General features: G+C 40.1%; 6 protein-coding genes across 8 annotated transcripts in view; 2 read left to right on the top strand and 4 right to left on the bottom strand.

Annotated features, from left to right (window-relative positions):
* Window positions 1-958: 958 nt before the first annotated feature.
* LOC144703665 (protein IQ-DOMAIN 6-like) lies at window positions 959-2,906 on the bottom strand. The gene is made up of 5 exons (XM_078575893.1): window positions 2,658-2,906; window positions 2,319-2,582; window positions 1,935-2,162; window positions 1,754-1,867; window positions 959-1,664 (listed from the first exon to the last, which is right to left on the bottom strand). Exons 1-5 carry the CDS (start codon window positions 2,721-2,723, stop codon window positions 1,056-1,058), a joined length of 1,281 nt encoding a protein of 426 aa, XP_078432019.1. The 5' UTR covers window positions 2,724-2,906; the 3' UTR covers window positions 959-1,055.
* A 13,971-nt stretch (window positions 2,907-16,877) lies between these two features.
* LOC144703663 (IQ domain-containing protein IQM1-like) lies at window positions 16,878-19,204 on the bottom strand. The gene is made up of 8 exons (XM_078575892.1): window positions 18,648-19,204; window positions 18,441-18,555; window positions 18,287-18,352; window positions 18,111-18,199; window positions 17,959-18,046; window positions 17,661-17,891; window positions 17,454-17,555; window positions 16,878-17,371 (listed from the first exon to the last, which is right to left on the bottom strand). The coding sequence occupies exons 1-8, from the start codon at window positions 18,977-18,979 to the stop codon at window positions 17,057-17,059; spliced, it is 1,338 nt and encodes a 445-aa protein (XP_078432018.1). The 5' UTR covers window positions 18,980-19,204; the 3' UTR covers window positions 16,878-17,056.
* Window positions 19,205-20,786: 1,582 nt separating this feature from the next.
* LOC144703661 (Mitochondrial substrate carrier family protein) lies at window positions 20,787-25,720 on the top strand. 2 transcript variants are annotated; one of them, XM_078575889.1, is made up of 7 exons: window positions 20,787-21,263; window positions 23,524-23,609; window positions 23,683-23,893; window positions 23,966-24,077; window positions 24,139-24,323; window positions 24,381-24,500; window positions 24,580-25,720. In XM_078575889.1, exons 1-7 carry the CDS (start codon window positions 21,096-21,098, stop codon window positions 24,682-24,684), a joined length of 987 nt encoding a protein of 328 aa, XP_078432015.1. In that variant the 5' UTR covers window positions 20,787-21,095; the 3' UTR covers window positions 24,685-25,720. The 2 variants fall into 2 exon arrangements, with proteins under 2 accessions (XP_078432015.1, XP_078432014.1); XM_078575888.1 differs by having other exon boundaries at window positions 24,136-24,323.
* Window positions 24,492-25,123, bottom strand: LOC144703662 (EPIDERMAL PATTERNING FACTOR-like protein 4). Its single transcript, XM_078575891.1, has 2 exons — window positions 24,989-25,123; window positions 24,492-24,904 (listed from the first exon to the last, which is right to left on the bottom strand). Exons 1-2 carry the CDS (start codon window positions 25,118-25,120, stop codon window positions 24,722-24,724), a joined length of 315 nt encoding a protein of 104 aa, XP_078432017.1. The 5' UTR covers window positions 25,121-25,123; the 3' UTR covers window positions 24,492-24,721.
* Window positions 25,721-45,463: 19,743 nt separating the features above from the next.
* LOC144703697 (Ribosomal protein L34) lies at window positions 45,464-47,036 on the top strand. 2 transcript variants are annotated; one of them, XM_078575928.1, is made up of 3 exons: window positions 45,468-45,766; window positions 46,556-46,652; window positions 46,748-47,036. In XM_078575928.1, the coding sequence occupies exons 1-3, from the start codon at window positions 45,502-45,504 to the stop codon at window positions 46,818-46,820; spliced, it is 435 nt and encodes a 144-aa protein (XP_078432054.1). In that variant the 5' UTR covers window positions 45,468-45,501; the 3' UTR covers window positions 46,821-47,036. The 2 variants fall into 2 exon arrangements, with proteins under 2 accessions (XP_078432055.1, XP_078432054.1); XM_078575929.1 differs by lacking the exon at window positions 46,556-46,652 and having other exon boundaries at window positions 45,464-45,766.
* An 8,114-nt stretch (window positions 47,037-55,150) lies between these two features.
* The window catches only part of FVE (Transducin family protein / WD-40 repeat family protein), a 6,149-nt gene continuing 6,042 nt past the window's right edge, over window positions 55,151-55,257 (bottom strand). Inside the window, exon 15 of the mRNA XM_078575885.1 lies at window positions 55,151-55,257. This exon is cut by the window's right edge and continues 170 nt beyond it. The gene's annotated coding sequence lies outside the window, so the exon portion shown is untranslated.

The raw sequence follows: 55,257 nt of genomic DNA, 5'->3' as shown, positions 1-55,257 counted from the left end.
TTGACTTGGACCCAACAAAATATCTTTGCCTAAAGAATGGCCTAATTTGCTGTTTAGCAGCGCGCCGACCTTGATCTTTCACCAGCACAGATCCACGTGACAGCTCCGGGGTCAGAGTTCATGAGATCACCCATGACAGATGTAATTGACAATGATAGGGTGTACTTAGGTAAAATTATTAAGTCAAAGGACGGCGATCATGGACGGATGATCTACTGGATACAGAAAATTAAATTTTTAGTATTTGTTTTTTCCGATATCTAGATATCAGATATCGGTTGCTATAGTACCTATATCCGATATTTGTATCTGTCTCAATGTCGTCATCCGCCTCCGTCTCTCGGGGAGGATGACAATATCGAATACGTAGTTGGATATCGGATCTCGATATCCAATATAGAAGGTTGTTAAAAAATATATTTTAATCGTCTAACTACGAGGGCCAGTGGGCCACGGGTCAGCAGAAGCTTTTAAGTTATTAAGCAGCTGGCTTAATATATACATCTCAATATTTTTTTTTCCATATGGGATAACAGGATTCAGAGTTTAATGTATTAAATTGTTTAATATATGCAGCTCAAATTTTCTGTTTTCTTCCATATGGGACAATAGGTTGGCATTTAATGTTAAACTACTAATCATGTTATCCCATTTTGAAGAAAACAAAAAGTTTGAGTTGTATATATTAAATGAGGTAGGACAAATATCAAAAACACATGGCTTTGTTGACATAAATCATCAAGAAATGATGATCAACACTTGTTTTTTCTGTTGATGCCGGATATCAATATCCTGATATTGCAATCCAATATCCGGTATCCAGTATCCGATATCCGTCTTGTCCTTACTCCTTCGGTATCCATCTTCAGACACCTTCCCGTTTTTTTCCAGATATCGGATGACGAATGTCCAATACCGGGTATCGAGCGGACAATCCCTAATCGCGGAAGATCCCAAGTAGAAGATGGATGACAGATGATGACGGATGATGTACAATAAGAGAGACAACAATTCTCCTAAGTTTACAGGGTCTAAGGAGGGGGAAAATTGCTAAATTAATAGACAGGGGCGGGGCTGTCTCCGCCGCCATGGCGGACGAGCTTGGAAGGAGGGATGTTTCTGGTGGCGGCGCCGCCGCAGGCCCTCTGCTTAGCCTTGATCGACTGGGTTAAGGCCATGTAGCTCGGCCGGCGACCGCAGGACTCGTCTGCCCACGCGCTCACCGTGGTTCCTGAGATGGGCGTTGACGCGCAGGGGGAGGACGACGACGGCGAGCTCTCCTCGAACCGGAATTCAGAGCTGGGCGACGAAGTGGACCGGAATCGGGCTGAAGAAGGGACCGGCGTGGGGGGCTTGGCAGAGATCTTGGTCGTCATGTTGTTCTTCTTTACAGTCACCGAACCGGGTTCGAGGGGAACCGAACCGGGTCGGACCGGGTCAAAGTTCTTGAATGATCTCTTGGAAAGACGAAGGTCAGCTGCCATGACAGGGGTATGCTGCTGCTGCTGTAGAGATGGGGGAGGCGGCGGCAATATCAGTCTACTCTCCCATGGCTTCGCCGCCATCCATCGCTCAAGCCAGCTCCAACCCCAGTTCGTCTTATCAAAGCCCAGATTCTTTACAGGAACTGAGGAAGAACTGGGTTTGGCATTCGGGCGCAGATGCTGAAAAAATCAAAGAAAAAACAGAAGAACCCTTCAAAAATCTGAACAAAACTGTGATTTTGGTATCAAAAAAATTCAAAGATACAGACCAGCTGAGCCGTAGAGTAAGCCAACGCCCTCTCCCTCCTCAGAGCTCCCTCCTGCTTCATCTTGATCTTTGCTCGGATCTCCTCCACAGAACCATGGCTCTTGCACCATCCCTCCTGAAACAATACCCATCCAGAAATAAATCTACATTGTAATGCAGGGCATGTGAGAAGAGAAATTAACCTCGGCTTCCTTGAGCATGTCCATCTTGATACGATGCATTTCGATGAGTTTCTGCACGGCTTGGCCTTCAGAAGACATTCGCACTCGGCGAGCTCTAACTCGAGCTTGAACTCGCACGAGCGCTTGCATACATCGTAGCGTAATCGCCGCCTGTTTCCTCACTTGCCGTCCTCTGACAATCGCTTGAAGCCTCACGATCCCTTTCAGAGCTCTCAGAGCTCTTCTCGCCTGAACAATCAACGAAGAAATCACCGTCAAAACTCTGAAAGACTCTACTGAACAATACCCTTCTGAGTTCTTCAAAGATTGCATTTTCCGTTTAATTAAACTTTCAGTAGAGACTCTGAATGTTTAATTAGACGAACAACACAATCGACAGATTACCAGGAAACCGCGGAAGGCGGTCTGAATGCGAATCGCGGCCCACTCTTGCTTGAGCATCATGAAATTCTTCGGCGGTGCTCTTATAACCGCAGCCATGGCAGCACTGAAGGGATCGGACACGGACGATGTGACCGATTCGTCGCAAACAGACTTGCGATTCCCTTTGAATCCCTTCCAGACGAATCCACGGTCGCCGGAAGAACTGCGCCACAGTTTCTTCCACGTCTTCTTTCCCCCGGTGCCGCTATAGTTCGACACAACGTCCTTCAAAGACAATCATCAAAATATCATCCAACTGATGAAAAATCAAGAGAAAGGAGACATTCGCTGAAGGTTTACATATTCTTCCGCGTCTGATTTCTTCATGCCGACGAGAGACTTCATCCACTTCCCGGAGCCGCCCATTTCGCAGACTGGGATTTCAGAACGAAGAAAGCGATTCTGGCTGAAGAAACGACCTTCCCGAGCTGGGAAGATTAGGGTTTCGAGCTACTGGTTTACCTCCTCGCAGGATTAGGGTTTCGAGCTTGAGGGCGATGGGAGAGTGAGAGAGCTCGAGTTCGATCTTGCGAGGCTTAAGAGACGGCCGACTACCGTCTCTGTTCTGAACCTGGCTAATTATTGATCGCCACGTCATCCGGATTCGTCGTTAAACAAATCAGTTGGCAGACGTGTCGCCCACGTGGCATCGTGGGGCCCGGTCGTGGGAGAGGTGGCGAGCACTGCCCCTTAAAATTTTGAATTTCAAAGAGCGCCGAGGAGGGAAAGGTTTGTAATTCTGTCTTTTATCGGGAGCCGTACCAGATATCACAGTTTTACCCCTCCTTCGGATAAATATTTTATTTTTTATTTTTTTTTGAGGCGGAATATTTTGTCTACTTAAAAAAAAAAAGTGGAGACTCACCTAGTGTTCTCCCGATCCTGTGCACATCGGATTAGCATACCGCAACGGATGATGAATCAGATATCGGAAAGGACGCTTTTGATATCTGTCTAAACCGATGTCTGATATCAGCATCCGTCTCCATTCTCAAGATGGATGACGATACCGAATATCGGATATCCAACATGATATCCAGATATACTACACCTTAACTTAGGTAACCCGTAATTGAATATGACATGTATGTGTGTGTCAAATTTAATTCGAAGCAATTTGAACTGAATGAGAGTTTGAGACTGATCAGGGTCCGCGGTGGCAGCGGTTTATGACGACGTGGGAACAGGCAGCCCTGTAAGAAGTGGAGCAGACCACGATATAAGAGTATAGGACCTTCTTCTTCATCCTTCCTCTTCCTCTTTCGTTCCTCATCCATCCACCTTCCGCTTATTTTTATTCTCCCCCTCCTCCATCCTCCTTTGCCTCCTACTTCTCCATCCACCTCCTCTTCCGTCTCCTTCCTCCTCCATGCTTGATAACGTGCATTTGGGTGTGTTAATATGACCATATTTACATGTCTATTTGTGTCAAATTAATTATACCTGCATGTTATCAAGCCTAAAGTGATTAAATTTATTTTTAGAATGTTATTCTAAATCTTATAGATTTTGAAGTATTCTCAATAGTTTTTTTGCATCAAATACTGAAAATTTTTAAGTAGGAATATAATATTTTATAATTTTTTTGGCCTTATATTAAAAGAATTATCATTTTTAAATTTAAACTATATATTTCTAAAAAAATTATGAATTAATATTTTTTTGGGAATTATTTCATAACTCTTTGACTTTTTAAGACTTTTAAAATCAATGGAGAGAAAATCAGAGGACTCCAAATTCAAATATTTTAAGAATGCTCCAAATTCAAATAGTGGTATATGATAATCTAAATGGAGTTTCAAGTTCAAATATCAACCGAAGGTTCCTTTTCCAACCCCTTTCAATCCATAAGGTTGGATCTATAAATATAGACATGTATTTTTGTAAAATTATCAATAAGCTCACTTCCTCCTAGAGAGGTAGATTGACTGAAAGTGAAGTTTTGAAGGTCCATCAAAAGTGTTCTTCGTGTTTTTGGAGCTTGGAGAATAAAATGAGAAGTGGAAAGGTTGATATGCATTAATAAAAGTCACGATCCCAACCATTCATATGGATCTATAATTAGTTGATGAACTCAAATTTAGGATGTTATTTTTTCATTAATATTTGAGTTAATCAATACAAATTTATAAACCTTTACTCATTAAATAATTTGATTAGTTAGTTATGAGAAAATTTATAGATAATGTATATTAGGGTTTAAATATTTTTTAAATGATGATTCAATATACGTATAAAACATGGAATTTTAATGTGATGAACCTAAGGTGTTGAGAAGGTGATAGTTGACATATTATAAGAACGATGTGAATAATAATCTGACGAATAGGTAGGAGGGTGTGGATAGATCAAATGGAAATGAGAGCATGAGATAGATGAAGATGTGAAATCATAATGGATGTAGAAGATGAATAAGAAGATAATATGATAAAATGGGTGAATGGAAGTGGATGGATGATGGTGAAATATATGATGGAAATATATGTGGCCGTTACATGTTCATTAATAGAACATATTCATTATAGTGCACGTGTTATACTTATAATGGACTGAATACATGATCGAACTCGGTGAATTATGATAAGATTGTAATACGGAGATCACTAGTCTTTAAGCACGTGTTCTAAATATTTCTATTCGAAGGATACATGAGAAAGACATCGAAGTATCCAGATAGAATAGTACTATCTAGCCTCACTCATATGATGAGTATGGCCAGTCCCGTAGCCATTAGTGTGGAGAAACTAAGGATAGATAGTGGGTCTTTAGTGGAAAGAGTTCACTAAATTGATCTGTACGAATCCCTGAATGGTATTATACCGAACTGTCAATCAGGTTGATTCACGACACGGTAGTGTAAGTGGTCCTTAGACTTGAGACACCAAAGATGTCTTGTGGCTAGACAGTTGTACTTTGACTATGGCCAACGAGTCCTTAATCATGGGATTCTAAAAGGTCTTAGTTTGGGTACATCAAGAAGTTCACGAAGATGATTGAGTGGTCAAGATGGGATCGTCCACCCTCAATATAAGTGGCGACAGCTCAAGGAAGACGATGTGATGAAGTCCTTGGCCAAGGTAGTGAAATGTCAAAGAAGTGTTCTCCGATGATTTCCAAATGCATCAATACTAACTCGGATGACCAATTAGGGTTTGATAATTGACCATACCCTAAGTCGTCCAAGGAACGTCAAGTGGATGAGGGATTCTACGTACACAGTAACCGATGACGAACAGGTTCCATGAGTGAGTCGATACACACTCCTTTGTATCTTCTAGAACACGAGGTGTAGCTTGACACCCCGCGTGTTGGAGACTCAACCTATCGATTGCGTTAAATTGATCCGACACTAATTAATCTATATATTGATATAGTTAATTAATTTGGAAGGAAAATAAAGGTTATTGGGCCGCTGGAGTCATTAACTAGACTGATATATGGGTCTAGAGGGTCACACGCAAATGGTCTTCTGGACGTTGGAAGATATACTTAAGTTTTGGGGTATTTATGAAAAATACCCAATTAATATAAATAGGGCAAGGCCCTGAAAAAAATTCACCCAAGGGCCTTCCCCTTCTTCTCCCCTCTTCCAACACCGCTCTCCATGCCCAATGCAATTGGAATGGCGTAACGATGATGGTGGAGGTAGAACGGGGCTCGTCAATGAGAAGGAGGAGATTTGACGTGTTGAGGATCGTGTGGATATGTCTAGAGGCTCCACATTTGAGTAGCTCGACTCGTCTCACTCCGGGATCCAAGAAATCACAGATGTGATCCATGCAAAGGTGATTCGTTTCATGATTTAATCGATGTCGTTATGATTCTGTTACGTGTCTTTCGCTGCGTGGAATCTTCTTCTTCATCCAGATCTTGGCCTCTAGAACCCAACAATATAATGATGAAAGAAGAAAGGATGATGGACTAACCAATGGATGCGATGGAAAAATGGATAGGTGGTTCTGAGATGGAGAAGAGAATGATGGAGATTGAGATCAGACATGGACGTCGTAGGGTGAGATGATGGAATATGGTAATGAGAATGAGACGATGAAAATAAGAATGTAGATCCAACTAAAGGGATGTGAAGGGGAGAAGCCAATGTAAGGCGAGAGACAAACTTAATATCCCTATGTTTTGTCGAGATCAAGGCACTTTTCTGATGCAGATCGTTCTCTCTCCCTCTATATTGATTTTTTCCAAGCACTCAAAACACAAAAAATACTCTTGATCAAGGATCAGGGATTCGATCTAATTGTTTGAATGTCTGATCGGATCGAGCATTCAAATGGTTGAATCTGAAGCTCGATCAGACTCGAGTTAGATTCGATTCATACACGGTCTTCGCATAAGGATTGGATCGTATTTTTAGATCCACCCCAATGTTTGAATCAAATAATAAGATCTGATTCTATTCGAACTGGCCGTTCAGGTCAGATTTGAATGTTCAAATTAATAAAAATAAGCAAAATAAATATATAATAAATAAAATGAGAGAGAAATGAGAGATAGAGAGAGAGAGAGCATGCAAGAGAGAGAATGAGCATGAGACCAAGAGAGAAAAAGAGACAGAGAACGGGAGAGATAACTAGAAGAGAAAGAGAGAGAGGGTGCACAAGAGAAGAGAACCAGAGGGGGAGAGAGAACCAGAAGAGGAAGAGAGAGTGCGCGAGAGAACAATGCCAGAGAGGGAGAGAGCACCTGATTGAGAGAGTGAAGGGAGAGAATGAGAGAGAACATGAAATAACGCTCACAAGAGAGAGAACAAACAAGAGAGATACAGAGAGAGAATGTGAGCACGAGAGAGAAAGACCAAGCGAGAGTGAGGGAACGAGAGATAGATGGAGAGAGAGAGAGCCACAGGGAGAGATAGAACATGAGAGTGAGGGAGAGTGAATGAGAGAGAGAGAACAAGAGAGAGAGAACAAGAGAGAGAAAACAAGAGAGAGAAAGAAAGAGATCTAGAGAGCCAAAGGGAGAGAAAGAGAGCACGAGAGAGAGAGAGAGAAAGGGATAGAACAAGAGAGAGAGAGAGAGAGAAAGGGAGAGAATGAGAGAGAGTGTGTGAGGGAGAGAAAGAGAACAATAGAGAGAGAGAGAGAGCAGAAGAGAGAGGGAGAGAAAAAAGGGAGAGAATGAGAGAGAAAGGGAGAGCAGAAGAGAGGGAGGAAAATGGAGGGAATGAGAGTCAGAGATCATGAGGGAGAGAGAAAAAAGGAAGAGAACAAGAGCAAGAGCATGAGGGAGAGAGAGAACATGTGAGAGAAAGGGAGAGAATTAGAAATAGAGGAAGCAAACGAGAGAGAGAACGCGAGAGGAAGAAAACAAGAAAGAGAGGAAGCAAGAGAGAGAAATAATGGGAGAGGGAGAGAACAAATGAGAGACAAAGAGAGGGGGTTAGCATGAAAGGTTAAATTTTTTCTCAAACTGTTCGATTTTGTTCAAACAGTTTGAATAAAATACGATCGATTTCAATTTTTCATATCAAATCGATCAAAACTCTAGATCGAACTCGATCTAAGACCTTGTTCGATCAAAAGATTCTAACTTCTTGGATCAAATATCATTTTGATTGACCAAAACATTCGATCAAAATTTGATAGATTCGATTCGATCCGAACTCCAATCCATACTCTTGATGGACCTTCAAATTTTCACTTTCTTTCGCTCAGTCTCTATAGGAGGAAGTCAGTTCAAAGTTGTTTTTTATAAAGATTGAGAGCTCACGTTATAGTTTTACCTGTATGGATGGATAGAGGACATATAGGAAGCTACCCTTAAAATTTGAGCTAAATCAAAGTTTTGGATCGTCATATATCAAGCCTAAAAGTTAGACAATTCATAGACGGTGATTTAATTTAAAATTTTCTCTCTCCTTGTCATCGTCAAACCATCATGTCGTTCAGTTAGGTTTTTGTCTCATCGTGACATTTAATAATATGATCGGTTCAAATTCATCATCGTCATTTGTGATAAATGGATCCCGATGCACCACATGTTGCATTCTGAAAAAAAGAAAAAATGGAGGGATATTTATAATAATACAAGAGGACATTTAACGTGGCAGTGTGTTAGAGCGCGCCATGTTTTTTGATTGAGCCAAGTCACCCCTGCGCTTAAGAAGATAAGAAAGAAAATGTTAATCAATAAATGTCATTATGGCATCGCTAATCCCGATGACATAACAGTCTGCGATGAATAATTGGCTGACACCAATCATTAACAAAGTTTAATGATTGGCTGTCACCAATCATTAACCTTCAACGTGTGTTGGTCGTAGTTTGATGAATCAAATGGTGACATGTGGCATTACGGAAATAATAAGGAAAAAAATATTTCAAAATTCATTTTAAATAAAATAAAATCCCAAAAATATAACTCAATATATATTCAGTCTTCGAAAAATTATATCTTTATGAATAATGTCTAACAATTTAGAAAAAAATCATAGTTTGACTCAGAAAAGTATTTTGTTTCAGCAATACATAAAAATGTAAAGAATTCAAAACATCATTCCAAAAATGGATTAAGCTTGATAACATGCATATGTGCTCAATTTAATCCAAATAAAAATATGAACGTAATCAGATTAACCTACTAAAAAGGTGTGTTATATTAGTATCTTGCCTGACATTGGTTTTTCTCCTTCATATCCCTTTATTTGGATCAACATCTTTATTTTCACCATATCTCATCTCAATCTCAATATCAATCTCAGTCTCAATCTCAATCTTGTCCCCTTCGTCTCCTATAAAAATATTAAATCATCTAGTCCATCATCCTCTTCTCGATCTCAAAACCACTTATCCACTGTTCTATCACATCCATTAGTTAGATCATTATCATTTCACTTCCACACTTCTATTTCACCATCATCCATGCACATCCACTCACATTCATTCACCCATTTTATAATCATTTCTTCTAATTCTTCTTATACATCCATTGTCACTTTACATCTTCATCAATCTCACTCTCTCATTTCCACTCGATCTATCCACATCCTACCACCTATTCCTCATATTCTCCCTATTGAATAATTATTATCATCCTCTCACCACCTCGTATTCATCACGCCACAATAACCTATTTTATATGTATCGCCTCTCGCCCCTCCTTCCGTCCTACTTCTTCCTTCCCTTTTCTTTGTCTTCTTGTTCTCCTCCTCATCGTCCTTCTTTCCCCTTTCTTCTTCTTGTTGTTCTCCTCATCCTCTTCCATTCTCTTTCTTCTTCTCATCCTCGTTCTCCTCCTTCCATCTTATATTTCTTTCTTTTCCTCTTCCTCGTCCTCTCCTTCACCTTCTCCTTCCTCCTTGTTCTTCATTTTATACATCTCCTCCTTCTCCTTCCTCCTCTGCCTTCTTCTTCTCTTCCTCCTCATTCATTTTCTTCTTTGTCTTTACCTCCTCTATGTACCTCCTCCTCCTCTCTGTACTATTATATATCATTTGTCTTGTTTTCTTTATCATAAGTGTGGGTAACTATGGTCAATTATCATGTATTATTTGTTTTACTCATTTTTTGGGTATTATTGTAATTAATATGGCTACAATATTTTATCATGTGTTAGATTTTACAAAAATGTATTATTGTGCTGTCTTTTAGAGTCATTAATTGATTACATCACTCTCTGTATACATTTTTATAGTAGAAGTAAATGTATAGAAATTGTGCACAACACTATATAATGATGATCACCATTTTACGGTGCTTAGAAATATGACTGCATTTGGAAGTTGTGTTCTTTCCCAAGTCATCTCTGGGGTGCATAACCAAGATCGTCATGATACACACTTCGGAACATGTTGTGGTGCCCAAAGTTATCCATAATCAAACAGATTTTGATCATAGACTACATCGCACCGAATGACAATGAGTACTATGCGTGCATGCTATGTTAGAAGAAGAAGAACCAACACAATGAGACGAAGTTTATCAAGCAGCAACATGACACGTGCACTAATGTCTTTTGGAGACAGTTCAAAACTTGTCATTTTTCATGGAGTGATGAGCTTAAGGGCGTTATCGACAAGCAGCAATCGGAGACAACCTAGGCTATGAATGGCTAAGCACATAGAGGGGTGCCCCAACAATGACCTTTAAAGGTCATACCCCTACAAGACAAAGGACATCATTACACATTTGATTTGTTTAACCGATTCCCCTTGGTGCATCGTTTAGAATGTAGCATTCAATGAGCTCTGGGGCTACACCCAAGTGCGAAGGTCATGGAGCAATGGATGATCCAAATGTATGGCAGCATAAAGGAAGGGTTGAAGAAGCTATGTGATAATAACCACCAAGTGACTCTCAATATCGGCTTATGGACTCGAGAGAATGACACTGGCCTTCTAGGCATCACCATTCATAAGGTGGATGAGAAGTGGGTATAACGCGACCAAGTACTCGCCATCCAAGAGCTCATCAGTAAGCACCATTGCCAGAATATGACATCTATGATTTTACAGATTCTAGTATATTTTGGACTATGTCCCAAGGTCAACATATGAAAATAATTTCCCCTTATAAGTTAGATCAAATAATTTATACATAACATCTGTTTATGCAAGTTTACGTTGTGACCACTAATAACACCTATATTAATAAAAGGATGTTAGCAATGATCGTGAAGAAGATAAAGAGTGTCAACATGATGTTTAGCGCCAGGGAACACATCCCATGTGTCACACACATTTTCAACCATGTTGTCCAACTAGCAATTAAAAGGTTTGTCGTTCCTTCTACCCGTGTACTAGTGCCTGAAAAAGGTGATGTGAGGAGAACGATTGATTAGCTTGCATGGAGAGATATTATTAGAGACTGATGATTCTAATGAAGGATATCATTTATTATGTTTGGTAGATCTAATGGAGAAGGTGAAAACGATAGTGCATTGCATTTGAAGCTCTATCTAGTGATGGGAGAAGTATCCAAAGCGTGTGAAAATGACCTCAATGTTGAGGGCAGTAACAAGGTCACATTGGAATGTCCAACATGCTAGAACATCAGATATAATGTTTTATCTCCTGCTAAGAGAAAAATGTGATGTTATTAACAAAGTCTCGAAGGGCTTTAGCACAAAAGGGAAGTCGATGAAGATATTAAAGGATGAGTGGGAGTTGGTGAAAGAGTTTTATCACATGCTTGGGCAATTTTGTGTCTCTATCAATCATACTAGCAAGATAGAGACTCAGGCCATATGTGATGTTCATCGTCGAAGTTCTCCAACAACATATCAATGATGTAGTGGGGAAAAATAAAGAAGGAACTTTTTTCTCGTGCATGAGGTGTTTGCATGAAGGTGTATGCAATGTAATTGATAGACCTATTATATGTCATGTATTTATACATATTTTAAGGGCATTTTGGGATAAATTCATGTGTATTTCACTCTATTTCATGAAATATTGCATGTCATGCACTAAATAGAACAAATGATGAAAATGATGCATTTTAATATCAATTTTATGCACATTATACAACTTAACTATTTTTTAGTTGCAAAATATATTTAGGACCTATTTAATTTTCTAATGGTCTGTTTAGCATCTTGTCTATGAAATCGCAGGGAGAAAAATCTGTCTTTAATTTGCAGAAAGAGACAGAGCTCTTATTGAAAAAGAAAAAAAAATATGCATGAAAGATAATAAAAAGGGGGGTTTTAATGGGCTGGCTAAGAGCATTCCAAGTGTCGGGCCTCTAGCCAGCGACAAAGGCCAGCTAGCGCGGACGCTCGATCCGGTCAAGCCGCCGGCGAGGCCCATCACGAGGAGCCCAGGAGCGCAGGCCCATAGTGATGTCCTGCTCAAGTCCAAGCCAATTACACAGGGAGGCTGACGGGGATCGCGTGGCCCAGCGCAGACAAATAAGGAGTGATGATGGAGCAGCTGACGTGGCTCCCTGACGAGGCAACAATCGGGGTACACCATAAGAGTGGGTCCACGGCTGCGATTTAATCGCAGCCGTTGGAAATCCCTAAGGAAGATCGGACGACCAGGGGCATTTACGTCCTCTTACACCCTTGGCCGTCGACTCCGCCGGCCAGAGGCCGTTCTCGGCCAGCGAGTGGGGACCAACAGCGATCCTACGGCCTGGGAGGATTCCCAGGGCCATCCTCCTCCATCTGACGGCTCAAGGGACCTCTCCCAGGCCGTTAAGAAGGGGCCGAGAGCCCTCAATTTGTTATCTTTCGACCACCAAGCCATTACTGCGGCGGAGATCCCATCCGGCGGCGACAAGAGCAGAAAGAGGGGCGTGACAACCCTCTAACCTCTCCTGGAGCTCCGGAAGGCGCCGAAGAGACGCTGAGTTATCCTGGATTCGCGCCAGCGTGGAGGGGACGAGTAAAGATACCGCATACCGAAGTTAGGCGGCGGCGATCGGCGCCGCCACCTTTGCTCGTCGAATCAGGGTGACTCAGGTGCCATTACGATTCTCTTCGGTTGAATTTTATGTCCCTTGATACTCTGATGGAATGATTTTGTTCACGATCTGATACTATTCGAGTTTCGTAGAATTTTATCACCGCGATTTCTTTCAAGCATTCCATCGAACGCCTCGCATGTTCGATGAATATTTCATGATTTACCTAAGTTCTATCCCTCTCAACTTTATAAAAATATAAAAAATATATATCGTCTTCTTTTGGTCATTTTGTCGAACTCCTCACGGGGGTTCGACAGGATCAATCTTCTTGACTTCTCTTAATCATTGAGCGAAGCCTTTCGGGCATTCAGAAACACCCTCTAATATCGACATTCTATCATAAAATCTATATAATACATATTAAAAAAACTTACCATTACTTAAATACTATGAATATCTCTCTAAATCTCGAACTCCTATCTGGCATTTAGTCGAACACCTCTCGGGTGTTCGACTAAATCGACATACTAATGATAAAAATCGAATACATAAGCTATATATGAGAGTATAAATCATATAAATATATATATATATATATATATATATATATATATATATATATATATATATATATATAAATACCTCAACTAAATTTAAATAGTATTCTACCTCTTTATATACGTATAAATACTTACTAAGTTTTATTACTCCCTCTTTATCCCTTCCTAACATCTATCTATACTTACATAAATTCTTACTTATCATATAGTTAGATATGTATTCTCTTCCTAACTTCTTATTAATCCATAGATACTTCCCTATATGATCTGTCTCTCTTAATGTGCACACTCATCTATATGACTCTTCTTCATTCTTCTATTCTCTCATTGCTAAGTACTCTTCTTAAGTACTTTATATTTCTTAACTAACTACGTTACCCCTATTCTTAAATATAATACTTAATACCTTAATTCTTTCTTCTTCTTATAGCTATAAAGTATATAGCCATGTATCTAATATTTTCCCTTCTATACCTTATCTTATTATAATAATATCTTCTTTAATTATACTTCTTCTTACTCTTATTCTCACTTCTTTATTATTCTTAGTATCCTGATACATATACCTATAATATCAGATAAGTTCTTATTCTTCTTGCTACCCCATTAATCTATATACTTACTAATTACTTAACTCTTCTTATTATCTTTAGTATTATTCCTATATTTTAATAAGTAACAACTCGACTATTGAATTTACACCTAAAGGCCAGTCCCTGTGGAGACGACCTTACTCCCACATATACACTTGAGTAAGTTTCTAAATATTATACATTTATTTGATTGTAGGCAAATTAATTACAACGACAAATTAAAATTAATACCCCAATTTGCCTGCATCAGTAATGCAATTCAAGTCACCCAATATTCATTGTACATGATTATGCAGGTGATGACCAAGTCAGTACGAACTTCAAATGGACTCAGCTTAGACTCATTGAGATAACAATGACTATATTGGAGGGCAAAATACATGGCCCAAAGATTACAAAATAAGCTTTTATTCTGCAAAAACAAATGGTGAAACTTCACGAGTATGAGAAGATTTTATTTCATTCATTTGATAATTAAATAGTATTGGTTTATAATAAATACTTAATCATATATCTAATCCATTCACTTGATAACTAACAATCAGTGGTTCTCAATGAATACTTAAGTGTGAAATTAATCCACTCTCTCGACCATAAAATAACAAACCATATAATTATATCATTCACTTCATACTTAACCATCATTGGTTTTCAATAGATAAATGCTTATCTATTCCATTTGATATTTAACTATTTTTGGTTTTCAATAAATAATTAAGCATAGATTAATAATTAATCCATTTACTTTATAATTAATAATCAATTGTTTTCATTATATACTTAAGAATGGAATTAGTCCATTCACTTGATAATTAAAAAAGTAGGTTCATAATAAATACTTAGGCATATATCTAATCCAATCACATGATAATTAGCCATTATTGATTTTCAATAAATTATTGAGCATATATCTAATAAATTATTTATAATTAAAAATTAATGGTTTTCAATACATACCTAAGAGTTACATTAATACATTCACTGGATAACTAAAATTCTGTTATTTTTAATAAATAATAAAGCATATAATAATATCGTTCACTTGATAATTAATAGGATAGACTTTATTTATAGGAAACATAAATTAAACAATATAAATTTATATAGTTGAATAGTTTAAAAGTATAGATTATATAAATTTGAATAATTTGTCAATCATTGGGCTGAAAATGTATTGAGCAGAAAGAAGTTTAGAGCGTATGGAAATTGTGCAATTTCTTATCTCGAGTTGAGAATTTTGTCATAATTTATAGTTTATCAATAATTTACTTTATCTTCCATATGAGCCAGTCAAAACCTGATATCTGGATATTGATTTTTGATATTTGGATGCCACAGTTGTTATGGCTTCTATCACCAATTTTCAAATACCGAATTCACTATGACATCTCATATCTGATATCCGGATATTGAAAATCAATATCAGGATATCAGATTTAGATATTTGGTATCCTATAACTGCCATGTCGTTAGACTTGCCGATATCCTTCCCGATTTCTGATATTAGGAGGATTTTCAGTTTCAATCCGATTTCTGCCAATCGGGTATCATTAACTGCCCCAATTTCTAGTAGATATCAAATATTGGTTGTCCGATATCAGATATTGGATAGTTATAGGACGAGCAATTCCTACATTCACATCTCTTGAAGGAGCCTGGTCACCTTAAGCCGCTCCATATCCTGGATTGCCCTGTTAGTAGAAGCTGTTCTGCCCCCAAATATCACCTCATTCTTATGCAACCAAATGGCTGATAATGTTACCAGTACCTGACCTCGCTCTTCCTTTGATACCTGTCTATCTGGATCAAATTCCAGAAAGACTCCTCATTGATCAGGTCCACCGATAAAATTCCTTGGCTGGCCCTAATTCTATGAACAAGGGTGCACACTAAAAATAGGTGTTTACAGTTTTCTTCCCCTGCTAAACATAACACACATTCTGTCGTTTGGCAAAATGTGTGGGTAATCACTCTTCTTTGTAGTTTAAGCCTACAAAAGATCTAAACCTTTAGTGGGACTTTTTGTAGCCCAATGAATTGACAGGTTTGGAGGCATATAGACACCACGCTGGCCCTTTTTTAATCCTTGCGCAGCCCATTGGTCCACTTCTGATTTGGTCTAATGATTTTTGCAAATCTAGAAATTCCATAAACGTCTTGTCTGACAGGACACTGATACTCCGCGGAAGCGCGTACTGAAACCATTCACGCGACTGTTGGGTTCTTATGTTTAATTAATAAGACGGGCAAGAACGAAACTGATCATAAAAAGAATGAGATGTATTTAGAATTAAATGAAAAAATGGGGCTGCAACAAAATCGTTCGATCGGGGTGACTGATTCTAAACGGGGAAGATCGCCGCCATGATGTCGGAGGAGACGTCGCCGCCTCCACCGGCGGAACTGGAGGAGGAGCCGCCGCTGTTGCCGGCCGCCGCCGACGGTGGCTTATAATACATCCTGGCCGTCTGTGGGCAGTGGGAATGGAATCGGGCGGCTATCCTTACGCCCATGTCTAGCATCTCCACGTACTTTCCCATCTCAAGATCTCAGCGTTGACAAGAAACTTACTACTCAGAGAGGAGCGCGAGAGTGTAAGCGAGAGAGATGATAAGAGAGGAGGAAAGCCGAGGCTTTTATGCGACGCGCCCCCGCGTTTTTCTTCCCGTTTAATTCTTGGCAGCTGCAGGGCATGTTCCACCGGTCACCGCTGCCGTGCTGATAACTGGTCAAACACGTCGACTATCACCGAGAGTGGGACGGTCAACTCGGGGAATTTTATATTCAAGTTTTTCAAAAAAAATTGTCTCGGGGGACATGTTTCCCAGATATCGTTATCAGTCCCTCTATCCGATAATCAACCGATAAAGAATTCACCAGCATCGCCTAGTTGACAGTTTCAGAATAAGAATAATAACAAGAATAATTCACCCTCCAAACCGAAAGAATTCTCGCGGTCAAGCTTTCCAGCTTAAACGATGAAGAAGAGAAAAAGACAGAGGATAACAGCACGAATTTCAACTTTCATGTATTTTAATAGGAGAAGACCGAAAATTGAGGTCTTCCTCACTGGGCGGATTACAGCGGGGGATCTACGTTATTGCGTACAGATACGATAGCTCTAAAGAATACTGAACCAGGGTCAAGTCTGGGTTAAGTCCTCGTGGCGCCGGCTCGAGCCGCTAGTGATTCGGTAGCGTGAGGGAGAATCTCGGGCTGGCCAGACCCATCAAGGATAGCCTGGGCGATAGGCGCACCCGCGGGCTGGGCCGCGGGGACGGAACGGGGCACTTGTTCCATCTCGGCGACGGCGTCACCTTGGGCGAGAGGTTAACCTGTTCTAGCGCCTTGATTTGCAGGTCGACGGGGTACTCCCTCAGACAGCCAATGCGAGGCCCCGTTCCAGTAGCCCACTTTCTAAGCTCGACCGGCTTCGTCTCCTCCTCGCCTTCCTTCTTCCTGAACGACGGGCACTCGTCCTCGTCCACCGAACATCTCTGCAGATCATACCCACCCCACTTAGAATAAAAAAACTAAGTCATGGGTTTGGAAAAGAATGGTTTTTCCCGTTTTTGATACCTTCACGTCGGTGAGATCCACGTTGTTGTGTGCGAGGAAGCTGAGGAATTCTTTGAAGTTATCCTCCGTCGGTAGATAGTGCCCGCTGTAAGGCCATATCGCCTGGACCAAACAAAAATCAGAGAAAGACCCATGTTTAGTTCTCGATTGATAAATAAGGTGGAAAAAATTGACGTAAGTTTCTGTCATTATGGTGGTTATCAGCACCTTTAGAACGCCCTCCGTTGCCACCAATCTTCCGGCCGAGGACGTCGCGCCCCCGGCGAGAAAGCTCGAGTGCTGAAACTTGCCTTTCATCTTCTGTCCGACGTAGAGATTTCTCGAGGTGCTGAGAACGAAGATCCACTTTGAACCTTCGACTGTGTCGACGGGTGCCTGGCTCTTCTTATAAACGAGCTTCCCGTCCTGGACAACGACCTCGTATTCTTCTCTCTCTTTCTGAAAAGAGCAAGAGCGATTCAGATTCTATAAGAGCTAAGAAAATTGGGTTTTTTAAGGCGCGTACTTGGCCCAGGTACTTGATACACTGCTGCTGGAGCTTGCTCCTTGGGCACTTTTCAAGGTTTACATCCTTGCCGTCTCCTATGTCCAGCCTGAATGACTACCGTCAGCTTCAGGAAATAAGAATTTCAGAACTGGGGAGAGGGGAGGATTTACCAGTAGAAGAAGGGCTCGCAGCTCTCGCTCTCGAACCAGAGGTCGTAGTAGATGTGGAGATTATGCCCGTAACGGTGACGCGGGTCAATCTGCGGTAATCCATGGAAGGATATTTACCCATGTCAATTTCAACGGTGAAATTTAGACCCTTGATTATAGTTTACGAGGATGCTTACGGCTTCGAGCCAGTGCCGAAGAGCCAGCTTCTGCGCTTTCTCATCCTTGGAGAGACCTTTCCCCACCTGCAAATGTGAAGTTCTTTTTTAAAATTTTTTCTGTTTTGAATCAAATGATTAGAGATTATCGATTATTTTTCTTCTTCTTTCTTACCTTCGCTGCTCTTGTACGCGCACGCGCCCAGCGGGAAACCGCCGTCTGGGGTTTATCTCCATTGAAGAAGGAGATCGAGCTTCGCTTCAGAGACGCGAAATCCAGCGCCTTCCACCTTCATCAACGCTCACCCAAATCAGAACCAGAAGAAAGAAACAGAGAGAGGGAAGAATAGAGAGAGAGAAAGAAATATTGATGAGGACGAACCAGAGTTCCTCGACAAGCACCGCGCAATCCGCGAGGTTTCTCCTGGTGCGGTAACTCTTGTAGACCTTCTGCACCTTAATGGCGGCGGCGTCGAGCTCGCTGAGAGGCCGAGGAGAAGAGAACTCGAACATGGATTTAACAGGCCGCGGCACGAAAGAGGAAGGCGAGTTCTCTCTCTTGGTCGCCGGGGAAAGATCAGCGTCTTTGATAGCCTTGTCTTCTTCCCAAGCTCTGAAGCTCAAGGACCGCTCGATTGCCCTCTTCGGTAGTTCTCTCGGGGAGAACATCGTCTTCACGCTGATCTTCTGGATGCTGAGAGTCTTTAAAGTCATCTTCACGCCCTTCTTTTCTGCGCTAAGCGATTCGGCGATGTCTGCAACAGGCGAAGCCGCCAGGCTGCCGATCGCCTTCTTCAAGATCGAACAGGAGGAAATGGTAGTCGAAGGGAATGGGTCTCTCTCACCTATCTCGGAGAGGATGAACAAGACGCGAATAGTTAGAGAGAGAGAGAGGGAGAGAGGGAATTTGATGGGCAACGACGAGTACAGCTGCCTGTTAAGGCCCCTTAATTTATGCTACGAAGAACACGACGAGCCGCAGGACCAGGGGCGAACAACCGGCCGCCGAAAGTTGGCCCCATCTTGCCCCCCAGAAATCCAACGGCGTGCTTTGACCTCTCTCTATCTTTCTATTTATCTCTCTCTCTCTCTCTATTTATCTCTCTCTCTCTCTATGTCGATCTATCTCTCTCTATCTATTTCTCTCTCTCTGCTTCTCTCTATCTACCTATCTATCCCTGCCTCTTTCTCTCTACGTCTATCTATCTATCTATCCATCAATCTCTGCCTCTTTCTCTCGACTTCTCTCTATCTATCTATCCATCAATCTCTGCCTCTTTCTCTCGACTTCTCTCTATCTATCTATCCATCTATCTCTGCCTCTCTCTCTCTACTTCTCTCTATCTATCCATCAATCTCTGCCTCTCTCTCTCTCGACTTCTCTCTATCTATCTATCTATCCATCTATCCATCTATCTCTGCCTCTCTCTCTCTCTCTCTATTTCTCTCTATCTATCTATCCGTCTATCTCTGCCTCTCTCTCTCTCTCGACTTCTCTCTATCTATCTATCTATCTATCCATCTATCTCTGCCTCTCTCTCTCTCCTTCTCTCTATCTATCTATCTATCTATCCATCTATCTCTGCCTCTCTCTCTCTCCTTCTCTCTATCTATCTATCCATCTATCTCTCTCTCTCCTTCTCTCTATCTATCTATCTATCCATCTATCTCTGCCTCTCTCTCTCTCTCTCTCTCTCTCCTCTCCTCTCTATCTATCTTTCTATCTCTGCCTCTCTCTCTCTCTCTCTACTTCTCTCTTTCTATCAATCTCTCTTTCTATCTCTATCTCTCTCTCTCTCTGCCACTCTCTCTATCTATACCTCTCTCTATCTATATATCTCTCGCTGCCTCCCTCTCTTTCTATATATCTTTCTCTGCCTCTCTATATCTGTCTATCTCTCTCTCTCTATTTATTTAATAAATATCTATCTATCCATCTATAACTCTCTCTATATATCTATCCATCCATCTATCTATCTATCGATCTCTTTGCTTCCTATCTAACTTTCTATCTACCTGTCTCTCTATCTATCTCTATATTTCAAGGTCAGAGAGCTGACCTTTAAGGAATAAAAGTTGTCCACTTCTATCTCTCTCGCTCCAAGTCGGTAGTTTCATTCCAATCTTTCGAGTTTCAACTTTCGCTGCGGTCAAACAACGACCGCGGTATAAGATATGACCTCCAGTTAAAATTTTGACTGCTCCCATATACCATTTGACCACCTTATTTTCTATCTCCATTATTCCAATCATGACGTCATAAAACCCCAACGTTATTAGTTATTACCGCGTTGGTCAAAGCCGCGTTGACTTGAAGTGAAACAGTGGGACGTTTGATCGACGCGGGGGAAGTAAAATCTGACGTGGCATTATCGTTGTTTGAAAATACTTGCTAATTAATTATTTGTTTTTTAGGTTTGGGCCGGGGACGTGACATAATGGGCCAGTATTTAGTTATATGTGGGCCAATGTTGGGAATTCTATAAACGAAGATTCTCTCGTTTTTTTATGCGGTGTGAAACGGTTTCCAACTCCTCCGAGGTTAACGGTCCCTCCTGTTCTTGTGTTCTTGTAAGAGACCGGCAGATCGACTGGTTTCGACTGTAATCGAGATCATCGAAGATTGTTTTGCCATTGATCTTGATGCATTCTTGTATTTTAGAGGCGATCTCGGGTTCGAACAGAGCCCGACGAGCGTTTGATCGAGTCGCCGTTGTTCAGTTGTTGCTGAGGGCGGAGATAAGAAATCGGCATTATTTGAAAGCTGGTGGAGAGTTTAGAATCGGTGAAATATCTGATTTTTTGGCCGGCCCGCGGCTCAGATTCTAAAATGGAGTCTCCTCAAGGATCCGCCGCTGCAACGGCAGCGGCTGATATGGATGGGCATTTTGTGGATGTTCTTCCTATTTTTTCTAGAGAATTGATTGCTGGAGGAACGGCGGGAGCGTTTTCAAAAACGGCTGTGGCTCCCTTGGAGAGGGTTAAAATACTCTTGCAGGTCTGTGTGGGGATTTTTTTTGCTTTTACAATAGTCACATCCTCCTTTCCGACTAAATTGCGTTTTCTAGTGAAAATTAATCAGGATTCGATCAGGCCATGTCATGTACAATAATTCTTCCTTTCTGATTCTACTTGCCATGACTAACAAAATCCAATGCATATGTCCCTTGAAAACTAGTCTGCGCAGTATCGAAGTAGGTTCAGTAAAAAAATTTACATTAGATCTATAGGCATGTTTGAGGAAATTAAGACGCGGTTTTATCGACTCCAATCCCCGGACAGTATCTCTTTGAAGTATCCGAAATTTTACTTTTCCCAGTCAGTGAAAATTAAGACAATGTGCAGTGTGAACATTGAAAGTAATTCTTTGAACGAATTTTCGTTTCAACTGTTTCTGAAACTATTTGAATGTGAAGTATCAAAACCTGTGAGAAGTTACCAATATGCCTTCCAAAATTAATATTCTTCTGTTTTTCGAATCCTTTCTCTTGTTGTCGTATCATTTTGACGTTTAGATGCGGTCTGATTCTTTCATGATTAAGTCTCATACCGTTTTGTTTTCTTGATTGAAATATATGTTGCTACAGAAAGGTTCCAAAATCTCCAAGTCTCTCATGATTATCATAATTTAATGTTCAGTCAGGTGTCCTGATTCAAATCTAACGTTTTCATTTGATAGACATACTAACCGCGATTCAGATTTTACGCGGTATGATATCTCCTTTTTCATTCATTCTCATACAATCGGAGGTTTTTAATTCATTTAAATGAATGATTTTATACTTTAATGATTGAGTTATCGCCTGAGTCCCATGATCCTGGATAAGTATCTGGCGATCTAGGCAATTTAATGAATGGTTTTATACTTTGATGATTGAGTAATCGCCTGAATCCCATGCTCCTGGATAAGTATCCGGCGATCAAGGCAATTGCCTGAAAACCATGAGACAATTTCATTAAAGTTTATTAATATCCCTGTAGCCACGAAAAGTTTATTAAAACTTTATTGAAGACTTTAGAACGAGCTTGAGACCTTCTTCAACTATCGAGTTGTCATGCAACTCATTGTACAACACCTCATTGTCTGATCGGTACTATTGATGGTTTTTCTATTTGTAACCTGTGGGCTGAAGTGCGCGTTGTTTTATGCGATCTACAATGAGGGTCCCATTGTTGAGATTATGAACTTCCCATCCAGCATAAAGTCATTAAGCTTGCCATTTTTTTTTACTTCGCGGAATCAATTTCATGTTTAACTGTAAGTACGGTCTCAGACGAATGTAGTTTTTCTTACACTCTCGATGAATTATGTATAGATGCTTTAGGTCGTCTGCAGTTGTTTGAGGTTCTCTGAGTAGAATTTCTCTGTTCTTGTTGATGAACTGTGACATTTGTCTCATATCCTAAATTTCAAGGCCTTTTGATTACATCTTTGTATGATTTTCTCATGAAGTAAATTGTGACATGGAACCTAGATTGTGTTTTTTTCTTTGATAATTTCTTCTGCTGTGAGGATCTCCTCATCCCCAATGAGCATTTTGTTAAAGAGTTCAGATATTTTTGTGGAACTCCATGTATGAAGCATGTCCCCACATTATTTGAGACTATCGTGCTTTAAGTTTTGGCATGTACCCTCAATTGATGGTATCGGCCATACATGTAGATGAGGTTATCAAATTCGTATCGTCTTTAACCACATTGGGATTCATCAAACTTATCCCCAGTGTAGACATCAATGAGGATCAACAAAAATTGACTTTGACGATACTGTTGAGGGTGCCAGATCCAGCTCTGGCTGATGATGCGACTTAAACGGTTGCCCTGAACCATTGACGTTGACCGTTAAGGACGGTGTGAACATCACATCAATGTCAACGGTCTACAGGATGACCCGAATTAGCTGGCAGGCGTCCACCGGCATCATGACGTGGATGATGGGATTGACGTAGTTGATTTTTTGCGGGTTGATGTTGACATTGATGTATCAGCTATTGATGTCCATGAGGATCAATGGCATTGACTTTGACGTTGCTGTTGATTATGAGGTTGATTTGGACAATACTTTTCACGGGTCCCAGTCCATATTTCTGGCTGATTCCGATGGCCTTGTGAGAAGTCAGCCGTGAATTTTTTCAAGTTATTTGTATGGTTGATTCTTTACGTTATGATGGGCTTATTATATTTATTGAATATTCGTCCATACTGAAGCTAAATTGCTTCACACTGCGGTAGATGACATTGTTTCACTATGTCTCCAGACAAGGACTCCAATGTTTCACTCTCTGGGAGTATTCCGATCTCTAAGCAAGATTAAAGAACTCGACGGTCTTGTGGGACTTTACAAGTAAGCCCAGAGATAGTTAACCCGCCTCAAAATCCTCGATTTTAATTAATACTGTTCATATGTTGAACTACAGGGGAAACGGCGCGAGTGTGGCCCGCATAGTTCCATACGCAGCGCTACACTTCATGGCATACGAGCAATATCGGAGCTGGATGGTGGTCAACTATTCATCTCTTGGTGGTGCCGGATCCTTAGTGGATCTGTTAGCGGGTTCGGCCGCGGGGGCGACCGCCGTTTTATGCACGTACCCACTTGATCTGGCCCGCACAAAACTTGCTTTTCAGGTCAACCCATCCTTCTGCCTGGAGAATTTGTCCAGAGATTTCCCGGTCAACGCTCTTCCTAACGCATTGTAGGTGAGAGAAGCGGAGTCAAACTCCGACGCCAGAAACTCTTATCGAGGAATTCGAGACGTCCTGAAGACCGTTTACGTGGAAGGAGGGGCGCGCTCTCTCTACCGTGGCATCGGTACTTATCCAATTTTCTTCTTCTTTCTTCTTCTCGTTGACGTTCGCAATTTTTAAAGCAGGTCCGACTCTTCTCGGAATTCTCCCCTACGCGGGTCTCAAGTTCTACATCTACGAAGAGCTCAAAGCCCGAGTCCCAGAAGACCGCCGCGAGTCCGTCTTTCTGCGGCTTTCTTGTGGCGCTCTCGCGGGTCTCTTCGGCCAGACCTTGACCTACCCATTAGACGTGGTTCGACGGCAGATGCAGGTTCGCCACCCTGGCTCGACCCTTTAGCCCATCCCCGTTGACTCCGTTGACCCACAGGTCCAGACCCAGACCGGAGAAGACCCCATTATCAGAGGCACCGTCCAGGGCCTCGCCGCCATCGTCCGTAACCACGGCTGGAAGCGGCTCTTCGCCGGCCTCAGCCTTAACTACCTCAAGGTGACCTTCAACTATCAAAAAATACGTACAAAACTTTGGCACATCACTCCCCTTCTCTAAAGTCGAACAATACATCCAGGTCGTGCCATCCGCGGCCATCGGCTTCACCGCCTACGACAAGATGAAGGCGCTCCTCCGCGTGCCCCCCAGAGAACAAGCCCCGCGCTCCCCATCTACAAATTGACGGCTGTGATCTCTTCTCTTGGATTTTTGTGATCATCTCATGGGTTGTAGAACGAGGAGCCGCACTGGCACTTCCAGCCTTCGGGCACGTAGTTGGCGTAGTCCACGCGCGCGGGCCGCGCGGCGGCGGGGATCTGCACCGCGGCGCAGGGCGCGCAGCCACCGCACTTGCGCCGGCAGCTCGGCGGGCTCGAGCCCACCGCGGCCCACCGCTCGGACCCCTTCACGCACCGCGTCAACAGTTCAACTCAGCGTATCGAAGAACATGCAGAGATAATCGACGGAGATGGAAGCTGAGAGATAACCTGGTGGATGCCGGAGAAGAAGGTGACCGACGCCCTCGTCCTCGGATCCAGCGGCGGAGATTTCTCGCTGGCGATGTGGACGGCGGAGATGAGGAGTAGCCAGACGGCGAGCTTCCCCGCTCTTTCAGCCATGGCCTTCTGCTGCTGAAAGCGGAGAGAGTGGAAAAAACACCAGATAGTAGTAGTAGTAGTGGAGGTCTCAGTAGCTCAGTAGCTCTGTTGAGCGCGATATCGCTAGAGGTTTTAATGCGGGTGATAGAGAGCGGGTGAGACAGTCAGACAGACGGTGGGATTTAATGAAGTGGCAGCCTTAAGCGGCGCCGCGGCGGAGTTCTCAGAGACTGGGAGAGATGAGTAAAACATGAGGGAATTGCACGAGTTACAGTGGTTTCTCAAAGGCCGTGCCTTGCCGAGTTATCCGCATGTGGAGAGAGGCTTAGACTGGTCTGAGAGGTTTGAGGAAAATCCGCAATTGTTGAACTCCCCGGTTCCCTGTTTCTCGTGGTGTTATTTCCTCGAAGGTCGAGGAATTGCCGAGGAAGACAGAGAGCCGACAGACAGACAGACGGACCTAAAAGAGAGAGACCAGACGTGACCTATCCTGCTCGTCCTCGAGAACTGCAATGATGCATGGCCGGCCTCTATTTTCCATCCTTGCTGGGACGATCCGTGAGCGATATTCCTCGTTTTTGGTTAGTCATGTCAAGATAATTCAGAGACGCCCTCCCTCTCTTTGTTTCTCTTCTCTCTCTCTCTCTCTCTCTCTCTCTCTCTCTCTCTCTCTCTCTCTCTCTTCTCTCTTTCTCTCCCGCAACTCTATTTCTCTCTGTGACTCCCTCTCTCCCACTCTCTCTCTCTCTCTCTCTCTCTCTCTCTCTCTCTCTCTCTCTCTCTCTCTTCTCTCTTTCTCTCCCGCAACTCTATTTCTCTCTGTGACTCCCTCTCTCCCACTCTCTCTCACTCTCGCTATCTATCTCTCTCCCTCTCTCTATATCTATCTATCTTTCTCCCTCCCTCTCTCTCCCTCTCACTCTCTCTATTCTCACTATTCTCTCTCTTGCCTTCTCTCCCTCTCTCGTTCTCTCTCTCTCTCCCCCCACTGTTCTCTCTCTTGCCTTCTCTCTATCTCGTCCTCTCTCTCTTCCCACTATTCTCTCTCTCGTCCTTTCTTTCTCTCTTCCCACTATTCTCTCTTTTGCAATCTCTCTCGTCCACTCTCTCTCTCTTCCCTCTATTCTCTCTCTTGCCTCTCTCTCTCTCGTCCTCTCTTTCTCTCTTTCCACTCCTCTCTTTTGCATTCTCTCTCTTCCCTCTATTCTCTCTCTTGCCTTCTCTCTCTCTCGTCCTCCCTCTTTCCCGCTATTTTCTCTCTTGCCTTCTCTCTCTCTCGCCCTCTCTCTCTTCCCTCTATTCTCTCTCGTGCCTTCTCTCTCTCTTCCCGCTATTCTCTCTCTTGCCTTCTCTCTCTCTCGTCCTCTCTCTCTTCCCGCTATTCTCTCTCTTGCCTTCTCTCTCTCTCGTCCTCTCTCTCTTCCCGCTATTCTCTATCTTGCCTTCTCTCTCTCTCGCCCTCTCTCTCTTCCCTCTATTCTCTCTCTTGCCTTCTCTCTCTCTCGTCCTCTCTCTCTTCCCGCTATTCTCTCTCTTGCCTTCTCTCTCTCTTCCCGCTATTCTCTCTCTTGCCTTCTCTCTCTCTCTTCCCCCTCTTCTCTCTCTTGCCCTCTCTCTCTCTCTCCCTCTCTCTCCCCCCTCTTCTCTCTCTTGCCTTCTCTCTCTCTCGTCCTCTCTCTCTTCCCGCTATTCTCTCTCTTGCCTTCTCTCTCTCGCCCTCTCTCTCTTGCCTTCTCTCTCTCTTGTCCTCTCTTTCTCTCTCTCTTCCCACTATTCTCTCTCTTGCCTTCTTTCTCTCCTCTGTCGCTCTTCCCACTATTCACTCTCTTACCTTCTCTCTCTCTCTCTGACTCCACTACTCTCTCTCCCTCTCTCTCTCTCTGTCTCCACTACTCTCTCTCCCTCTCTCTCTCTCTGTCTCCCCTACTCTCTCTCCCTCTCTCTCTCTCTGTCTCCACTACTCTCTCTCCCTCTCTCTCTCTCTGTCTCCACTACTCTCTCTCCCTCTCTCTCTCTCTGTCTCCACTACTCTCTCTCCCTACTATTCTCTCTCTTCCTACAATAACGAAATAACTCACAACTGGATATCTGGAGACCGGAGGAAAGAGACCACGGAGGTACAAACAAAAAACAAATAAAGAAAAAATCGAGCCACGTTTGAAATACAAAAGGATAATAATACAATGATATTTGGATACGAATGCATAGACACGTGACATACATGGTTTGTGTCAGGACTTGGCTCGTCTTTCATATGACGTTGATGGAGAATTTTCATCAAGTGGACGTCCCTAGCTCAATCCACAAGAATCAAGGAAAAGCATTGACTTAGAATGTTTATCATTCGATGAACATTTGCAATTGGGCTTTATGGCCTAACGTCCTGACTCTAATGATCAAATAATACTCAATGCATCAGGACTAGGTTAACCAATTTTCAATCATAGTTACATGTTCGGTGAATATCATATTTATGTTTATGAAGATATACAAATTTTTAATTTTGAAATAGAAGTTATATCAGTAAAATTTTTCTAGAGCATAAAATGATTCAGAAAAAAATCCTTAACATGGTTGCAAAGATATTACTCTATTTTACAAATCTTTCCTGATAGCTAAGGCCAAATTGATTAGATATTTGATTTTTTATGCAATTTTATAAGAATTGAATATATAAACAGAGTGTTATTCACAGTAAAATTAAAAGTGCATGACGATGTCAGTAATATTGTTTGTCACTTATGCACGAAAGAACACAAAAAACAAAATTAAGCAAATATTTAGTTGATAGTTCTATAGTGTATATTTGGCCATTGATTTGTTAATGTTTCTCAATCAAGGACCTTTTTCCAAGTAAATATGTGTTTCTAATGGATGATGAAAATCAAATAGGGGTAAGTTTAAATAAATTAGAAATTGTATCATTAATTAACTAATATTTACATGCTCAGTAGCTTTTGTTAATTATGCATACTTGCATATACAAAACGAGGGCAAGAGTAGACTGTGACTCCAAGTCTTAAATTTCGAGGGTATTCCTCATCCTTTCAAATGATTTCTCAAATTCTAGAATCTCAGCCTTGCATGAGCCTCTCTGGTCTCTATTATACTAAAGCCCATGCACAAAATCAGAGAAATTCAACACAATATAGGAAAATCATAACCAACTACCTCTGATATCTATTTCGCTACCACCGCTTAGTCCCTATGTGTACTCCCTTATGGCCACTTGAGCCCTCTAGGGAATGTCTCAATCTGTAAATGTGACATGTTAGCAAGATAAATATATGAAATGATAATTTTAAATCCAATTTAACATGTCAATCACTTGAACGTTTTTCAAAATCTATCACTCTCTGAATGAATTAGGTGGCCCAAATGTTTGATGTTCATCATGAAGTCCGAAATATATGCAATAATTACTGAATGATGACAGGATTATAATACGATAATCCCTTATATCTAAATATGTGGTGAAATATTATTATTTGTAGGATCTATGGGAATGACATTGCAGTATTTGGGATAAATTAGTACAATCTACTCTAGCTCATGATATGGGGAAGGTTCATCCTGTAACTGTAATGGATGGACCTTGAGAATATATCTCACTAAATTGATCCAAATGAATCCCCAAATGGTTTTACACCTATTTGGCACACAGGTCGATTCATGTCATGAACGCGTAGGTAGTCATTTAACTTGACATACCAACAACATATCATAAATATAAATTTTTGTGTTTGACTATGACAAAAAGCTTTTAATCACCAGTTTACAAATAGTATTATCTGGGATCCATAAGAAGTCTACAAGGACACCTGGGCAGTGAAAAATGAATAGTTTGTCATTGGAATAAGGAAACATATACTCGCTGAAGATTATAAATAAAATCCTTGCCAAAGGTAGTGAAACTATTGGAGTCCTAAAATATTATTTTTAATGTGTTAGTCCTAACTAGAACTACCATTTTAGGCTTGAAAATTAAACATACCCTAAGTCATCCTAGGACTTTTGTGGGATCAAGGATAATAACATGGCAACTTACTATGATAAGGCCCTTTAAAAAGTTTATTTACTCATTTGTACCTTCTAGGACACTCTGATGAACACCAATTAAGGGTATTTAAGTATTGTTGTAATTTGAGCCAATTCATGCTATTTTATGTTTTTTTATTTATAAAAGAGTTTGACTAGTTAGCCACAAGAAAGGGTCGTCCCTACAAGGAATATAAGTTAGGGTTTCAATGTCTTTTTTTATAGTGATAATGAGATGAGAGGATGAATGTATAAACTATAAATGCAATGAGATGAGGAGGGTGATAAGTATCAATAGTTATATTTAATCACTGAAAATTAAAAAAGTGGGTTCTAGCGAATGGAGATGATGCATTAAAATGAAATCAAAGATGTGTATGGATGTGATGAAAGAGATGGATGTATATGGGTACACATGAATGGATGGATGATGTCAAAAATAAGATAATAAAGTGAGTGGAATAAATCGTACTATAGATCCTTCTATTCCGCTAGGATAAAGGTAATTTAAAACAACATAACAGCCACCTCCAGTTCTCTTTCACTTTCTAACTTAACTTGATCACAGACACCAAGAAAACTTGATGATATCAAACTCACTTTCTTTCACTCGGTCCGACTCAAGTTGTAGCAATCAAGGATGATTTTTACATTAATTGATGGATCTGTTTATAGATCTCATAGTATGGATGGCTAGAGAAGAGAAAGATAAAGCTCACCAAAAATTTTAGCTTCCGTACTTCTTTTAGATTGTCAGATATCGCCAACTGAAGTTCGATCATTCTCAACCATTTGATTTTATCTCTCCTCTTTAATTCACGTGGCATATATTTCCAGCCTGGCACAAAACATTCAGAGAATAATATCAGATAGCCCATTAACTAATTCCAAAGTTATAATTTTATAATTATAAATCTAAAAAATACTAGAACTTAAATAAGTAATGTTAAAATGTCAAATATCCTAATCTATAAATACTGTGACATAGAAAATGATGCATAAAGGAATTAGGCTCTGTGGCCATGGTAATGAGAAATGTGACAATTTGTGTAAAGAAAAAATATATAACGGAATTGTTACATGACTTCGAACTTTGATGATAAATCCACCTTAATGCATATTGATAACGCCCTAATTTCTGTCTTTATTTCATGATTTTATGCATTTAAAGAGCTTAAAATTGGTCTGTTATCATATATTTACATGAAAATAATGTTTTCAAGTAATCTCTGATTTTTCCATAATTTTCTGTTAATTATATGAATTTTTAAGGATTTATTGAAGCTCGAAATAATTATTTTTGAATGAAAATGAATATTTAATATTTTATTTCGACATTTATCTGCATGGGAATGAATCAGGGAATTTTCTAGAATTTTCTAGAATTTTTTACGAATTTTTTAGGATTTTTCTGGGATTTATTTCAAGAGGAAATGCATTTATTCTTAGAAAAAAAGGCATATTTATAATAGAAAAAAATGTATTTTTACAATTTCTGAACGTTTCATTGCAAAAAGACCCTGAAAACAGCTCTCGGTCGCCATTGCAGGCGTAAAGATATAATTTAAAAGAGTTCAAGGTTTAATTGCAACTGTATTATTAATTGTTTTAATATTTTAGAGAAAAGCGGAGGAGAGAGAATGCGAGAAGGGGTATATTTCTAAATATTCTTTGGGCGGCGTCGGATTGCAAGAGATTATGTTGTAAGGGACGTCGCTAAAAAAAACCGCCCAAGTGCATTCCACGTGCCGACGTGGCGCAACGAGAGCCGTTGGATGAGAATCCAACGGTGTCACGCGCACATCAGCTGCAAGAGGTAAGTTCACCGCCCGCGGTGCGCGTACAACGCGCGCGCACGGGCGGTGACGTGGCAAAAACAGAGTGGAAGAAATTAGTAAAAAACGCACGTTTACGTGCGTAGCGTTATGTATGCAAAACCCGCACTTGTGAATTCTAATTGTTTTCTTTTTTTTTCTCGCCAGGGGTACGTGGCGCGACGGGAGAGTGCCCGCCAAAGAGATTTGAAATGCTGCCGCCAATGAGACGTCGACACGTCATTGCATGTATTAATAAATAAATCAATTTTTAATCCAATGGATTAAATTGGTTTAAAATTGATTTATTAATAACTTTTGATCCTGAAGTCCGATTGAGATGATTTTTTTATGGATCTGTTCGTCTTGATCCCCTCTTTCTATCTGTATGGTTGGATTATTCAGATTCAGCCTACATTGATAGACAAACATTAATTACTATACGGGGGTAAAATGGTGATTTTCACCATGTAACCTAAGTATAAAAGCTGAATTTCGAGAGGGAGAGCTCATTCTTGATGGTGCTCTATCACAGCTGCAAGACAGGGAGGAGCTCTAGCTTGGATCAACCTATCTGGTACCATTTTGCTTGTTGTATTTGTACTTTTAGTGTATTTGGATGTTGTTTTAGTGAAATTTCTTCTTCATTTTTCTTGATCTTGGTATGAACTTCTAAACCGCTAGGCTTGAGCGAAACGTACAAGCCCTTACTGAGATTGAGAGGAGAGATTGAGAGATTCACCTAGCTATTCTGAGTGCACATTAATAAAAAACTCTAAAAAATTAGTTTTAATTCTGAGGAGATTAAAGTTTCCCCATTTCATTTCTGAATCAGCAAACTAAAAAAACCAACCAATCTGACATCAAAACTCCCCTTTCAACCCCTATAATTGACCTCTTGGATCCTTTTATTAGGATCAAAGAAGCCAATTTAGAGCTCCCCATTTCTTCTTTTCATCTCATCTCTTCTACCCCCTTTTCTAAATTTCTCTTCTAATTAGGTGAATGATCCTCGTTGAAGATCAAATTCACTCTAATTAGGGGTAAACTATCAAGAAAACTATCAAATCGAATTCCTTATTAGCTTCCCTTGGACGACACTCGTACTTATCACTATACGTTTTAAGTGGAGTTCTTATAAATTTTATTGCATAAGCCAAATTCCACAACGACAAGGGCTAAAAATTGCATAATTTCTACCCCTATTTTTGGCTTATCACATATCAAACATGTGATATCTCAATTCCTAGAGATATGTGTTCAATTGTTAAAGTGAGGGGATCTGTCACTTTGATCCAAAATCTGAAATTAATTGCAAGAGAATATTAAAACTAAAAATATAACTGATCATATTACTTAGTGCAGAAACAACTTTCACAATCACTTGGTTCTTCTAATGAGTTTATTTAAGCTTTTTTATATGCCTAGCATCTAGATGTTTCCACCCGACTTCAGAGTGTCAGATGTCCTTTTCAAAGCCTGGAACTAAGCTGGCAGAGATTTGAGAGGATTTCTCACCATCTAGTCTCATTGGAAATAATGCTCATGAAGTAAGAGCAAGAGATGAAGGGGGAACAATCAACAATGACTTGCATAGGTATCAAATGAGGAAGCCCACCTCTATTATATTAGATATATTAGATGGGTAAATTTTGATAAAAATCTCCCTCCTCGGGAACAATCAAGAAAGCCCCTGAACTTAAAGTATGTCCACCAATGTCCAAAAACCTTATGTTGTGACCTTCTAATCCCACATATAGTGTTCGCCCGTCCCGATGCCAGTATCGGATGCCGGTATCGGGACGAATGCTGAACCGGATACTGGAAATGAATTTTTCGGTATCCGTTTTTTCTGATATCTGGATACCGGATATCGGGACAGATGACGGTACCGGATATCGGATGCGGATATCGGTTTTCGATATCCGCATCGAATTATTTATCTCTCTCTCTTTCACTCGTTCAGTCTCTCTCCCTCTCCCTCTCCCTCTCTCTCTCTCTCTCGTTCTCGCTCTATCCCTCTCCCTCTCTCTCTCTCATTCTCGCTCTATCCCTCTCCCTCTCTCTCTCTCTCGTTCTCGCTCTATCCCTCTCCCTCTCTCTCTTGTTCTCGCTCTATCCCTCTCCCTCTCTCTCTCTATCATTCTCTCTCTAGCTTTTCATGCCTCGCTCTCTAAAAATATGAGAAGCACATGAAACCATGTTTCTCTCTCCTAAATTATAGTCGGCTGACATTTCATATTTCGCAGGGGTAACATTCGCAAGGGGGCACTAGAAGAAATTATTATTTAGTCATACAACTAAGTTATTATATACAGGTTACTTTTTTTATTTGTTCCATATGGGATAAAGGGATTCTGGTTTTGTGTTAAACTTGAAATCCTCTTATCCCATATGGAAAGATAAAAAAAAATTGTTACTATTTATTCGAATGCGTACAGTAATAATTAAATTAATATACACTTATAACACTCTTAAAATAACGATTATAGGCATAGCTATTATTTTAATATTTAATATATATCGACCTCATTTAATATATACTAATAAAAGTTTCTAAAATCTCCCATGTGGGATAATTGGATCCAGAGTTTACATTAACTGTGAATCCTGTTATCCCATATGGAAGAAAAAAAGAAAAATGCACACTATATAATAACGGGCATTGAATACATATCAAAATCTACTAATGTGTTTTAAACTATCTAATATAATGTCAGATGGATGAATATTTTATCGGTCGGTATCGGATATCGGTTATCCGATATCCGGATATCGGAAAACCGATATCCGGTATCCGATACCGTCTTCATCCTCACCCCCCAATATCCGGTACCGATATCCGTCTAACCCCTGATAGACGGATATCGCCCGATATCCGATATCCGATATCCGGAACCGTCCCATTTTTTTCCGGATATCGGATATCGGTTGTCTGATACCGGATATCGGGACGACGAACACTACCCACATATACATCTAGTTAATAATTTTAATGGACTCATAACCTTAATTGCAAAAACCTTAGTAATTAACTATAGCACATATATATTGAATAATCATGGATAAATTTAAGCCAATTCATTGGTTAAGTCATCTGCCTCTAGGTGCCAAGCTACACCTCTTGCCCTAGAAGATACACTTGAGTATGTTAACTCTCTCACGGAACCTTGCTATCATTAGTCATTGTATATGAATACACCCTCATCTTCATGACACTCATAAGAGAACTGAAGGTATGGTTGACTATTAGACCCTAATCGATCATCTCAATTGGTGTTGACACAATTGGGAAATCATTGGAGAACTACTTTGCTTCTATTTTACTACCTTGGGTAATGACTGTGTCATGTCATCTTCCTAGATTTTTCTCCTCCTATACTGAGGATAAAAGATTCTATCATGACCACTCGATCATCATGAACTTCTTTCTGCACTTGAATTACAATGGTTTGGAATTCCATGACTATGAACTTGTAAGTCATAGTCAAAGTATAAACAACGTTCTAAAAGATGTCTTTGGTGTCTCAGGTTTATGGACAACTTAAATCATCGTGATAAGAATCAACCTAATTGACAGTTAAGTATAATAATATTCAAATATTCACACTAATCAATTTCCTAAACTCTGACCCTAAAGAACACACGATGATGTTGGACGTCGTCGATGGCGTCGTCCGACAGGGAAATTCACTATGTGAATGTAACTACGTGATGCGATGTATCCTAGGAGAGAATACATGCAGGCACCAACTCGTGGTGATTCGCCGACCTCTAAGCTCCGAAGCAGGGGTCCAGTGATGGTGACGGTGACCTTATAACCCTTGTCGGAGCGACGACAACAACTACGGCACCGAACGGAACACTTCCATAGGGGCTCGCACGTAACGGACGGGCTCGGCCTGTACCTACGAGACGTTCAACTTCGTAGTTTATTGATAATTTCCCTAACCTACTCTAGCCCGAGTGCGGTGGAGTGTAGTCGAAAGATATACTGAAAGAAGTAATGTAACTGACGAGCAAGGGGATCGGCGTACCTCGTCGGTGTCGATGTTCATTGTGTCATCCTTGTTGATGCACAGACGATGCGGATAGATGCGGTGGAGACGTCCCGGAGAGGATCGGCAAGGCTCGACTGGCGACAAATCAGCGCCAGAGTGGGAGTAGGAGTTTGGAGGCAAGGACGAGTAGAAAGATGCATATAGCGGAGAGGCGTATCATGTGGTCGACCAAATTTCGTCGGGATTAAAGGGGTGGTGCGCCATGATGGGTCGATTGAGTGGGCTGATGTTGTGGATCCGTTCAGCCTTGGAGCTTGTTGCGCGAGCTTTGTCGACGGTCAACACAGGATTACAATCACCGTACTGGTAGCCCACATCAGCAGTCCCTCACCACGACCAAACAATAGCGTTGTCCGCCCCAGGAGCAACCTTCGCATTACTGTGACCACTATCATGTGGCGGCAATGTGGAGGTGCATTGACTGAATATCCAGTCGGCGCGGCTCGTTCGTGGCGTCCAGCATTTCAGGTGGAAGCGGCAAGTTTGCAAGCGCACTGGGGTAGGGTCACAACGGCGTCGAACAACCAGATGGGAACTTTCCCCCCTTCTGTCAAAACGGAGATTGAAAGTTGGGTGAATTCGTGTGGCTATCCATTGTGGAATGAGTGTCGGGGATGGGCGTCCACTGGGCAGTAACAGTTCCGTCCAGAAGTTGTAGAGTTTCCCGTCGAACCTGACACAGATTTGGGCAGATATTGGCGTTTGCGGCGACATGTGCTGATAGACAACACGTTGAGGAATCTCCCGTGAGCGTTAGAATCTGTAGGCGTAGCTTCGCAAGATCATTCGTAATGGATGATTCAGGCGTCAAGATTTCCCAAGGGGAACGATGACAAGGGCGGCTCAGCATCGGCGAAAATATTTACGGTGTAGTAGCCTGATCTGGACATTGAAGTAGAAGGATTCCACTTCCCTCTCTTTCTCGTCCTCTTTTCTTCCCTTCCCCCTCTTCTTCTTCCCCGTCTTCTTCTTCTCCCTCTTCTTCTCTCTTGTGAGACCTGGTTTTAGCAAGATAACTGCTACAAACAATAAGCCAGATCTGACTGAACGTGGGGATCATCATGGCCTTATATAGGGCCATTATGGGTCCCTTACAAAGAGTCCAACAAGGGGCCCAATAAAGACCCCATTTTACAACATAAATAAGAAAACTAAGAGATAAAATGATACAAAATTAAAATGATACGAACACGTCACGATGAGTTGGAACACTCGTCGTGACAAACACAAGACATAAATTAAACCAACAAAAACATATAAAGAAAACACAAAGATACAGCACGGACATGCTCTACCCGGGGTATTTAAACCCGGGCATCTTCACAGACGCTTTGGCGTGCCAGTTGGGCTGGACACTGACTGGCGGCGATGCTGAGGACGGCGATGACGGCTCTGTAGATGACTCGTTGGCGTCGTCTGGACGCGCTCCATCACACGATTTCTATCCCTGATGTCTTGACACTAATGGCTACAAGATAGGTCATACTCATCTTATGAGTGGGATTAAACAATGCTATTCTATTTGGATATTTTGATGTCTATCTAGAGTATCCTTCAAATATGAATATTATGAACACATGTTTAAAGTGTAGTGATCTTTGTGTTATGATATCATCGTAATTCACTCAATCATTGCATGTATTCAAGGACTTCATTATAAACATCACATAACAATATAATGAATAAATACTAATTCAAGGAACATAAATGAGATATGGTAAAGTGATAATATTGTAGGTTACATAATATCCATCACAAAGTGTGTGCCTAATGGATCATATGTGGCCACCAAGCCAAACCACACCACCATGTTTTTATTTAAGTTCAATGAATAAAATATTTCGTTCATTATGATTCTAGTGTGATGTTTTTGATGAAGTCCATGAATACATGCAATGACTATAGTGAATTATGAAGATATCATAATATATTGATCACTAGTCTTTAAACATGTATTATAAATTTTCCTATTCGGTTGATAGTCAAGATGGGCATCGAATTATCCAAATAGAATAGCACTAATTGATCTTACCTATATGATAACTATAGATGATCCTGTGGTTATTATTATGGCAACAATAATGACATATAGTAGGTGTTGTTTGGAGAAAGAGTTCACTAAATTAATTTGATGAATCTCTGAATGGTATTATACCTAAATGTCAATTAGGTACATTCATGTCGTGGTTGTATAAGTGATCCATTAACATTAGGGTTCGTCCAACCGATATCCTTCTGTCATCCGGTATCGGATAACCGATATCCGATATCCAAGAAAAAATGGGACGGTGCCAGATATCGGATATCAGATATTGGACGATATCCGTCTTTGAGGGGTAGACGGATATGGATACCGGAAACCGTAGGTAGAGGGACGTGATGGATACCGGATGCCGGATATTGGTTTTCGATGTCCGGATATCGGTACGGGTATTGACTGAAAAAAAATTAAGCTATTTATCTCATTCATTGGTTTATTTAAATCTAAGGACTTACCTTTTGATATGTTTTCAACCTCGATTGATATATACAGTGTAATATATATTTTTTCTTCCATATGGGATAACAGGATTCGCAGTTTACGTTAAAATTTGAATCATGTTATCCCATATGGAAGATATATAAAATCGTGCGCTGTGTATATTATACAAGGCATATATATTAAATGAATTAATATTATATCAATAGATTTTCTTTGTATTATAATCAGCTTATATATAATATATATTTATGATATTAATACTTCGTCTATTAAATACAAGCCAAAATTTCTTTTATCTTCCATATGGGATAAAGTATTCAAAGTTTCTTAATCTCGGAATCTTGTTGTTATCCCATATGGAAGAAAAAAAAGTTCGACTTGTATATATTACAGCACCAATAAACAAATTAAAAGCTCTAAATACCCTCTACTGCAAGTTGATTTGCCTAATCGCTCTTTAATAATGAATGAAATATATTTTTATAAAATATATCAGTGTTGGATATCGAAAACTGATATCCACACGATATTCGATATCGTCATCCTTCCCCCTAAGACGGAGATCGGTATCGGATATCGGCACTGTAGCAACAGATATCCGATACCGATATCCGATATTTGGATATCAAAATGAACAAATACCATAAATTGCCTTTCCGGTATCTGATACAACATCCGTTCCAATACCATCATCCGGTACCGGTATCGGGACGGGCGAACACTAATTAACATGAGACACCGATGACATCTTGTGGACGGACAACTACATTTTGACTATGACTTACGAGTCTCTACAATAGGATTTAAACAAGTCATACCTCAGATGTAGTAAGAAGCTCACGAAGATGACTGAATGGTCAAGGGGGAATCATCCGGCATCGGTATAAGAGGAGATTGACTCAAGGAAGATGATGTAGAATATCCCTAGCCAAGATAGTGACGATATTGGAGAAGGTGTTCTCCAATGATCCTGTTATGTATCAGTACTAATCGAATGATGGATTAGGGTTTGACGATAAACCATACCTTAAGTTGTTCGAAAGACTCGTGCGGTAGATTGAGTATATATATATATGATAACTGATGATGGAAAATTTTCCATGAGAAAGTTCGAACACTACTTGGTATCATATAGAGCACAAGGTGTAGCTTGGCACCCCATGGGCTGAAAACTTAACCTATCAATTGGGTTAAATCGATCCTTAATTGATCTATGTGTTGCCATGGTTGATTCATAAGGTTGACCAATAGTTGTTATTGGGCTGCTAAAGTTATTAACTAGAATGATACATGAGCATAGAGGGTCACACGACCAAGATCATAAGGGCATTGATAAATATATTTTACTTAATGGGTTTTTGAGAAAACCTTAAGTAAAATATAAGTAGGGAAGGAGCACTCGTTTTAATCACCCATGCCATCCAGAATTTGGAGCCCCCTTTTCTTCACACTGATCTCTTCTCCACTCAACCATGGAGAGTGTCTTCATGGTCGGAAGATCTTCACAATTTTCAAGGAGAGTTAAAGAAGAAATGGAAATCCAAATGCAACGTGATTGCATGGATACTTCTAGAGGCTTGGGATGTGAACGGCTTCAGAACAATCTCAAAGTGAGTGAGTCAAGCATGGAACAAGTTTCCCCTAAGGTACATCTGATGTATTGATTTTAAAGCTCTATTGGGAATCGAAATCACTTCTGTATTCATGGAGAACCATGCATATTGGGATAATGAGTATTATAGAAGCAATATGCAAATAATTTTTTATCAGGATAATACTTATTGTTATCATTACTACGAGCAGAAAAGGCTTCTTTTTGCGTAGGAACCAGAATAATTTTCAACTGAATACTGACCCTTCTATTGATTATTTTTTCAAGAAAATGTAGAAAAAATATGAAAAGATGGAACAAAAGCAAGCTCAACTACTAGGAATATTACATTAATGTAACAAGGAGATGGGGAAAATGAGAGAGAGAGAGAGATGAAAATGGATCTCACATCCATAAATTGCATCATTTCTCAACTCAATCCCCAATTAATCCTATAAACATGCATTCATTTAATACCAAAAACCTTATATGAAAACCTTCATGCAAACATCCATGTAGTTTCTAAATTCAGAAGTGGAAATATTTATAATAGTGAAAGAATAATTGATAACAAACATAAAAAATAGAAGAGCAAAAGGTAACCGAACCTAATCTCTATGATTATAAGCATTCTTATCCATTTCTTGATGCCTTTAAATATATAAAAAGAAATCGATTATGCATCACGAACATCTCTTGGATATTTTCAAGCAGGTCATATTAAGATTCATTTGATTAAATCAATACAACATATTCCTTCTTATATTTAAGCAATCATTCACCACACTCACTTATTTAATTCATTTGTAACAATATATAACTATTTCAAATTCCTATATTTAACTATCATCCTTCTCTTCTTCCAGTTTTTCTAATTAACAGAATCTTTATTCTCATCCCTTAATCACTATATAGAGAGACATTAACCCCCAACTATATATTCTATGTGGAGTTGATGCTTGCTCATCATTAACTTGTCAAATTATTATCTAAGACAAATGTCAATGAAAAAATAATTTCACTAAACTTGATGGTATCACCTAATGGGCCAAGTGATGCTTTTCAAATGTAAGAATGGACCCAAACAAGATTTCAAATGATCAAATAACTATGCTAGCCAAAACTGGATCGAAAATCTAATGATGCAATGGATTAATTTATATATGAAAGTGGTGAATGGATAAGGGAGGTAAAAATAGAACTATACCTTGAAATTTCTGATGGCGCACGCCATCGAGGATCGTCATCGACGTCATCCGCGCCATGCGCCCGCGACGTTGAAGACAGGGTGATCTTGCTCCGGTTATCCTTTCCCAATTTCCGTCTATCTTTCTCTCGTGTTTTTGCTTTTACCTCGTTCTCGTTCGTCCCGTTTCGTCGTGTTTTATCGCGCTCGCGACGCTCGTCTGTTTGTGTTTTACCGTCAAGGGAGAGCGGTCTTTCTCTACCCCTCTTCCCCTTGCCCGTCCTTCTTTCCCTCTCTTTTCCCCCCCTTAATTTCCCTTTTTGTTCATGAGTTTCCTTTTATTTGTAATGGGGGGAGCCCACTTATAAGGGCTCCCCAAAGGACCTTTTGTAGCCCACTTAGGGCCCATCCCTTCCCCTTTATAAGGGAAGAGAGAGCGCCTTAAGAAAACCAGACCAGAAGTTTTCAAAGAGGCATTTCATCGAGCATCTTCTGTGTCTCCTTCCTCGTTCAGAGAAGAAAAGAAAGAGAAGGAAGAAGAGGAGAGAAGAAGAAGAGAGGAACCGGGAGGGAAGAGAACGGTCCGTATCGGCCCCGCTGGACGCCGTTATTCTGCACGAAGCCGCGCCGCCACCGGCTGACGTTGCGCCGTCCTCGCGCGCCTACCCGCGCACAGGTCCCCACCCGTCCACTGCTGCCGGCGCCAACCGACCTCGCGCGCTGCTGCCGCGCGCACGAGGCCGGGAGTCAACCTGCGGCAGCCGCGCCGCCTCGCGCGTCTAGCCGCCGCCTCCTTCGCCAACCAGCGCCCCAGCCCTCCGTCGCGAGCGCTGACGCCGCTAAGGGGCCTGCGATCACCCAACGGGTCTCCCGCCGACGCCCACCACCCACCAGCGCCGCCGCGCCGCCGCGGCGCCCACGCCGAACACCCGTGGCCGATCAACCCTACGAGAAGGACGACCCGATCCGGCCCGATCAGCCGATCAATCCGATCGAGCAGATCCGACCCGACCGGTCATTCGCCCAGCCGGATTGACAACCATAGTCCGATCGCTTGGTTCGTTCGGTCAAACCGACCGATCCGACCCGGTCAAGTGAGTCGACCGCCCAATCCGAACGTTCAACTCAACCAGGTCAGATTGGCCAAGCCGGCCGGTAGACTTGACCGTCCTGGGACTTAGCTCGCCCGTTTCGGCCCGTGGAAATTCTCTGATCGAGCCTCCGCTGTCAGCTCATCCTCCTCGACAACCGACCTTTACGAGAAGCTCTGGCACCATCTGTTGCACGTCGAGCTGCCGTGATCTCTCCGGCGCTCTTCATCGAACCCGCTCCGACTGCCAACCGTTGACGAATCACCGTACTACGAGCCACGCCATTGAGGTACGCCGTACCGCGCTCGGGCTTGGTAGGTGAGTGAGGTTAAATGAGAGAAAACTACGATTTTGAGTGTCTTACCGGCACGGACGAGTACCTCCGTTATGTGCGAGCCCGACGGATTGATTCCGTTCGGTTGAAAACTTCCTCGTCGCTCCGATGAGGTTCGAGAGGCCCCCGTCGCCGTCACCCGACGACTCCTATCCAAGCTTGGAGCTTCGGCGCCTCCCTCGAGTCGGAGCCTACACATACGACACGTAGGGCATTCATATTCACGTAATTACATACCCCTTAGGGTACCGTCGGACAACGACACCGCCATATTCCGATACAGTCATCATTTATCGGCACCGAACCATCATATTTGGTGTCGACCCGACAACCTTATAGATGCCGTCCTGCATCATTTCAGCCCAATAATATATCTGAATTTTTAGGTATCCTTCTTTTGAATTTAGAGCAATTTGAGCCCTCCAATTTCTTGCTCATCGATTTGTATTGCAGATTGCCAATACAACATCAGATTCTAGGAAGGCATGGACAGGAAACAGTCATCAAGAATATTTAAACAAGAAAACAGAATAAGGTTTTGAAAAACAATATCAGCCTTAAAATGTTTCAATAAATCTTAATATATATTTACAAATTTATTTCATTCATTAAATTAATGTCAAAAAATTATGTTAAATTACTATAAAAGCAAGGAAAACATAATTATGATCATTTTAATGAGGACAGGCACATAAAATCCATGAAAAATACTTGTCGAATAACACTTTATTTGTGATTATTACTCATTATACGAGTGGGAGTAGATAGTGCAATTCTATTAGATACTTTGATGTCTTTCTAGAGTATCCTTCGAACATGAATACATACTTAAAGAGTAGAGATCTTTGTATCTTGGTCTCATCATAATTTACTAAGTCAGATCATGTATTCATGGACTTCATCATAAGCATCACACATGCATTATGATGGATATATTGCATTAATAAACAATGAAGTAGATATGAAATGTGTTATTGACTTGCAAGTCACATATATATCTATTATAATGCATGATGTAGGGATGATTTTGGGACAGTGTCAAAGGATATATCGAAGTCACATGTAAGGGATTAGTGTGGGCTACAAGGCAATCACATTCCTACATATTTTTTATATCCACCTAAATAGACATTTTCTATTAGTATTATCATGTTATATTATTATTAATCATTGAATACATGTAATACCCTAGTCTAAATATTCATATTCCAAGGTAACCTAAGAAGGACATCAAATATCTTGATAAAATAGCACAATATAGTCTAACGCATATGACGAGTATAACTAATCTTGTGGACATTTGTGTGGAGCCATGAATGATATATTAATTTGTGCTATTTAGAAAAATATTTAACTAAACTGATCCAAATGAATCCTTCATTGGTAATACACCTAACTATCCATGAGGTATTCATATCATTGGAGTGTACGTGGTGCTTAGACTTGAGATCATCGGAGTGTACGTGGTGTAAAATCACATTTTGACTATGTCCCTATGAATGCCTAAGGGATTCCAAAACATCCCATCTTGGATGCATAAACAAGCTACAAAGTACTTGCGTGGACAAGATGATAGTGTCCACAATGTGTAAAAGAGGATATGAACTCGAGGAAGATTACATTGTAAAATCCATTGGGATGATTTGGGAAATATTAATCAAGATGATGACCTCCATACATAAATGCGTAATAGAATGACCAATTATGGCTTTGATAGGCAATTCTAGGAGCATTTCCTTTGTATCTTCTAGATCATGATGTGTAGCTCTACACCCATGGGGTGTCAACTTGATGAATTTACTAGGTAAGCTTGATCCACGATTAATTATTCTATATGTTAGTTATATTTAATTAATTATAATTAATAAAACATTATTAGGATTATTGAGTTATTATCTAGCTAGTATGTAGGCCTAGAAGACGCCCACAAAATACTCATGGGACGTTGGAAGATATACTTAAACATTGTGGTTTTAGTAATTTTTGCGTTAAATATATATGGGAGAAATACCCATTATGTATTTCAGGCATACAATAAGTCATTGGGCATCTATTTAAATGTTTAATTCAATGGTGGCATTGATTGAGAAGCAAAGGGTGAGACTCAATGGTCGAGGACCATGTGGATACATCCTAACGTTGGATATTTGAATAGATCGAAGAGACCAAATCAAAGAATCATCAGATCCCAGATTCAATTCGAAACAAGGCAATTAGATCCACATCAGTAGAAATTAACACCATCAAAATAAAACTAAGGGATCAATCAACTCTAATAAGTACAAGAGTTTGATTAGATACCTAAGGTGGTTAAACCATACTTGACAATAGTTTGTTTATTATGTTGGATTTTTTAGCATATATATGGGATATCCATCATTCATACATATGTCTTCTATCAAGAGTGTATTGAGGTCTTTAATTGGTATATCTGTCTCCAAGATAATGATAATGATGTCACAAGTGATGATGATGATAGGAAGCGTACACATAGCATCTTTTTTTCATTGGTTCCATTTCAATTTTTGGGCTTTCGTAGAAATAGAAAATTGTAGTGTTCTCCTCACATGAACCAGATTATGAAAAAGTTACTATAGGTTCCAACAATAAGATTTTGTGTGCTCAATTCATCATTGAACTGAAAGGAGAGGATATCAAGCTAATGAATATTTCGGTGAACAATATATCTGCAATTTCTGTCGCAAATAGTTCAGTGTGATACATCCACAAAAGGTTGTCAAGCTAATCCAAGCACATTGATACGAGATATCACTGTATCAAGCAAAACATGGAAGAGTACATCGACGAAAGCTAGACATTGTAGTTTGCGATGAGTGCCGAGGGATTAAGGGGGAGCCCACGGTTGGGTGACTTACCATTCATTTAATTAGGTTGACTGATTGAATGAATGATTCAATCCATGACTCTATGAATAGCCAGATTATGCAAAATATATGGATTATCTTTTTATGTTTATGTTGTTAATAAGTTTTATATTTTAAAAGGCCCTAATGGTCTCAGTTGACAGATATCACTTTTATGTTGAAAAAGTCATTAAATCTTTATGGACTGGGGTTTTGCAATTTTCATGCAAGGGTTAGGGTTGGCAGACGTCATCCATCACGTCACGCGTCACTGTGATGGCATCGTGAAGAATGACGTGACGGTGACAGTGACGGATGACGACCTGGTCGTGACAGTGACGTGACGGTGAAGGGGGGCATTGGAGGGGGGACGTGACTAGACGCCCGTCACAGATAACGGCCGGATTTTTTAAGACTCTTTAAAAATCACAAAAAACTGTAAAAACCTTTAGATTTAAACTTTCCGACGGCTGAGATTGTGCCACGTGGCGTCATTAGATCGATTTCTAGGCATCTTTCAGAAAAGTACTGCATTGATTTGCGCGCACAAAAGGACGCCACTTAAAAATAATTGGAGATATACCCCTGTGATTCTCTCTCCTCCAAAGGGTTGTTCTTCCCGTCACACGTGGCGGTGATGCTGCCCGGAGACAGGGACGTGACGGGACGTGGCAACGGGGGATGCGTGACATGCTGTGACCTATTTTTCCAAAATCCGTGGACGTGTGACAGGACGGAATATCCGTCACGTCACTCTCTGTCACTGATCGTCATCCGTCCCGTCACGTCCCTGACGAGCCGTTCCCTGGCCCAGGGTTGCCCTTAGTCATCTCCGTCTTTTAGCCTTAAACCAGCTGGAGAGGATTATAATAATTAAAATAAGTGTATAAATTGTACTTTGAGAGGGGTAGTAGTATGAAGTTTTCTGCTTAGGCGAAAACATGGCAGCCAAAGCCCTGGCAGCTCGGCCGGTTGCCACTCTGATCGGTCGCCTCTTCGCCGGCGCTCATCCTCTGACCAGGCTCGGCGGGGTTGATGTTCCTCCTCAGATCACGGGTCACTCTTCGGGTTCGCCATTTCCTTCTAAATTCCAGGTTGCTACGATGCCGGCTGACGAGGAGGCAGCTGCCGTGAAAAATCTGTTTTCTTCTGGGGAGATCTGCTTTCCCTGTGGCCTTCCTTCCCTGCGATTCTTCTTGGAGGAAGGTACGTTCTTTTAATGGCAGCATTTCATCATCTTTGAGGAAGTTTCCGCTGTCCATGGCTTCCGTGTTACTCGCTGTTAGTGATTTCTTCAGCTTTGTTTTGGGCATTTAGAGTCGGATTTCTTTAGTTGATTTATGGGTATTGGTATTTTTTGTGGTGTTTATTATTGATGTGAAGTTATGTATTGTGTTAGCTGTTTTCACCGTAAATATAAGATGTTGATTGTGTCTGTGGACAAAGTGGCGTTTCTTGATTCTTTTTTTTCTCCTAATTACCTTTTCTTCTGAAGGGATCTTCTGAAATTCCTCCCGTCACCGTCTTCTTGGGCTGATAATCGCAACACAATATCTACTTAATTAATTTATGCCTTTCTTCCGGCTGGACATTAAAATTTTCGCTTGAAGAATGCAATTAGTACTCGACCAGAAAGTAGGTTGATCACTTAGTTTCACCTCCATCTCCCCCGTGTAGAATGGATAAGATAACTCTAATGCAATTAGTTTATCAGCTAGTTCTAATTAGTAAGTAATCTTTCCTAGATTTTCCCTATCATCTTTGCATCAATTTTCTGGATTTGCTTTTAAGAAAGGTTTCTGGCACAGCAATGAACAATTCCGCGCAGCATTTTCAGCTTTTACATCTTTCATATAAACTCGACTGAGCCTAAACTTAATGGTCTGAGATGAAAAGTGTTTTCTTTCGGTTCCATTTGCCGAAAAATTATCTTCAAAATCTGATTTTGAAGAAGATGCAGTTTTTCTAAATATTACTACGTGTTATCTATTTCAGAAGAGAACACTTCAGATGACTTAATTCTCCTGCTTCCTAAGCGAACTTACCAGCCAAGTCATGTGAAGCGCAAACGAACCCATGGATTCTTTGCACGGTTTTTCTCCCGCTCTCTCTCTTTCTTCTGTGTCTTGGCCCACTTTCCCTCGTTCAAGACGAATGATCTTATTCGTTTATTTCATCTGTGGCCAGCAAGGAGACGAAGGGTGGAAGGAAGGTCATTGCGCGAAGAGTTGCTAAAGGCCGTCAGAGAATCGCAGTCTGAGAAGTCTTTGCCGACGGATTTGCCCCACTGACCTCTGGTAAACTTTTGGGTTTTCTTAGGACCTTTGAACACAAACACTCCCACTCACCCTTTCTCAACTCTTCATATTTCCTCTCTTGCTCTATCTCTCTATTTCCGCGGAAAAGTTTCAAGAAAATGTGGAATTGAGTATTTGAATGTTTGAAATCAAAGCTTAGCTCTGTACAATGAAGAAAATTTAGGACCAAACTGCTCACGGTTAGTTATGGGTGAAGGCGATAAAAATAAAACAGGATATGTTCCAGAAGTTGCAGTCCACTATGGATGACATTTATGGATGCCATTTTTCTGAAAGAATACGTCGTAGTTAGTTTAAATATATTACACGAAGACAGCAAATATATCTTGCCTGCTACATGTTATTATGGTAACAAATGCTCTACATTCTGCCTTGTGTCTCTATTCTGCTTGTAGTTTACTAAAAAATCCCTGCTTTTGTTGTTGCTTGTGCACATAACTTCTCTCGAAACAAAATAGTAGTACAAGGAAGTATAATTTATACTAGGTTCAAAGCCCTAGATCCCCCTTCCCCCTTCAATTGGATTGTTTTTCATTATCTTCTATCATGGCTTGAAGTCTGCCATCAAACACCCAAAAGTAGCTGTGATGGAGAAGGTGAGGCTAGTTCAATTATCAGTGTGGTATATCAAAGAAGCAATTTCTGAAATCCATCAAATAAAATCTATTAAAAAATGATGGTAAAGAGTACGAGTCTTTTCTTTTTTCACTCAATCTTGACCCACTGAATAATGATGAATATTCAAAAAATTTATTGTGTTGCCACTCATCTCAAGATATGTGATTGCCTTATAGTTGATACTGTGACTCGGACTTACACACCTCATGTGGAAATGGGCCTACCAACCTTTTTATATATCTTTCTTCTAATGTCTGCCTCTTCATCTTCCCCTCTTGCCCATTCCTGTGGATCAGTCTGATCTATTGCCTCAGTCTTCAATCTTTCTTGTCATATTGGATTGGTGATCATCTCCTATAGGCTTGAAGTAGCTATCATGGAGAAGGCGAGGCTAGTTCAATTATCAGTGTGGTAGATCAAAGAAGCTATTTCTGAAATCCATCAAATGAAATCTGTTAGTAAATAAAATAAAGAAAATAAATTAAATTTAAATCTATATAAAGTCAAATCAATATTCAAATAAGCGACTCACGTCATTTATAGTATATAACTTGAGATTTTACTGTACTGATTTATATTCTTCCTTATTTTCCAATCATTCTTTAGAGATTTAAATTTATTGTAATGTTTTTAGGATATTACATCTAACCAAGCAATCCTTTAAAAAGTAAAAAAATTACAGGAGCGGGAGAGACCAAGATATGAGGTAAACAGAATGATCTCTAAGAAAATTATGAAGAAAATACCTTGAAATTTATGTGAGGATTTTCAAAACATAAGATGAAATAGTTGAGAAATAATAATCTAAAACCCAACTAAAATTTTGTTTTGATTTTGATAAATGTGGTTCTAGGTTTTGAAAATGTCATAGGATAAATTGAATTTAATCATAAAACTTTACATGATCTTAGCTGATAACTCTATTAATACATCACAAAAAATTTTAAATGAATTCTTCTTAATTTATCTGTCGATTTTCAAGATAGTTAAGAAAAGATTAATAGGAAGTGATGGAATAAAGTAAGATATTGATGGGGTAGATCTTGGGTTGAGAAATAATTGAGAATAGATAAAATAAATATTTAAAACAAATATGTTATTTTGGTTTTGCTAAGAAACACGTCTTAAGATATGGAGAGAGACATACAACTAATCCTATCTATAGAATGGTAAGAAATCAAGAAAGGGCAAGAATTGAGAATGCTAACATCTAGTGTTTATCTGTTTCCAATAGAAGATATTTTTTAGCAAGTAATACTCGAGATTCAAGAAATTAACTGAAGTAAACATACAAATCACGTCTCCATATGAGTATTGAGAAAGATGTTTCACTTAGTCAGCCACTGGTGCAGAAATCACAAATATAAGAAGAAAGACATGATAAAATAAATTTCTAACTTGTAATTTATTACACATGTCTCCCTTATCTTATTTCTTCAATACTTTTCCTTGAAGGTCTTATATTATTAAAGTATACTGATCATCCCTCCTTGATCTTTTTATTTCTCTTGATCACTTAAAGTTAAAAAGTGTATTCATGCACATGTAAGAACTATGTAATGACTTTTGAAATATTAGCTGGTGGCATCAATTGTCTCATAACATAAATGTCTTAAATGACATAATAATAAGAATTAAAAACATATAGTTCATTTAAATGAAAACTTCAATATATACATTTCATGGTTATAATATTGCTTATATGATAATATAAATAGTTTAATGTGCATAATTATTTTATTATTATAAATATGTTTGTCGTTATGTTAGTTTTATAATTTTTAGAATGATATCCCATTCATCTTCCTAAACTAAAAATATAAATACCATTAAGAGAAAATTTCTGGCTTTGTCAAAAAGTGTCTAACACTTCACCAAATATAAAATTAATTTCACAAAAAAAATTAATAATTTAATTTGGTGATCTCCATTACTTAATAAAAGAAAATGATCTATCACTGCCCTCTCCCTCTCTTGATATCTCACTCTCCCTTTCACTCTATCTCTCCCTCCATCCACTGCACCGTCTTTCCCTTTCATTCTCTTTGTGAAAATTCCCTTGATCTCCATTTCCCTCTCACTGTCTCCCTCTCCATGAATCTATCCATTTCCCTATCACCCTATCCATTTCTTGATCTCTCTCTATTGTAGTATATTTCTTTCCCTTTATCTACAAATCTCCTTTTCTCTTTCACTTCCATCTATTCCCACTATATCCGTCTACTCACATGTCTCTCTTTCATCTCCTAATTCTCTCTTTATTTCTCTCTCTCTCACTCTCCCTCTAACCACCTACCTCTATTTCCCTCTTGGTCTTTCCCATTCATTATCTCCCAATACTCTCTCTCTCTCTCTGCATATATTTGTCTCACTCTCCCTCTCTTGATCTCCCTATCTCTCTTGGCCTCTCACCCTCCAACCACCTTTCTCTCTCATTGTAAGCCACAAGTATGCCAATATAATGGCTCTTCTCATTTTTAAAGATGACCTACAAAGACAAATTACTAAATTTGGAAACAATTTAACTGTTTTATAATATTCACTCTTGGATGTCACCAACACCTTCATCTGACAAGGAGGACCAAGATGTTTCTTTTGATGAGCACATGTGAATGGTAATCTTCATTTTAATTCTTACATTTAAACATTTTCTCATGTAGCCTATTTGTTATATTTTTTATAAATTTGATTGATATTTCAATTGACATTGACGTTGAGATCTGCTGATGTCATCTTTCACATGAATGTTCCCTGATATTTCAATTGATGTCTACTATCAGTCTAATCGTGGGATTTCATTCTTGCTCATGCTGACATAGTCATCAATGAGGAAAATCATTATCATCATCCATGACAGTCATCATCTTCATCAATGACTCTTTTGTTGATGTTTCCCTCTTTATCTTAGCAACATTCACATTTTGTCCTTGAACAACAGTTGTCCTTATCAGTGTCACCTCGTTATTCTTGATGATGCTTCTGTTGGCATTATTTTTCATCACCATATTGGCAATCGTCATCTTCATTGAAAAAGAATTATTTTCATTGGTGATATTGTCATTGTCAACACACGTCCATTGCCAATGGACTTTCATAGTCATCATTAATGACAGTCATCATCCTCCTATATGATATTTCCATTGGTACTTGGCATCATTGTAGGGACAATCATCGCTATTGATAAACAATCATTGTTGACCAATCAAATCTTATACATCAATAATGTACATTTTAAATAAATTTTTTCTTTAATTACGATGCATTTTATCTTCATTTTAATTGAAATTTACATCTGATACATTGAGTAGATCATTAGCATAAATTTATGTTTACATGGACAGTATGACTTTAACATGATGTAAGCCCATGACTTTAACATGATGGAAGAGCATACGAGATATCAAAGAATTGCATGAGAAGAAAGAACAAAAGCACCACCATCAGTCATGACCAATGAACACAACACTCAAGCAGGTGGTATCAGCACCCAATCGAAATTGTTTCCAGCAAGAGATATGCTCTAAACATGTGCATCGTCAGGTCATCTCCACTAAGCACATACACATCCCATTGGTCCACCATAAAGAGCCCAAGTAGCCGAAACTGGAGCCTTGCGCTTAAAATAGAAGTTTGATTTACAAGAAAATATATCAGTCTGAGATTTAAATAGGCATTTAGAATTATAATTTCTCTGGTATGGGACTTACTGATATGTTTTTTAATTGGCGGGACAATAAAAATAAGAGGAAAGGATTGCAGCCCACTTGGCTGTTACATTAAATAATTTAGAGACAAAAATTGACCAGGCTTTGAGCCAGCATGGCCAGATTCCCCCAACATAGAAGAGACATGCAATGAGCAGAGCACATAGCAGAATCCTGGCTATTGGGAGGGAATTCTTGACATCTTTGTACATATATTATGTGTTGGAAACCGAAACTTACTGGGGACCTTCCCTGAAGATTAGAGAGCTCTAAGAGGTTTGTGACAGCTCTTAACATCTCAAGACATTTAAGGAAGCACCAAAGAAGCTCAGGGAAGATCTAGGTTTCCCCAACATAAAGGATGGACGCTAGGGACATATGCCAAAGTTAGTGGCTGGTGACACGTGCCCTGTCCTAAGCTCATCGGAAACAAGATGGTTTGGATTTTTGGTCTAAACATTTAGGTATAAATTTAATTTCAATCTTAGATAAATGCATGGATTTAGATATACTCATGAGGGGAATCAAAGATAGGATTGAAACTCTTAAGATAGCCTCGACATGACATTTCATCAAACATTGTATGTTAACCTCCCATTTCCTTGTTTCTTTATTATTTTATCATCAATTTTTTATTTAAATTTTTTATAAAAAATCCTTGAGCATATCAACCTATCCACACTTTCTTAAAATAATAAACACACTGTCTATGATTAATTCCCAGGTTAAACCTTAAATAGCTTCTTGTTTATTTTTTCATCCCCATTTCTATTCCTTTTTATTTCATTTCTTTATATATATTATGAAAAATAAAAAATATATATTTTATATTATCTATCTCAATATCTATTCTTTTATAATACTCTACCTAATTTTTCTCTCAAGTCCTAAAACTATCGGTTATTGTTATCTCTTACTTTGTATACTACTAATTGTCTTTCATTAGTAAATCATCTCTCAAGTCCTAAAAAATCCTTAAGCAAATTTGTCTGAAATATAATTCTTTGCATATCCTTAAAATATTTATTACCACCATCTCGTTTATTTTAGATTACATAAATATTGCATATTTTCTTCACTCTCATCATCTACTAATCTTATTCACATTCTGTCTAACTATTATATTAGATATATCTCTAAGTACCATTGTCACGCGTTCAAATCTCGAGCTAGGTTTCTTGCTCGAATCTGGTGTGTGCTGGCCTCAATGTTCAGGGCAAAACACTGAGCAGCCTTGATCTCTTGCAGCGGAAGCTTTGCAAATGCTTAAGATCGCATAGAAGGGGTTAGAGGAGATGGTGGGGACGCAGCCCCCTCAGGGAATAGGGTCGTTGCATTAATATCATAAAATAGTACATCATTGTGGGGGCTATTACATGGGGGAAGGTGAGGGGTGATACAATGAACGAGACGAGGCGCCTCGCGCCATGGTAGTGTCGCCACACCACCTCAAGGCCCGCTCCCCGCGCGCACCCGCTCTGCCGCTACACAAGTGCGTCTGGCAGGTCGTCGCGCGCCCGCAGGCGTGGCGATCACACACGCCACCCCTGCCTTGACGATCACACACGCCACCGGCGCCCGTGTCAACACCCTCGCGTGCAGACTGCGCAATGCCGCCGCATTCGACGCCCCCAAGCTGGGCGTTGCGCGCCCAGCACTAGCCGCGGGAGCGCTACGCGCCCTCTGTGCTGTCTCGGCGCTCTTAGCGCACCACATGACTTGGTCTCCTGGCCGGATGTCTCCCTGGCCCCGCGCCCCCCACACGCAATGTGCGTGCTGCTCGCGCAGCCGTTGCGCGGCACCCCCCACAACTCCGTGCGCTGCACCCGCGACACACCGCCCGACTTGCGCGTCTCGCACCCACGCACGACGCTTCCTGCTCCCGCGCGGTGCTTGGCGCTCATGCGTAGCGTTGGCGCCCGCGCGTGGCGTTTGGCGTTGGTGCGCAACGCTAGGTGCGCGCACGCACACACCTATCAGCCCGCGCGCCCAACACGCGTGGACCGTACCTAATCCGTTCCGCCTTGGACGTGGATGGACGCGTGCACCGTCTGTAGTGTATCACCACGTACAGGGGCAATGGCCTAAAATATTAGGTATTTGGGCCTCGCTACCCATGATGACTCAGTCCTTTAATGTCGTGAGCCGAAAACGCGGACACACCCTCCCAATAAGCACGCAGGCCTTTGGGCAGGGAATGCCGCCTAGTTAGGGGCCTAACAACCAGTCATAGAAATGACCTCACTCACTACTAGACTTCCCGAGGGAGGTAAATAAATATAAATTTTATTTTGTCAAAGCAAATTAAAGTAAAATGATATCAAAATTATACAACGTAACTTACTCTCATTTATATTCAATGACAACCATCATCCTTGTACATGATGCTTATGAAATTTTGTACAGAAGTCATTTTAGTGACAATTGGCATTGTCCTCCGACGTATCAATTGTATAATTTATAGGCAGTATATTAAGTTGTATAATATATTCAGTATAATATAGTATAATATATTCAGTATAATATAGGATACGTATCATAGAATATTAATAATCCAAATAAAAAAATATTTTGATTTTTCTGGACTAATATATTCTTCGTCCATCATCCATCATCTGTCATTGTCTCTTGTCTGTCTGTCATTTTTCATCATCAGTCAGCTCTCATTCATATACATGACTCATGAGTAATGAAGAAAATGAATTTGTCCAGCTATCTGTCCATTAGTGGGACAGATGATGGATTGGGACAAAATAAATGAGGATCCATCATCCATAATTCAATCTTACTTTTTTCCTCCCCTCTCCTCTCATGAGCCGTGGAGGCCATTGATAAATTCTCTCTTACCATTAAAATGCTTTCCTACCTCTTTTGTGAACCAGAAATTAGTGTTAATTTTGTCATTTAGGGATTCGTATCTACAATAGTATTTTTAGTCTTCCTTATGAGCAGAAAGCAGGTATAGAATATATAAGGAGAAAGTATTGAATAAGTGAGATTTAATTATATTTTTTATGATTGAATATTCATCATTAGGAAATTAAATATAGTTTTGATGAAATAAAATTATTAAAAAAGAATTCTATATAATTCTAAGAAACAGGTGGAATATTTATCCAAATTTACCTAATTTATAGAAATTTGTACATTAACTTTTGGAATTTTCTTAAGGTTTCTAGAGATAATTATAATTTATTCTTATTAGATACCCTAGCTGATGGTGCTGGATGACAGTAGATACCAGTGGCATGAATGTATTGGGGTAAATAAATGAAATACCATTGCTAATCAAATAGAGATGGCGAACTTGTGCATCAACGAGAGGTAGAGGGGGGGGGGGGGCAAGTGATATGGATGTATTAGCGTTGCTAGATAGAGGTAGGACGCACGCGGCAAGCAGTGTGGTAGACGGTGGGGTGCGGGATGGTATAAAACTAAGCTATTGATTGATAACCTTGGAATTAGGATAAAGAGATGTGTTTTGAAAAAGATGAAGCACACACACAGCTCATTGACACATGCCCAAAAGGCTGAGTTCCTTCTCTAAAAAAGTTTTGATCAGAATCTCACTCCTTTAAGCCTATGCTCTTGGGATGTCAGAATGGACCAAAGTGATATTATTTTCAAGAATATCATCAAATCACTCCATAAATTTTAATTAGGAAAAAATTAAAGGATATTTTTTTATAAAGATCAGGGGTCTATATTTAGATCATATCATGTGAATGTATAGAGGACAAAAAGACCGAGCTAATTTTAGATATCATGATCTGATGTTGAATCATTCTCAATTATCTAATTTTCTATATTCTCATTGATTAATATGGCACATATTAAATTCATTTAATTCTATTCTCATTGACTAATAACACTTTTAAAATTAAATGAATTTAATTTTGTATATTCTGAATTTTTAATCTAAATTAGGGAAGAGACGCTGAAACAACAAGTTGAAGCAGAAAATCAAGTACAGAGTAAATTTCCCAAAAAACGATCAAATGGCAACTACTTTGAGACGTATGAACTGATCCTAATAGAGCAGAAACTTGGCAAATGT

Source organism: Wolffia australiana, chromosome 5 (assembly GCF_029677425.1).
Source record: "Wolffia australiana isolate 7733 chromosome 5, ASM2967742v1".
Taxonomy (NCBI): domain Eukaryota; kingdom Viridiplantae; phylum Streptophyta; class Magnoliopsida; order Alismatales; family Araceae; genus Wolffia; species Wolffia australiana.
Note: the sequence above shows the minus strand (reverse complement) of the source record. Positions and strands in the feature narration are given on the sequence as shown.

Coding starts and splice junctions, on each gene's coding strand:
- LOC144703665 (XM_078575893.1), bottom strand. CDS start 2,723: ATGGGCGGCTCCGGGAAGTGGATGAAGTCTCTCGTCGGCATGAAGAAA. Junction 2,583..2,657: donor AATCAGACGCGGAAGAATAT/GTAAACCTTCAG, acceptor TTGTCTTTGAAG/GACGTTGTGTCGAACTATAG. Junction 1,868..1,934: donor ACATGCTCAAGGAAGCCGAG/GTTAATTTCTCT, acceptor GTATTGTTTCAG/GAGGGATGGTGCAAGAGCCA.
- LOC144703663 (XM_078575892.1), bottom strand. CDS start 18,979: ATGACTTTAAAGACTCTCAGCATCCAGAAGATCAGCGTGAAGACGATG. Junction 18,556..18,647: donor GTGCTTGTCGAGGAACTCTG/GTTCGTCCTCAT, acceptor GCGTTGATGAAG/GTGGAAGGCGCTGGATTTCG. Junction 18,200..18,286: donor TTCGGCACTGGCTCGAAGCC/GTAAGCATCCTC, acceptor GGATTACCGCAG/ATTGACCCGCGTCACCGTTA.
- LOC144703661 (XM_078575888.1), top strand. CDS start 21,096: ATGGAGTCTCCTCAAGGATCCGCCGCTGCAACGGCAGCGGCTGATATG. Junction 24,078..24,135: donor CTCTCTCTACCGTGGCATCG/GTACTTATCCAA, acceptor CAATTTTTAAAG/CAGGTCCGACTCTTCTCGGA. Junction 24,324..24,380: donor TGGTTCGACGGCAGATGCAG/GTTCGCCACCCT, acceptor GTTGACCCACAG/GTCCAGACCCAGACCGGAGA.
- LOC144703662 (XM_078575891.1), bottom strand. CDS start 25,120: ATGGCTGAAAGAGCGGGGAAGCTCGCCGTCTGGCTACTCCTCATCTCC. Junction 24,905..24,988: donor TCTTCTCCGGCATCCACCAG/GTTATCTCTCAG, acceptor CGGTGCGTGAAG/GGGTCCGAGCGGTGGGCCGC.
- LOC144703697 (XM_078575928.1), top strand. CDS start 45,502: ATGGCAGCCAAAGCCCTGGCAGCTCGGCCGGTTGCCACTCTGATCGGT. Junction 45,767..46,555: donor GCGATTCTTCTTGGAGGAAG/GTACGTTCTTTT, acceptor TATCTATTTCAG/AAGAGAACACTTCAGATGAC. Junction 46,653..46,747: donor ACCCATGGATTCTTTGCACG/GTTTTTCTCCCG, acceptor ATCTGTGGCCAG/CAAGGAGACGAAGGGTGGAA.